This window comes from Gymnoscopelus braueri, assembly GCF_963280865.1.
Source record: "Gymnoscopelus braueri genome assembly, chromosome: 24".
In the NCBI taxonomy this organism is placed as follows: domain Eukaryota; kingdom Metazoa; phylum Chordata; class Actinopteri; order Myctophiformes; family Myctophidae; genus Gymnoscopelus; species Gymnoscopelus braueri.
In genome coordinates, this window is record NC_137626.1 from 9,171,818 (window position 1) to 9,240,577 (window position 68,760).

The following is a 68,760-nucleotide window of genomic DNA, read 5'->3' on the forward strand; positions in this document are numbered from 1 at the left end:
ACTGGGGCCGATTCTAAAAACGCCTTCTAAATCCTGACCTAAGTATTCTGAAAAAAATATATGTTTCCATAAATATAGCAACAGCTAATGTTACAAAAAGGGGTTCCCGGATTGAAAGGTATAACAACGAATAGGTGTTCCTGGTTTTAATGGGTTAAACAGAAGTGAAGAGGTTCTGACGCACAGTTCAACAAGGTGGTTTTATAGGAAATAAGACTCATTTTCTAGTCTGTGACTAGTAGGGGACGCAGATGCAGAGTTGAACATTGTGAGCACCATTAGTGATGGGGAGAGCATAGTAGCGTGTAGGCTTGTCGGGTTTCTGAAGTGTCCACAGCCCTCCTATGAGACAGACAATAAAGAAATTACAACATTTTATCAGGAGCATTAGTGAGGACCTATTATATGAAGATAGGTTGAAAATAGGTGACACAATATTTTACCCCGATAATGTGTGTTAAAATCATAGGTTTATCTTATTGCCAGTGAAACAATAGTGAAATTAAACTGTTCTTCCTTTTGGGGACCACCTGGAACCCCCTGAATGACCCCCGGACCCCACTATGAGAAGCACATTGGTCAGACGGTATGGAGATAACAGTGGAGAGATACATCTATGATATGATTCATTTTGATTAACATTCTCTTAACTTTGTTTAACTTCTAGGTAGTTAAATAACAGTGAAATTAAACTGGTCCTCATTTGGGGACCCCCACAAGGTCCAAGGACCCTAGCCGCAAGCAACTCTTTTAGATTTAGCATCTAGAGTTGCAATACCAACACTTGACAGCCCATTCATCCAAACAGAAAAGTCTGATCTGATTGTATTAAACGACGTTAAACTCACCAACATTTAAGTTAGGTTTTAACCCCTAGGTTCTCTTTGCCCCCTTGCTTGTTTTTTTTTTAAAGACCCTCCTGTTTTAGATTTGTTTTATGCAAATGTTTTTATTCTGTACTGCAGCACTTTGAGGTTTGTTCAAATGTAAAGTGCAATACGAATAAAATGTATTATTATTATTATTATTGCAGCTGTACCGAAAGCTTGAGTGATCCTCTTTGTATACTATCTACCAAGTTTTTATTTCATAAAAATCCACCGTAGACATGTTATGAGCTACTTTCTGTCAATAACTTCCGTACAGGTGATTATTTTTTTAAGTTTTGGGGTTTGGAAACGCTTGTTTTCAATATGTAGTTACGCAGGACCATTGAGTGATTTCCAACGAGCGCTTCCAAACTCAGACACTCAGAAAAAGAATCGCCTGCACAGAATTTGTTGACAGAAAGTAGGTCAGAACATGTCTACGGTGGATTTTTATGAAACAAAAACTTGACTGTCAACAAAAACTTGACGGATAATAATAATTCAAGCTTTCTGTACAGCTGCAATGGTGAGTTTAACATAGTTTAATAGTAATACAATCAGATAGGACTCTTCGGTTTCAATGAATGGGCTGTCAAGGTTTGATAGGTATTGCAACTCTAGATGCTAGATAGCATTATAACATCCAAGTTGCTTGTGGCTAGGTTTATCTTATAGCTGGTGAAACAATAGTGAAAGTGAACATTTTGGGGACCACCTGGAACCCCCTCAATGACCCCCGGACCCCCAGTGTGAGAAGCACATTGGTCAGACGGTGGGGAGATAACAGTGGAGAGCTAAATCTATGATATGATTCATTCTGATATATTCTCTTACTTTATTTAACTTCTAGCTAGTTAAATAATAGCTACATTAAACTGGTCCTCATTTGGGGACCCCCACAAGGTCAAAGAACCCCACTTTCAGAAGCACATTTTGCAGTGGTGTACTCAAGTACTGTACTTAAGAGCACTTTTGAGGAATGTATATTTTACTGGAGTGTTTCTAATGTTCTATACGCTAACTGTTTACTTCTACTCCACTGTTGCGAGATTGTAGATCTGCTATTTGGCGAAGAGATTTGGTGTGTCGCGACGCATTGTGAGCTTGTAGATCGGCTATTTTCAAATAGACGAAATGTATGTAGGGTTGAAGTGGTTAATGTATGTTTTGTAAAAATAATCAAAATCTACAAAGTAACTAGTAACTAAAGTTTTCAAATAAATGTAGTGGAGTAAAAGTACAAATACCTAAGTACAGTACTTAAGCAATATTCAACAATAAAACAAACTTGCTCCATTTGATACCCTCACATGACATCACAACATTGTACTTTTTACTCCACTACAGTAATGGGAAACTTTAGTTACTTTGTAGATTTTGATTATTATTACAAAACATGCATTAACCACTTCAGCTCTATTTATACTTGGGCTATTTGAAAATAGCCAATCTACAAGCTTGCAACGCGTTGTGAGATTGTAGATCTGCTATTTTCAAAGCATTTTTATACATTTGGAAATTTGTGAAATAGGACATTCTGCATAATGAGTGCTAAGTAGCCTAAATTTTTTATACCAGTATTTCTACATGGTGGTATTGCTACTTACTTGTACTTAAGTACAAAATGTGAGTACTTCTTCTTACACCACTGACATTTTTGATGGTCAATAATAACTAGCCTTAGATCAACACTATCGTAGATGTATTTTATCAAGTCTTTCGTATGTACGAGAGTCTTAGCGACCACCCCTCCAGTTTGCCCTGGAATGTCACCAGTAAAGCCCGTATTTAGGTACAAATGCAGAATATAATGTGCTTATCCATTTGCCCCAAATGTTAACTAGGTGTCCGGAGTATTTCTGCAATATATTAGTCCATATTTTTCGATATATATGTGTTTCAATCCCGTCTGTGGCCGATTATGTCGGAAGTTCCTAGATGCCATCTGTGAGCGGGGGAGGCAGGGTGTCTGCAGCAGATCAGGTAATAGAGGACAGAAGTCCTGACGTCACTCGTTCATCCCCTGGTTCGTAAAGTAATTTCTCTATGGAGAATAACATTGGGTCATCTTAGAATCGTCTCATATAAGAATTGTGGTCCAAAAATAAACAAACTGTCTCTACGATATTGTCAGGGAGGTGGCTCTGTATCGTTTATGATAGTCAGTCACTTATATTTGATACAGTCTGTTTCTAACTAATTCGGCGGAAGTAACATTAGCGTTTTCTCACCGTCAGTTGATGCTTCATATCCATAAGAGTAAAAACGCCAGGGTCATTTGTTTATTTTTGGAACACAGTTCTTATTTGACGCGATATTAAACACGTCTATGGGGATTCAGAATGTGGGTGGAAAACAGCGAACCAGGTAGGATGTGTAAATTACATCAGACTTCGGTGCTCTATGATGTCACAGGGGCAGGTTATACTGTATATACTATTGATTGTGTGTTCTAGCTGTGTCTGTCTGTTGTACTGAGGCTGAGGTTCTGGATCAGAGCGCAGTAGCAGAGAGCTTTGGCATCCTATTTAACCTGCACACTGAAAAAATTACCACCAAAGACGATGCAGGTCTTTAAGTCCACAGCAATGTGGTGTGGATGGACAGAAGAGCTGAAGGCCGTGTGCCTGTTACCTCTGCTATCTGAAGAGTTAGTAGAGCCTATACCAGCAGGCTTCAAAGCGCTCTCTCCTGGTCCAGAAGGGGTACTGCAGCATACAGTACTACATACTGGTACGTATGCAAGTAGGCCTACACACCAAGCTCTGATGGACATGGACTGTATGCAGACCATGATCCACCAGCGCTTGGTTTGTCCAGAGGCTTTATTGGAGGCTCATCAGGTAAAGCTAAGGTGCATGCATAGCACAGAGATATTCATGAGTATCCTTTGGTGACCTTAAAAATATATTTTGGTGGGAAAAAGCCTACGTACCCTCTCATTTCGGGCATGGATTGCCCAGGGTTCATTAGGTTACTGAGAGGGACTGTGACTGTGGGCGGGCGTCACACCTCATTTAAGGAGATGGCATCTGCTTCTCTGGTTACCATGGTGATGGAGAAAGTTGACGGACCCGGACCAACTCTCCAGAGTCCAAAGAAAAGACGTCTCTGTAAGTTTTTTGTACCAATTCACAACACTTCTGTTTGGATAGTTTGGGGTCATGTTTCAGTGCCTCATGACAACGTGCCAATTAAGGTTGGGCGATATGCCAAAAATCAGCCATCGTCTGCCCAAAGATCGCAGATTGCCGATATATTGGCGCTAGAAAAGCAATAATGTGAGAACAGCTCCCCAGTCCTTTAAGCTCGAGTTATACTTCGCCGTACAGCGGGTCACGTGTAAAAAATAGCAGATATACAAGCTCACAACGCATCACGGATTTGACATATAGTGAGCTTGTAGATCTGCTATTTTCGGTGCACGACCTCGTCGTACGACGGAGTATACATTCTGTGACACGTGCAGTGTCGGGTTACTATAGTAACGTGACTGCATGCTGTCAATGAACAAACCGAGATAAGATGGCATGACTGTATTTCTGCTGCCATGCACCAATCTCTCTCTCACTGACCAAAACTTGTTTAGACAAGAAATAATTCCATAGGATATTCTTATAGGACTAAGCTAAGATCACAGGCTAGGAGATAAAGTGAAGTTGAAGCAGAGAAGCTTACCTCAGTTTGCAGCAACGATGTGGCGAAACACACCCATCCAAGTTTACCTTTTTTATATTCAGACAAATAATAAAACGTGCTGCTGCGGGATATATCACCCGCCCGGGCCGCCCTCCCCTGTAACTAAAGGGACTTGCAACGCGTGTCGGTCGCGAGTGAATTCACATTTCAAATCGCATTGATTGACTGGTGATATAAACATAAGCCGACATAAACATAAGTTGAAATATCCAGACTTGGGAGACCGGGAGACATGTGTTTCTGCGTCATCAAGCTTGCAAATGCACAGCGAGGATTTGCAGCAACTAAAGCTGTAGTTTCAATTTTGTTTTTATATAAAAATATATATACATCTATCATCAAACGTACAGTAGCTGATAAACAGACAACTAGGAAAGTAAAAGCTATTCCCTCTTTCCTGCTCTCCTCCGCTTCATTCAGTAGCGTTTTGTAGCCTAGAATCATCAGAAATAAGCGCAACAAGAGCGTGCCTTCCTCATCATCATTCATTATTTGAATGGCCCAAATTGATTATTACGCTTTACATTTAATTTGGCTATATTTGAAGAGTTTAATTCTTGGGGAGGCAGACCACATTTATTCTGCAAAATAAAATGACAAATATCGTTCAAAATCGCCTAATAAAAACATTCATTGATTGGATTCATCCAATCGCCGACTGACGATATATCCAATCGCCCAATAGTGCCAATGCTAATTCCTTGTTGTTCTAGTCAGTGTGTGGCTAGCCCGTTCATTGGAGGTGTGTGTGTGTGTGTGTGTGTGTGTGTGTGTGTGTGTGTGTGTGTGTGTGTGTGTGTGTGTGTGTGTGTGTGTGTTGCTCACCTGTTGAGTGTGTGTGTTCATGACAGCGGTGGGTGGGTGTGTGTGTGTGTGTGTGTGTAGAGAGCTGCTGAGAAGCCTCCTCTCTCTGCAGATGTCCTAGCGTTGACGAACTTGCAGACTTATGCAATCCTGGCATCCTATAGTTTGTATAGTTTCAATGTACAAAATATGTATTTTTTATACTGGTTAGAGTAGACTGATGGTAGGTTCTTGGTTTACCTATGATCCTAGATTACTATTTTTTTATGCAATTGATGTATTACATCATGTTTACCTTGCTTACTGCTCTGGATTAAGAGCGTCTGCTAAATGCCTAAATTGTAAATTATATTGAAGCATTTATAAGTAGAACACTTGATAACTGACACACATCAGATGGATGGATAAGATCAATATGTAAGACAAAGATAGGGCTCGCAACTCACTTTTGTGCTCCAGGTTTTATTTAAACAAGACGGCTGATGATACGACGTTTCGACCCTTTCGGTCTTTTTCAAGTATAAAAGACCGAAAGGGTCGAAACGTCGTATCATCAGCTGTCTTGTTTAAATAAAACCTGGAGCACAAAAGTGAGTTGCGAGCCCTATCTTTGTCTCATTATCACTGTTCTTACAGTTAAAGCTCAGCACCAAAGAACGGAGGATGTGCGTTATTTGTTTTTCTAAGATCAATGTGTAAACACCTCTGACTGACTGTGGAAAACTGTTTATTTTTCTCCATTTAACAGTAACAACTTGTATCTGACCATTTTGTTGCCTGAATTCAAGCAACTTTATCAGTGGTACCGTTTGAAATGGCTGCCATCCAGTGCAATGAGTGCATCCCAGAATAACTGTAAACAGACATTTTTTGTTTGTTGGTCAAAGTCCAGAGGTACAAAATGTGCCTTATTATTCCAAGGCAGGACGTGTGCGTTGAGTTCCAGCAATAAAGAGCTTAAACAGGTTACTGATGTGCTGTTCAATCAGATACCTGCAGGGCCTGCAGGTTTGTGCAAGGTTTGAGACGGCTTAGGGATGAAAATTAAAAGATAATTTGGTTGGGGTTCGAATTGGGGTCAATCTTTCAGGGTGTATTTCTCAATAATGATCAGCTCACAATTCATTATCCCTTCTGGGTTGTATTTATATTATTTCAATAATTGTATGCACTGTCATACAATTTGAGAGGTACAGTATGCATACTGTATGTCTGCTGGTGACAGAATGTACATATGACTCTAGTGTACCCTCACAGCAAATATAATGAATACCAACAGCCTGTCTGGACAGTGTTCAGCTTTCACCTACGAGAGTCACGTGACCATAAAGGACATTTATGCAGGATCCATTTCCAAAGAAGAATGTATGTAACAGGACTTCAGGGAAATTAGCAAGCAATGTCATGTGTTTTCAGAGGTTTGATGCATGTGACAAGAGCCTTGTGTCTAAGCCCGTGGCTGTTTAAAAAAATGTTTTCTCTTTGTCAGGTTGGAACGGGTTTGGAAAATTACCTTGACTGATTTTTTATTTATTATTATAGGGCTGGTTGTTTAATGTGCATTAAAACAGGTCGGACGGGTTCTGATTCTTATGTCAACATTACAGAAATCTGTACCTGTGATCTCCAGACTGCACACATCCTGGTAGGTAGAACGCACCTGGGTCTTCACATTTACACTACGAGCCTACAGGACACAGACAGACAGACAGACAGACAGACAGACAGACAGACAGACAGACAGACAGACAGACAGACAGACAGACAGACAGAGAGAGACAGAGAGAGAGAGAGAGAGAGAGAGATTCAGACTCACTATAACAGGTACAATGTATTGTATATGGGTGCCTGTGAACTCTCCTGCCAGGCACAGCTGCTGGCTTTGAGATACTCGGAGCAGTGGAGCTCTCACTGCAAGCCACAACGCTGTTGGCTTGTAGATCAGTTCTCCATTCAACACAGAGGATTTTCCTGTGCAGCTGCCGTAGCTTGGTGTGCACACCCATAATATGTTCACGTGGGCATGCGGTTTTGAGTTCCGCTCGCAAAACAAGGCTATTGTGTTATGTTTGTTTTTTTGCATTAATGCGGTACACGCTTGTACCGAACTGAATACACTGTCCCAAAATAGTTCGGTACGAATATGTGAACCGTTACACCCCCTAGCTCAATCTGTTACAAGTAGTGTTGCCATAGTATATTCACCCTTCATATGTAGTTCATTCACCTCATGAGAGCTATAGCAAGTACAAACTGGTAGTGGCCTCGCCTCTTGGTTGCTCTTGCCAACTAGCACATGCTGAGTGTTCATGTGCACAGCTCTGAGCAGACTGCAGTATATGCAGTATCATCCATAGTTTAGGTCCATATTTCTGTGCAGCACTGATGTCCACTGCCATTATTTTTGCCTGACTTCACTTCACACTTTCTTATTTTGGTCATCAGTTCACTATGTAAACAATATGCTCCATGTGCATAAAAACAACAACAATAATAAATAGTAAATAGTTATGACCAAATATGGTATAGGCTGAAGCTAATTTGGCTTATTCTGCCTACCATTTCCTGACTATAAGAAAGATATTCCTATTTTGTGTAATGACAGTTATCAGTTTTGTCAGTAATGATTCTATACCTATTGTGGAAGAGAGCCACCTTGTGGTCAATTTGAGTTGATTGATAGTCACTCAACCCATACTTTCCATTTGAATGCTTTACAGCAGGGGTAGGCAACCTTTATTATCAAAAGAGCCATTTTTGGCCAAAAAAATTATAACATCTGTCTGGAGCGGCTTTTTTTTTTGTGCTTTTTCTGGTGTTTCAATATAACTTTTTTTTATTGTTTGCTAATTTCTCAAAGCAGATCAAGTATACCAGTAAGCTCGCAACGTTGGTGGTGAAAGCAAACAAACCAAGCATTAATAATAAAACAAATAGTTTATTATTTTTATCTGGTGTGTGGGCGACAATAGGAGAATGTAACTTTATGACCACTACAATAATAAATTATGATTAAAAAATAAAGAAAAAAAGCCACGGGAGAGGGCCTAAGAGCCACATGCGGCTCTAGAGCAGCAGGTTGCCTACCCCTGCTTTACACGATAACACACCTATTGTATCTGAAAAACACCTTGTTTATGAATGCTGTGGTAATGGTTGTGTTCAATTAAAAGGATTGAATGTGACCCTTGGTTCTGATAGTGGGGGTTGTGGGGGGCTTGATTTTGTGGACTTGGCACATTACTGTAGTTTTGGAGGCACATTACTGTAGTTTTGGAGAAACATTAGTGAGCCATTATTTCATTTTTAATCCAGCAGTTTGCAAGATTAGCTCCGGACAGACTTATAGACGCCAGACAGCCATCTGATTTCAGAGCCACGGCATTTAAAAAAAATTATTCTGACTCCTGTCCTATCAGGTTTAGTGTCAGAGGTGGGCTTGAGTTAAGGTTAGACATCTGCAACCTCTTTTGACTCAGAGAGCCTGGAAGATGGCAAAAAATGTGAAACAAATTGAATAATTCCTACAGTGTTTTAATCCCAATCTGATTGATTGGACACACAACCATGCAGGCCAGGGACTGGACTCAATATTGCATACTGTTTTAATATATTGCAATTATTATTATTATTATTCAAGGCCTGATCCAACCCTAAAACCCTTCCCGCCCTCTTAGATTAGCTAACACAGGAAAGCTGTATGAGCCTTCCCTAACACACCCTGGACAACGCTCCACACGTCCTAGACTCTTCTCCCTCCTGGCTCCTAAACTGTGGAATAAACTCCCCATTGCAGTCAGAACTGCAGATTAACTTCCAATGTTCCGCAGTGATCTGAAGGCTCACCTCTTCAGAGTCCACCTCAACCCAATAGATCTTCTCTCTACTGGTTCACATGTTTTGGTTTCTGGGATTCGTTTTTCTCAACCACAAAATGTTAAGTATGTGATTTAGATTCCATTTAAATCTGAAATATTTATAGGAAGTAGATTTTAGGTAGGGTGGTACATTTACAGAATCTGTCAAACACTTACCAGTGTCCAGACTAGTGAGGTAGCAGTACCTGTATGCTGTTGGGCAGGGTGGTGTACTGGGCTCTGCACTGCTGCGTCAGACCTGCAGCCTCCTCTTGGGCTCTGGGCTGCTCTGCCCAGGAGAACGGCAGCTGGGAGGTGAACAGGACCCACGTCTTCAGGCTCCAGTCGGCCGGGTACTCCTCACAGACAGGGGGTGCTATGGGGGCTGGGTCGCTGACCTGGGCACTCAATGGGGGGAGAGACAAAATTAAGGTAAACAACAGGGTACATTAGTTACTAGACAGACACTGATGAGAGATGGAGAGAGATTGGTCTTTATTGATGATAAAGGTATGCAGGCTTCAGCAGGGGTGAAAGTGGCTGAGAGTTCTTGCCGGAACTGGTAGGACGCGGTTTTTCGCGGTTCTGGGCGGATTGGGTTCGTTTTTTTTTCCAGTTTTTGGTTTCTTTATTTTGGTTTTAGGGTTAGGATTAGGAGTTAGGTTAGGGTTATGTTATTTAATTCATATTTTTGCCTGATTTTACCAATTTATTATCACAAAAATCAATTTCTGCCTAATAAAATATTCAAACAAAATGGGTTTATACTAATGTAAAAAATGTGGTTATATGGCGGATTTGGGAAATATTGTACTTTTACTCCACTACAATTATTTGAAAACTTTAGTTACTTTGCAGATATACATTATTACATTATAAATCATACATTAATCCCTTTAGCCCTATTTTATACCTAGGCTATTTGAAAATAGCCGATCTACAAGCTCCACAAGCTTGTAGATTTGCTATTTTCAAACATTTTAGTAGTTTTACTTTTGGTACTTTAAGTACATTTTGATACCAATACTTTTGTACTTTCACTCAAGTAAATTTTCAATTCCAAACTTTTAACAGAGTGCTTTACATACATACATTGCAGTATTGATACTTATACTTAAGTAATTGAGTACTTTTCCCACCACTGTACCTGGGCGTTGTTGTTCTACAAACTTTGTTTTTAACCACATTGTCAGCTTCTTCAACTCTGTCTTCTTTTCTCTTAAACATCTCAGTTAGTTTTCGTTGCATTGTGCTTCATTTATTTTTAAAATTGCATTCTTCATCAAAACAGTGTTTATTTCCCCTCGCGTTTCTTTTCTTTTCTTTTTTTCTCCAGAAAAGACGTGTTGAACCAATCAGAACTAACTATGCTAGTCTGTCAGCCAACCAGAAACATGTTTTGAACGTTGGTGGGATTTAATTTGTCGTAAAGCCCGCCTTCTTTATCCGGTAATTTGCACATACACACATAGGCACGGACAACGGCCGTTTCCGTATCCGTTTTATACCGAATCTCCAAGCTGCAAAGTGAATTGATCCCAGTCCCAGTTTCGTTTCGCTGGAGAAGAGGAGACGCTTCTCGGCTCCGTAAAATAAATAAACACGGTAAAAATAGCACGGATTAAGCTGACACAAACACACAGTGGAACAATTCAAAAGCACTTTATTAGAAAATTTAATAATTGTGTATGTTAATCTGACGTTAGTAGATTATGTTTTCTTCTTGAACATGGCCATGAGTCTGTGGCAGGTTATTTAATATGGGATTTTCACAACTACCTTCGAATTTTTCTTAACGGAACGGCGTTCCGGCACCTAATCTTTTACCGGAACGCCGTTCCGGACCGTGCCGGCCCACTTTCACCCCTGGGCTTCAGGTAGAAATGTGTTGATAATGTTGTGAACATGTAAATAATGTGACATTAAAGTTAGGATGCAGAGAAACCCACCTGCCGCAGTGGAGCCTTCATCTCTTCTCCATCTTCATCAAACAGGGAGTCATCCTCAGAGAAGGACAGAGGCTTCTAAAGCAGGAGGGAGAAATGCTAAAGTTGTTGATGGTTCATTAAAAGTCCTCCTCTTCTACACAACACTGACATTACACCTGACTCTGCCTCTCTCAAACAGGAGACAAAGGGTTAATAATAGATGACAGTAATGCTTATTAATAAGATGGTTTTATGGGAAATAGACACATTTTCTGGTCTCCAATTAATTGTAGTGGATGGAGATGTAGTCATGACCATTCTGAGTACTGTTACCAAGACAATTTAAACACTTTAAGTGTCAAATAAAGTCAACTCACTTCATGGATGGGGATTATTTATATATTTATGTCAGTTCTAAATTGTATAGGATACATTATAATAGTCTATGGTAATTCACTAGTGTTCTCAGAGGCCCACTATTCCTGTTACCATTCACTACACCAATGTCTTTTTCTGTTTGGGTTTTCTTCTTTACTTATGTTTTTACACTTCATCCTTATTTAAAATCAGCTATTGGTCCGACGTCCACAGCGGTATTGTGGTTTTTGTGTCCTGCTACATTTTAGCTATATTCTGCCAGACCACCTCTCCAATTTCCACCACATTTTGCCCTAAAATTCTATCATGCCCGGAGCCTTTGGATAGTGTACTTTCAATTGGTCACTATGTAGGAGTGCAGGCAGAGAAACGACAGAGATTTATTCCTCTTTGAAGAGCCAAGTAGCACTCAACAAACCTGTCGCGCAGGTAATTACGTCACCACCTCGGAGGTGTGTGTTTACTCTTAAAGGTAACAGCACCAATGCATTTAAAGGAAATACTGCCTCTGGTAAAGTGGAACAAACTACTGTAAACATTGTGAATTATAACTGTACTTAATGATTGTCCTGTGTGTGTATATCCACCAACACACGTCCCCCCAGAATTCACAAGAACTGGCCCAGCGAAACGACCAGGGACCCGAATGACCCGCCCAAAGCTATTCCGAAGCTCCTGGGCAGGCAGAGGGGGGTGAAGCGGGAGGGTGACAGAAGGTCGCTGGCGGTGAGCAGGCGGCGGGTGGCCGTGCAGGGGATTCAAAGGGGGCCAGATCTGTTCCATGGCAGCCCTACCCGGGGGCCGGCCGCGGCGTGGTGCCTGAGCCCCCTCAACTGAACGGCCCATATCCAGGTGGGCCGGCTTCAGACGCGATCCAGCCAGTCCCCGATATCGATGACAAATATCTTGTCGCCAGCCTCCACAACCCGATAAGGACCATCGTACGGTGGTTGCAGGGTTCCCCGATGGGCATCGTGGCGGATGAACACATACCCTGCTGCTCGCAGGTCGGGGGGAATGTACACCTGGGGCAGGCAGTGGTGCGAGGTCGGGATTGGTAGGAAGGCACGGGCAGTGTCCAGGAGACTACTCCGTTGGTCAGCAGCAGACCAGGGGACTGTAGTGCGGGGAATAAGATCACCCGGAACTCTGAGTGTTTGGCCATAAACTAACTCCGCCGAGGAAGAAAGGAGGTTCTCCTTAGGTGCTGTCCTAATCCCCAGCATCACCCATGGGAGTTTGTCGACCCAGCCGTCGTCAGTGAGAGAAGCCTTAAGGGCGGCCTTCATGTCTCTGTGAAATCTTTCACACATGCCGTTGGCCTGAGGGTGGTATGCTGTAGTGCGGTGGAGTGAGACACCTAACTGACGGGCAACATAATTCCAGAGTTCGGAAGTGAACTGGGGCCCACGATCAGAAGAAAGGTCAGAGGGGGCCCCGAACCGGGCGACCCAGGTACCGATGAAGGCCCGGGCCACATCAGCTGAAGTCGTAGCCGACAGCGGGACAACCTCCGGCCAACGGGTGGTCCGGTCCACCATAGTCAGGAGGTGAGTAAATCCCCTGGAGGGAGGAAGGGGTCCCACCAGGTCAACATTGACATGGTCAAAACGCCTTTCAGGAACTGTGAACTGCTCCAATGGGGCCTTAACATAGCGATGGATCTTTGAGCGTTGGCATGCCACGCAGGTTCTGACCCAGTCGCGAATGTCCTTCTTCAGGCCATGCCAGACAAACTTTGCCGCCACGAGACGTTGTGACGGCTTGCAGCCTGGGTGCGAGAGGCCATGTATGGTGTCGAAAACTTGCCGTCTCCAGACCTGCGGCACCACAGGACGGGGCAGGGCCAGAGATATGTCGCAGAGCAGCATGGTGCCTTTATCGCCGAACGGGACATCCGCCAACTGGAGGCCAGTGACTGCTGTTCTGTACGCCTGAATGTCGGGGTCCGAGGCCTGGTCCACAACCATCCGGGCATAATATATTCCGAGGTGGACAGCGCCAATGACCACACGGGAGAGGCAGTCAGCCATGGGATTGTCTTTTCCCGACACGAGTTGGATGTCCGTGGTGAATTCAGAGATGAAAGCCAGGTGGCCCTGCTGCCTGGCAGACCATGGTTCTGACACCTTGGCCATGGCGAAGGTCAAAGGCTTGTGGTCTACAAAGGCAGTGAAGGGACGAGCTTCCAGCAGGAAACGGAAGTGTCGGACGGCTAAGTACAGGGCGAGGAGTTCACGGTCAAAAGTGCTATATTTCTGCCAAACACTATTGACCAACTGCTGGAGAACAGCGCTAACAGCATAGTCTGAGGCGTCCGTGGTCAAGGCAACCGGGACCTCAGGCACCGGGTGAGCCAGCATAGTTGCGTCTGCAAGGGCATCTTTTGTGGCAGAGAAAGCCGCCAACATGTCCGTGGACCAAGAAATGGCTTTTTTTTACCCTTGAGAGCACTGTATAGGGGCATGAGGCACAAAACGGTGGTAAAAATGTACCATGCCGCAGAACTCTTGTAGAGCCTTGACAGTGAGAGGCTGCGGGAGCTTCAGCACTGCCTCCACCTTACATGGCAGTGGAACCGCCCCGGCTGTAGTGATGTGGTGGCCCAGGAAATCCATGGAAGACAGTCCAAACTGGCATTTCGCTGGGTTGATGATCAAGCCGTGCTGCTGGAGACGACTGAAGAGAATACGCAGGTGCGACAGCCAGGTGCTCGGTCTTAGACGTGCTGGCCACCAGGATGTCGTCCAGGTAGACAAGGCTCTGCACTCTCCCTGTTTGCATCCTACCTGACTCGCTCCTACCAGGTGATGCTGAGAGGATCTGTGTCAGAACCACACAGACTCACTACTGGGGTTCCCCAAGGCTCGGTTCTGGGTCCTCTTCTTTTCTCTCACTACACTACATCTCTTGGTGCTGTCATCCACTCCCATGGCTTTTCCTACCACTGCTATGCCGATGACACCCAGCTGATCCTCTCATTCCCCCCCTCTGACACCCAAGTGGAGGCAGGCATTGCTGCTTGTCTGGCTGACATCTCGGAGTGGATGTCGACGCACCACCTGAAGCTCAACCTGGACATGACCGAGCTGATGTTCCTCCCGGGGAAGGGCTGTCCGCACCGAGACATGGCGAGATGGTGCTAGCCTATAGGGCAGTGAAAGGAACAACCTCCGGGCTATGGTCGATGCCTACACCACTGCCCGACCACTTCGGTCTGCCACCTCGGGGCGACTGATTGCCTCGTCACTCAAGGGTCCTTCTGGCCAATCCACACGGTCACGACTTCTTTCTGTTCTGGCCCCACAGTGGTGGAATGAACTTCCCACTGATGTCAGGACAGCAGAGTCACTGCCCATCTTTCGCCGCAGGCTGAAAACCCACCTCTTCAGGAAACACTACCCATCCTCTCTGCCTGGCCTATTTGTTGTTAACTAGTTGTACGAACGCTTGTTTTATTGTTGTATTGTTTTATTGGATCTTGTTTAGTCGATACACCTATTTGTTTTAGCTCCTGCTCATTTGATTTTGCTATTTTTGTCTCATCTGTTTAAGGAAATAGGTAGCTGATATAATGCACTTTTACCTTAGCGCTAGGTATACTCTTGGTTGCTTGTTTTTGCAGAAAATGCACTTAAAACTTCTGGTGATTAGTAGTTTTCGTTCCCTACCTATGTTGAATGCACTTATTGTAAGTCGCTTTGGATAAAAGCGTCTGCTAAATGACTGTAATGTAATGTAATGTAATGTAGACAAAAATTAACGACAAGTCACGCAGCACAGTGTCCATCAAACGCTGAAAGGTCTGGGCAGCATTTTTCAGGCCGAATGGCATCCTGAGAAACTCAAAAAGCCCAAATGGGGTGATCACCGCCGTTTTGGGAATGTCCTGAGGCTGAACGGATACCTGGTGATAGCCCCGGACGAGGTCCACTTTCGCCAGGTGGGCTGAAAAGTCATGAATGTGCGGAATAGGGTAATGGTCCGGCGTAGTGACAGCATTAAGGCGCCGGTAGTCGCCGCACGGGCGCCAACCACCATTGGGCTTGGGCACCAGGTGAAGGGGGGAGGCCCACGGACTGTTCGACCGACGAACGATGCCAAGGCGTTCCATGGCGTCGAACTCAGCCCTTGCAATAGCGAGCTTGTGTGGGCCAAGACGGCGGGCCTTGGCGTGCACAGGTGGTCCATCGGTGGAGATGTAGTGCAACACGCCATGTTTGGCGGAGGCGGATGAGAAGGTAGGTGCGGTGATGTCTGAGAACTCCTCGAGGAGGCAAGAAAAGTCATCAGCGGGCAAGAGGGCACTGGACAGCTTTGTCGGGGCAGTGTCACTGTGTTCACAGGGAAATGAGCCGAATGTCTCGGCGTGGACAATAGGTGGTTCCTCACATCCACTAGAAGCTTGTTGGCAAAAAAAAAATCAGCACCCAAGAGGGGGGTGGACACTTTTGCTGACACAAAATCCCAGGTGAAACGCTAACAAGCAAAATACACTGTCACAGTGCGTGTGCCACTGGCAGCCACAAGGGGGGGGGGGGCCGCGTGGCCCTGCTCGAATGTCTGTGGCTGATGCTGGCAGCGCACTCATATGGGCGCCTGTGTCACAAAGAAAGCGACGACCGGAGAGGGAGTCAGTAATAAACAGCAAGCCGCCGGAACGGCCGACACCCACGGCTGCTAATAGGTGGCGGCCGGTGCGTTTCCCGACGCACTGAATGTACAGGGGGGTAGGCATTTCTTGGCTTTGTTGCCAAACTTGGCGTGGTAGAAACACAATCCTCCTGACTGCTTTGCACGTCGGGGCACAGTGGTGGTGGCAGAGATGGAGTATGGCTGGTACATATAGTCATCACTGGTGGCACTGGAGGTGGAAGGGGGCGTGGCTGCAAAACACTTTTTTCCAGCTGAGAAAAATGTGTCTGCCTCCCTGGCCAGTTGACGAAAATCAGTAATAGGTGAATTTGCAAGTGCCAAACGAACCTGGTCTGGAAGCTGCTGCAGGAATAACTCCTTAAAAAGAAAAGACGGCTGATGGTCTCCCAGCAGAGACAGCATGTGATCCATCAGCTCAGATGGCTTACTGTCGCCGAGACCGGGAAGGGAGAGGAGTTGGCGCGCAAGTCCAAACGTCTCCAGTAGATGCGTCTTCAGAGCGGTGTATTTGTTCCGTGTTGGAGGACGTTCTAGTAGGCTCACCACTCTCCCCACAGTCGAGCTGGTAAGGGACATCACCACATGATAAAACTTTGTTTCGTCCACCGTTATGTTCTTGATGGCGAATTGAGCCTCCGCCTGTGCGAACCACGCACTTGCGTTCCGTTCCCAAAAGTCGGGCAACTTTAGTGTAGCAGACATGTTCAGTAAACTCTGGAAACGTCCAAGAGTAAAAGGGGTCACCGATGTAGGAGTGCAGGCAGAGAAACGACAGAGATTTATTCCTCTTTGAAGAGCCAAGTAGCACTCTGTTTATTTCAAAGAAAAAACAATAACAACAAACCTGTCGCACAGGTAATTACGTCACCACCTTGGAGGTGTGTGTTTACTCTTAAAGGTAACAGCACCAATGCATTTACAGGAAATATCCTGCCTCTGGTAAAGTGGAACAAACTATTGTAAACATTGTGAATTATAACTGTACTTAATGATTGTCCTGTGTGTGTATATCCACCACAACTATACATTTGTATCCGTTATTTGGCCCATATTTTGCCTCCATTGCTCACAAACATGTACCAGCGAACTTTTACGTTGTTACTTCAGACCGAGTGAGACTGAATACACCACTTCCAGTTAACTCTTTCACAATAAAACGTTCCGTTTCATGTTGCCTGGCCGGAGTGAGACTAATGTGTGTGTTTGTTGGTTGCCAGGTTTGCGAATCAAGCAACCATTAAACCTTTAAACACATACAGTACATTGGCTATTTGAAAATAGCCGATCTACAAGCTCGCAAGTTTATGCGTCGCGATAAGCAACTGCACTTTAAGAAACACAACCACGTATTTACAAGCGACTTTAAAGAAGAACTAGCCCAAAGTCACTTATAATAAGCAGACATGGCAACACTGTGTGCAAGGTTGCCAGGTTTTGCGAGAGAGAAAAGCAACCAGGTCTATGAAAACAAGCCCAAAAGAAGCAAGCCCTTCACCCTTTAACCTGCACGCTACGCGACCTGACGCTGAAATGGACGGCTGTTGTTTCTGATGCCTCATCTGCAAATGCGTGTGCATTGTTCTTGATTTGTGGTTAGACAACTTTGTGTATTCATTCAATTTATTTATATATATACAATCTAATATTAATAATCATATTCATATAATTAATCATATGTTTTATTAATAATCATAATAAAATAACAATTCTAAAATACAAAATGAAAAATAAGTTGTGATACGATCGTGGATTGTGATTTTGCCTTTTTTTTTGTTGATATTATTGATATGTTTTTGCCATATTGCCCACTCCTATGATAGTTATATCAGCATGCCTATATATGGGCAATTGGGCATATACTGATGACATCAGGGATCTCCATACATGGGAATAAAAGGGACAAGTCAGTCTGTCAGTCCTTAAGGCCTGACAGACACACAGCTCTCCATATATGGGCATATCAGTCACATCTGGTTGGCACCTATAGGTTTCGAACTCTAGATGTTCGGGCTGCGCGCAGCACTTCTATTACTTACAGAACGTGGACATTACTTGTTACAGTCTGGCTGTCTCTGCAGTCTGCTGCACCAACATTTCACTAACTACACATTAATGAGTAAATAGTGACTGACAATTATAAACTTTGAATCTCTTTTCTCTGAACACGTCTGACTTCTGATGGAGACTAACTTGTGTTGCCACTGTACGAGTTACTGTAGCTCCATTAAGAACCTCTCACTCCGCTGCGGAGTGAGAGGTTCTTAATGGAGCTACAGTTACTGCGATCTTACAGTCCTTACAGTATTTAGTTACAGTCATCTAAATACCTGTAATGATGTGGAACCCAGTGGTTCTCATGGGGTCCTTGAGGAGGTTCCAGGGGGTCCAGGTTGTGGACGGACAGGAGGAGCGGCCACGGGGAGAAGAGCCGCACGCAGCCCGGGGACGAGTCTCTTTTCCTCCTCATCCGCATGATGTCCGCCAGTCCCTTGAAGCTGGGGGAGAGTATCTGTCCTGTTGGGATTCATTCTGTACAACTGGTGACACGATGAGCTCCAAACAGCAACGACAACACGGTGGCTTTTCTTAATAGTTGATGTGGAGCTGATGTGTTTTCGCTCTTCCGCACTTTACAAAAGTTGGAAACATCAATCTGTTACGTGTTACCTTTCCCCCTTAAAGGAACAGGCCTGGCATATATAACAAATCTATTTACGCCACTAGGTGGCAGTATAATGTAAGCTAAAGGAACACAGTTGTATCTGTCAAAATATGTGTTTCTCTGAATGCATGAACAAAAGTACTATTCCATTTTAATGTTTTCAGATTTGACAAATGGCTCTATAACTATACTAAACTACAATTTTTTTAATTCACCTTATGGATTAAATCATTACTTTTTAGGCTACATTCTCCTTTCTACCTGATAAGGTGATGGAAAAAAAGAGCAGACTAAGTGCAGAGTGAAAGGTCAAGTTTACTAAGAGTTGACGGTTGAAGTAGTTAAATGTCTGAAAATACACGTCAACATGAATCCAACATGATAGTGCTGTCAAACAAGTCTCTGAAGCCATCTATATATAATCTATGAAAAAGTTCAATCAGCAACACAATTTTATAGTAGTGGGGGTCCCTGCTTCATCTCTCTCAGCTAAAAACGTTGAAGACCCCTGTCCTAAAAGCTTTAAAGACAAGGTAACAGATCATTTGAAACGCTGGAAATTAAAATAATATGAATCCCACCCTGGTCACTCAAGCTCCCTATAAACAAATACAGGGATACTAATATAAATATACATTTAATTTGACACTTAACATTAGAGAGGCTTCCAGACCATTGCAAGTATAGCTAGTTTTGAATGTGAGAAATTTACAATGTACATTTATAGGCCAATAATAAGTACAGTCAGCCCTGGTCATGGAAGTGGGTTGACACACATGTTGAATTTTGCAATGATGTAAGTAACATCAGAAAATACATTTTTGTCTAGAAAATCTATAAATCAAACAAGCTTTATCACAACCAAATAAAACACAGCTACTGTTTAAACTAAGTGCATTTGCTTCCATGGCCAGTGGGGGGCACTGTGTGCATTCTATAATGGCCTTGTTATTAGATGATGATACAGTGAAGTATGGAGTCATAAATACACACTTACACAGACAGTATCATTACAATAGTTTGACAATCACATGTAAAATCCTGAGTGTTAATTTAACTATTTGGTTACATTTGTTCACTCTCAGAGTTGCACATGGATAAATTAAAGGATTTCACTGTAACATGATTGGACCCTGATTCATTATGTGTTGATGTTGAGGTCAGTGAATAAATAACATTTACAACCAGAGGTGGGTAGAGTAGCCAGAAACTACATCTAACATGGATACTAACAACAATGATAAGAATTATAATAGAATGTTTGTTTAGTTTTTTATGGGCCCTAGTATTAGTAATATTAGTGATGTGATTTTTGTAAATTAAGATCAGTAGGAGACATGCCAGAGTCCAGCAGGAGTTTCTCACTCTGACTGGCAGTCTGTCAACTGAAACTAACAAAAATAACTCCAACTTGAATTGAAAAACACATTTTAGTTAACTGAAAGAAAAATAAAGCTTTACAACTAACTGAAAGTGCATTGTGCGTTTACAAAACTAACTAAAACTAACTCAGTTTTGGTCTTATATTTATACATTAGCCTATTAGTTTCACAATATTTCAAAAATCTTAAAAAATATAGCAGATATACAAGCTCAAAACGCATCACAATGTACTGCGTTGTGAGCTTATTGATTGCTAATGTCACTATTTTTCAGAACTTTTTGAATCTCATCCCTGATAAATACCCCATGTGAGAATAAAAAAAACTAAAACTAACACTAAAATTAATAACTAAACAAAAAACTAAGCCTTTAAAAAAATAGACTAAACTCACTTCAAACTAAACTGAAAAAAAAGAAGAATTTGAAACTAATAGAACCTTGCTTTCTGTTTTTTTCAGAGAAAATAAAATAATTATTAGTGTCATATTTGTGTTTCAACAGCATGTTGAATTGAGTAAAGCTTAAATAAGGGTTAAGGGTTAGTTTTTGACAGAGCATGATGTGACCTTTTGGGTCAATATACCCACTAGTTAAGAAGCACCATATAGAAGGTGTCAAGTCCATTAGTACATGTTTAGGCTGCAGCTCTTCTGAAAAGAGCAGGACTGACTCTGGTCTGGGTCTTTGTTTTGCATCTCTGACCACTGACCGGGTCACCATTGGTACAACTAATGACTATATAGATCAGTGGTTCTCAAAGTGAGGTCCGGGGACACCCAGGGGTCCCCAGCTAAATTAGTGATAGTTAGGAACCTACTATCAAATAGAAATGTTGTTTCTATTTGTACACTCTCAGAGTTATGGGGGTCTGTGGTCTAATGCATAACAAACTGGGGGTCCTTGAAATTAAAAAGTTTGAGGACCCGTCATATAGATGAATCAATAGATCCTATCTGCTGCTTTAACCTTCTGATAGCATCTTCCTCCTCTGCAACTCAGTATAATAACCTGTATAATAACCTAATTAAATGTAGTTACTTTGTGGCTACTCACAAAAAATACATGCTTTAATTCTATATATATATATATATATTTTTTTTTTACATAAAGGTGTTACAGCCCCAGCCTAGGGGAACCAAGATGCAACGAAGAACCACCAGCCAGCAGGAAGTCAGCCATGAAATTATTTATTTTGTATGTTTTTCTTCAGAGTGGGTTTACTGTTAGAAAGCTAAACCACCAACCAGCCACCCTAACCTAACTAACCAAAATGAATATAACCAAAACACAACGATTAACCTACAGTAACTCCTAACCGTCAAGACAGGAGGAAAAAGGGAGCCAACTAAAATATGACTCACCCCTACAAAAAGCTGAGTCTTTCAGATAACTGCAACAGTGCAGAACACAAAAACAAAGCATGGCATGTTTGCTGGCAGAGAGAGAATCCTGCAGGAGCTCCTCCACCATCAGCCTGGAACCAATCACCTCCTGGTCACCTCCTACACTCTCAATCACTCTCTCACTCCCTCAGCTCACACACCTGCCACACATCACACTCAACCAGGAGCACCTTTACACAGGGACACAGAAGAGGTGACACATAGGCCAGGCCAGAGGCGGCGTTTCAGAACAACTAGAGGGTGGCAAAAAAAGTGACCACTTAAGCCTGAGTTAACCCATTTTCAGAAAAACATATATTTTGTATTTAAAATAAATAAATAAAAATCATGTTGCTATGTATCGTCTTGGGTGGAAACCTCATGTGTCCGTTACTTTTCAGGATTCAAATTCAAAAGTCTCAAAAGCAGCAGATCTACAAGCTTGAAACGCGACACATGTCATAATACGTGAAGAGATTTGATGTTGTGGGGAAAAAAGGAAAAGACCTAGTGCAGAGCCCTGGGGTACCCGGGCAACTAGGGTTTAAGTGGTTATGGGCCCACTCAGCCTATAACTACACAGTGCAGTGTTGCTCTGCAGACGCTAATGAAACAATCCGTCAGTACTGAGAAGTACTTTTAGACAAACCATCGCTGTGGGTGTGTCAGCAATATTCAGCTGATAACATGCAAGTTTGACTAATGACAGCCACATCTACCCACTAATAATATGAATTAATACTAATATTATGCTATAAAAGAACAACAACATTTGGCTTAACGTTTCTCTTGTCTTCGTCTCCAGGTGGTTGCCAGGAAGTACCGTGGAGGGAGGAGTTTACCAACACCTGCCCCGCAGAGAGAGAGATTGAGTTTGCGTACCTGGATGTTGCTAAACGAATAAAATAGAATAATATACGTGTATATTCATCCGGAGTCTTTGAAGATGTGACAGAGGGAGAACAGTTGGAAAGAGACATTTGTGTTGCACACCTGGATATATCACACAATGATTCAAATAGAGGCAGCAGTAAAAGAAGGTACAATGAATACAGGAGATGAACATTCTCCACTAAAAGTGTTGTCATTTTATTGCCCACACATTGCTATAATTATTTGTTTTGGACAAATGGGAAAATGATTAAGGGTGTACATAGAATGTTTGTAGCTACACCCAATACTAAGTTACAGTATGCATTTTTTGTGTTGAGGTATATTATGGTGGGTTGTTAACCCATTAAGACTGTCATTTTTAGATTTATTTGGCTATTCAAAAATAGCAGATATACAAGCTCATAGCGCGGCACAAAGTGCCGCGCTATGAGCTTAATTGTAGATCTGCAATTTTTTGTGAAAATCGTGAACATTTTCTTTCAATATATATGTTTTTTAAAGCGAACTCAAATCTTTGCTTCTGGGGGGTCCCTGGAACAACATATTTTGAGGTGGGGGACCGTGTCCAAATACATATCATTGTTGGGGTCCTTGACATGAAAAAGTTTGAGAACCACTGATTATAGCAACATAAGTTTAAAAAAAAAAAATGTTTGCTTAAAAATAATTGCACAAACTTTCATGATTTACATTTTTTTTTGCAGATCTACAAGCTCGTAGCAAGGCACTCGGTGAAGTGAGATTATAAAAACAACAAACATCACATCCTGGTGTCTTTGTGAGGAACATTTGTTGAAGACAATAATCACTTCCTGCCTTTATTTACATTTCACAATACAATGTCCATGTTGTATCATGAGTCAAGACTCTGCTAAATGATTCTACATTGAATGAGTGTGTGTGTGTGTGTGTGTGTGTGTGTGTGTGTGTGTGTGTGTGTGTGTGTGTGTGTGTGTGTGTGTGTGTGTGTGTGTGTGTGTGTGTGTGTGTGTGTGTGTGTGTATTACTATAAGCTTGTGAGGGCCAGATATACCCTCCAGTAGAATTTGATAAATAGACGTTTTCCTCACAAGTAAAATGGTTGATTTATAGTTTAACATATATATTTTTTAAAGGTGTATAATAAGTCAAAGTTTCAGGTTGGGGTCAGACTTAGGATTAGACATTTAGCGGTCAGGTGTAGGAGTCAGGGTTAGAGTTACCTGATTTATACTTACTTTAACGCCAGAGTCGTGCGTCGAAAAATAGCCGATCTACAAGTTAACGACGTCGTTAGCTTGTAGATCTGCAATGATTTGGCTGTTTGTTTTATTATGTGTGTACATAGTGTAGTGTCACATCAGCATCAGTGTGTGTTCCTACAGGACACAGGATGTTACTGAACCTCCTACATCTGACACAGAGACACTGAGGAACCAGAACTCCCTCCATACCTCCAGCACCCAAACCCAGCACAGAGTGGTTCATCAGTAAATGTGGTGTAGTAGGTGTGTAGGCGTGTCAGTGTGTCAGAGAACACTTTGTAGAAAATCAAAATGCCAGCAGAGCAGTCTACATACACTGCTACTCTGTGGGGGTCAGAGGGACGGACAGGGAGGACAGTCTGCTTCTTATTGTACTTGACAGTATACGTGTTGTTATCATTATTACATACCAGACTCCAGGACTTGTCATTGTCTCCTAACGTACAGTCATCACTCTGTCCTTCCCTGTTGATTCCTTTGTATGTCACTGATATATAAACCCTTCCACTCCACTCTACCTCCCAGTAACAGCGTCCAGTCAGACTCTCTCTACACAGAACCTGGTAATTGTTGTAAAATCTGTCTGGATGGTAACGATATGGTTGCTCCTCCCTCACATGTGTCGCCTTCTTGTTGTTCTCAGACAGAGAGAGGTTTTTTTGTGCTGTGTTTGGATCCAGTGTGAGTTCACACACATCTGATGAGGAAAACATGATACAATACAGCATCAGTTTACAATCAAATATAACTTCATCATAATATATAATTTATATATTATTTAATATAATAATTATGAATTGTTACTGTCTGGAAGAAACCCTGTATCTCCATATTTACACTCCTTATGTTTTTAAATGAATGTCCTACTTCATGGTGCATGGTGTGTGTCTGTCCGTACACGTACGTACGTACGTGCGTGCGTGCGTGCGTGCGTGCGTGCGTGCGTGCGTGCGTGCGTGCGTGCGTGCGTGCGTGCGTGTGTGTTTATTCTGTGTGTGTGTGTGTGTGCGTGCGTACAGTGTTTTCTTTACTGTGTTGTGTGTGTGTGTGTTTGTACATTATGTGTGTGTGTGTGTGTGTGTGTGTGTGTGTGTGTGTGTGTGTGTGTGTGTGTGTGTGTATAAAAGCTCTAAATAGCAGATCTACAAGCTCACAACGTTATGCGACGCGTTGTGAGCTTGTAGATCTGCTATTTTTGCCCGACAGCATTTATTTAGGTTGTGTTATTATATAATATAATAATATAATTTATATTGTCAAAGTGTGTGTGTTTGTGTGTGTGGGGGGGACCACTGACTTACACAGTGCCCCCCCAACACACAAATATACACACGCACACATACAGTAGTAACCACACACACACACACACACACACACACACACACACACTCCCTCTACTCTCCCTCTAAGCTAGCGTCTCTGATAACACACAGGTTCATTCATTTCCCCACCACACAACGTCATGCATCCTAAAAATCAGGTAAATTCATGCAAATAGCTGCATTCCATGGAGTGGTCCTTGTCATGGATCAGATAGCACATTTAGAGAATAGTCCCAAGCACAGATGAAGATAAATGTGCATTGAAAAGTGATACCACAAAGTGGTTGTGGATGCAATTAACTACATAATCCTTGATGTTGTTTTTATTTATACATTTTGGCAAAGAAACTTTTGCCTATAACCGAGGCTATTTCGTTTAGTATATTCCTTTTCTGTTTTATGTATTCATTGATGTGGAAGACCAAACCTAAACAACCACTGCAGGTGTCCATTAAAAAGAGTCTTTAATTGTCAAGATCACACAGATCACAGCCTGTGAGACATCACTGCTTTGTTGAAATATGCAACAGTGTAGCGGTGCAACAGTTAATCAAACTAATCTATTTAATCCATTATAAAAAAGTTGATAATTGAATAAAACAATAAATGAATGTCATTATAGGTGTACAGAATCAAAAACAATTGTAATAGTGAGAATAGCAGATCAACAAGCTCACAACACATCGCGATGCGACGTGTTGTGAGCTTGTAGATCTGCCATTTTCACTATTTTTGGATGACACCGTTGTGTGTTGAAGTATAAAGTTATGATTTGTTGATATATAACGTTTCTCCATTAATGGATTAATTGAAAAAGTAATCGATAATAGCTAAGAAAATAATCGATAGTTGCAACTTGCAGCTCTACAACACTGTGATTACTAACAACACCATGTATTCTCACTTTATACCAACTCTCAGATTGAAGAATTGATGATTGGAGGTTAATTATGAACACACACACATCATGTGTTATGGTTGTTATGCTCATCCCTATAGATACTATTATTATTTTCATAATGAAAATAATATTGTATAATTATTACTATGGGAGTCCTGCACACCGTCTTCACTTAAAACAGAAATAGTTTAATGAAGATACAATGTTTCAGTCACTCGGACCTTCATCAGGTATGATATGAAACGTTCATCTTCTTTTAACTATTTATGAAGCATAGTGTTAGTTCATACAGAGCATAGGAGTCATACACGTCTCATCTGTAATCAGCTGTCAGTCTGCTGATTGTTTACAATCAGCCTAGCTTCCTACTCTCCAATCACAGCTATGCCGGTCATTACCAAAGGAGCCACACTTCTTTACACTCCAATCAGAGCTCACGCTCTTAACAGGGCGGCTCCTTTAAATACAGCTTCTCCACTCACTCGCTTGTTATAAGCAACTTTGGACTTTTTTCTGTAAAGTTGCTTGTAAATATTGGTAGTCATTTTGCCCTTTTTTTCCTCAAGATTGTTTTAATTGTTTAAATAGTAGATTTACAAGCTCACAACGTGACGCGTTGTGAGCTTGTAGATCGGCTATTTTCAAATAGCTGACGTACTGTATATAGGTTTGAAGAGCTCATGTAGCCTAGCCTGCTGCAACCCTCCTGATTTCGTGTATAAAGGGGCGTGTGTATAGAGCCGGCGAGAGACGGCGCCTGATCCCATTGGTTCACCGATCTGTCCGTCAACCCCCGCCCCGTTAACACAACATTACGAGCGACGCCCACTGCACTCTGGTTGGTTGGGAAATGAAACACTTCCTCATACCCAGTACAGGCTATAGTTGGGCCAGGCTTTTATTTTTTAGCAAAACTAAGCAATAAAAGCCTGGAGATCGAGGCTACATGTAGCCTAGTCGTTTCTTTTGGGGTTGTTTTCATAGACCTGTTTGCTTATTATCTCGCAAAATCTGGCAACACTGGTCTGCTGCTGCTTTAGCTGCCTCCTCCACCCCAGCCTCCACCTTTTTGATCAGAGTCTGGCATAGGCTCAAATACTATTGTGATTGTATGTCTGCTGATTCAAGTCAATGTGTCAATGTATTGCTTAGGCCTGCTCTTATACCTATGGGGGGTTTTGCTTAGTGTTCCCTGATTTTGCTTAGCATGCTGCTAAAGCAAAATGTAGGAAACATCCTACGGAGAGCAGAGCCATTAACGCCAAGGTTAACTGTATTCCATTTGTTGTAATGGTTAAATCTACTTTGACGTGAGTGTTCCTGACTGAACTGCTGTAAGTGAAGACAGTTCATAACTACGCACCTGTCCAAAGGACTTTTTCTACTATTTGCACAAATACAATTCTCACACTCACCGTTGACACGATCGGGCTGAGACCCACGTGAAGAAAACATCCACCTTATACGACCTGAGATCATCCTTAACATCCTCCTTATACGACCTAAGATGAAATTCAAACAGTGAAAACATAAAAGTGATATTAGGTTTCATGTGCAATCATGTGCACACACACACACACACACACACACACGTAGCTTTGTAAGCATGTTATGCGTAACTTAAAATCAGTAGAGAAACTTACCACGGTATTTCACACCCAGCATCAAACCCACTGCAAGGATGAGAGCAACAATAATGCCTCCAACCACCGTCTGATTCACAGGTTCAGGTTCTTAGGAGAGAGACAAAATAAACAATGACATTACTGGGTTTAATTTGCTTTCAATTCCACAATAATAAACATGCTCTGCATTTAGTTGACAATGTTATGTGTTTAAATAATGGGGGAGATGTCATTATTTTAAACACTCAGGAACATACAATAACTATTAGAGTACTTTCAGACGTGCAGTTGGTTGTATTTCTGGCAGGTCTACTCTGCCAGCTGATCAGACTGAGTGAGCCTGACTAATAAGCTAATGTCTTTATTCTTTCTATTTAACCTGTTTTCTAGCTCTTTCCCTTTGCTCCCATTCTACCTATATTCTCTCTCTTCTCACAGATCATTTCACCCACTGCTTTACACTATAAACTATGATGTGACAAATACTGATTCTGATTTTTAGCCACAAGAAAATTAAACGCATGAAGTATGGCTCAGTTTGAGATCATTTCAGGAAAAAGGATGACGTCATCCTTCTCCCCTCCCTCTTTATTTTATCATCATCATTATCATCGTCATTATGATTATTATTATCATTATTGTTAATATTATTATTAAGGAACAGAACTGATATAATGAATTAATTTTAATGACTTACTTGGGATGTCAGATTCTGTTTCAACAATGTAAAGTTAGTTAAAGATGATTAATGAATGAATTCACTAGTTGTTACATACTTTACTGAGAGAGCACAGAAGCACATCAAAATGTCATCTGCATTAGGAGCCAAAATATCAGTCTTGTCCCTGTAACACAGTGGATACATTTCTACACATTGTGTAGTAAACTACATACCTTTGTAAAACACGTTGTCAGTGGCACCACTATGGTCCACACTGACTGGGTTCTTCATTGCACAAAATAATTGTTTTACTTTCTTCCCTTCCTCATTGTTGGTGATATTAGACTCTTTAGAGTTCTGTCCAGAGTCAGACACCATCCATTCCCCTTCATCTTTCTTCCAGCGATAAGTGACCGGACCTGAGTCTCTGATGTTCCCTTCACAGACGAGTATGCAGCTGGTAGAGTTAGTTGTACAAGGTTCCTTGATAGCCACCACTGGGTTTGGGACTTTCTCTGTTGGGGAAAAAGAATGAACACAGCTCAGAATTACTCCACACTGCAGTTAGAACATTTTGATGAGGAAAATAAGTTGGCTGTGTGATCTTCCTCAAGTAATTGTGGTGCATATACACACAGGGGGAACAAGGAGTTGTTGTTGTTGTTTTATGCTTCCCATACATTTTCTATGGCAGCAGTGTAAACACAAATCATAATTTGTGTCTGCAGTGCAAACATTTTTATAAAAAATATATTAGAAGAAAGGCAGCATTTCTTATGTAAAGGATGGGACTGACTGTGTCAATCAGATTGTTTAATGAGACAGGGCAGCAACCGTTTTGTCAGTGACACACAACACCACTTTAGAATGACAGAAATGAGACCTGAGCATCCAGAGCTGAATGGATAGGTAGGAGTTGACATTTTAAATGGCCCGCTGGCCCGGATGTACTTTTTAAACAGTCCGGTTCAGCAGAATGAACCTTCAGTGTTTCCCTATGCATTCAGAAAGCGCTGCAGCAACAAATTATTGTTATAATAATTTTTTGAACGATGGAAGATGTCCAATTATACACTTGTAAGGGGAGGAGAGGAGAGGAGTGGAGAGATGAGATGAGAGAGAGAGAGAGGGAGGGAGGGGGAGGGAGGAGAGGAAATTACTCTGTCCAGACTCCAGACCCATTGAAAGAGTTACGAGACACTTGATCTAGCTCATGTTACTTCAGCATTTTCTTGTTCTTGTTGTTATCTCTGAGCACACATAAACACATTCCAATCAACTGTAAGTGGTTTTGGCAATAAAGGTTTTAAAATATTATGTGAATATTCTCAAAGGAAGTCTATGGGTAAACTCTCTCAATAGATGGGGCGGGGCGACGATAGCCTAGTGGTTAAGGCGTGTACAACATATAGGCTCTAATGCAGGCTGGCAGCGAGTTGCAGGTTCGATTCCCAAGAGCCCGAAGCATATGATGTGTGTCTCTCCCCGTTTCCTGTCACTGTGCTATCCAAATAAGGCCCCAAAAATATATTTAAAAAAAATAGATTGGGCCCGGCTCTGTCTATTTACAAAATGGCATTGCTTCATATTGAGGTCAATTAACTTGACCATCTCAGCATATTCAATCAAGTTAAAACAGCCACTGGTTAGATGTCAACACTGAAGCAAAACAACGCTGATCAGGATTATCATTTGCCGAAGACAAAAAACAAGAGTCCTGCAACTTCATGCCATTACAGAGATAGACTGCATTGCCTCCCAAAAATAACAGATTTACAAGCTATCATCGCGTCGCAATCCAAGGTGTGGATATCTTGTAGATTTGTTTGTTTAGTCAAGAAAGCAACAGCATGCACGACGGAGTATAAATCAAGCTTAACATTCAACAAACAAAAAATCTGCGTTATTTCCCATACACAGCGTTTTGCCTGGAGGCGGTCCACCGGGACACCTGCCAATCTCAAAGACTCCTGACTTCTAACTTAGAGGGCAAAAGAATTAAACAAATTAGCCAATTACTACAAGTAACTGGTGGTTTAAAAAAATATTAATACAAAGAAAAGAAAATCAGCAAAAGATTTGAGGGAGAGCCACATTGGAGAGACCACTGGAGTTGACTTGAATATGACGCAGCTATGAGGTCTTTTGTAAATCAATGCCAACATATGCGGACAAGTAAGTTAAATAGAGAAAAGGTAACGTACCCAATAGCCAATCTTAAGCTCACATTACATCACGTGACAATGTGACATGTAATGTTGTGAGCTTGTAGATCTGCTTTTTTCGAGCGACACCATCATATAACTAAGTATTAAGTGATGTGCACATAAGTCACCAGTTCTGCTAAATCAGTCATATACAATAAACAACAAAAATAAATGAAATTGTGTAAAAAAATAAATTAAAAAAACCTGCCTAACAATGATGTCACTAGAAGGCAGGTTTCTGAAGTGTCTACAGTAGAAAACATTGTACCATGTTATCATGAGCATTAGTGAGGACCAATTATATGAAGATAGGTTGAAAATTGACCTTGGCCTTGACCTTAATGTCTACCCCTGGATAGGGGCTGGTCAGAAGGTCCCCAGTTTGTCCCCCCGGGTCTAGGTGTCAAGGTGTCCCTGAGCAAGACACATAATCCCTAACTGCTTCCAGGGCATTGTATTAATGGCACCCACTGCCCCTAATAGTTGTGCACATACAGTATGTGTGTACAGTGATAAAAATATACTGACCATATTATTAATATATTATTCACAGATCTAAATGGCAGCTTAAGGTAATAACAATGTGGGTGTGTTTCATTTAGGTGTTTCTGTGTCCCAGCATTAAGTTAACTGTACAGGAGTTTATACCATTTATAAACAGCTTGTCATACAAAACAGAAGAAATGAACTTTCTCACAGATGGGTAGCCGGTAGTCTTGCATGGCCAGACTGTTGCCTCCCACGATTTTCAAATGCTTCTTATAGCATTCAGAGATTGTGGAATAGTTGTCTGGCTAGGTAGCCGGTGGCAGCTGAATGTCATATTAATTATTTTTAAACAAGATCAGGAGCACTAACAATCTCTACAAATTGGTACAGATAAAAACGAAATAAATCATTGTGAAAGGTGTTGAAGTTGGTGCTTCTAGGGGGATTAAACATTTAAACACAGCTTGCATTTTATTGACATGCCCACCGGAATCAAGCAGTTAGTGGTGAATGTGATTCACTCTGCTAGCCTTATATGTATCATTCTGTACTGTTATCTGGATTCCGGCAACATCGGAACAGTCGGCACCGGGTATTTCTGGGGTCCAGGGACCCCCATAAGTAAAGATGTGTGTTCAATTGTTCAGAACATAAGTACTCGCCATTTTTCAAGATTGTTCAACATCTTTCAAAGACAATTCAGCTCTCTGAAAAATAGATGATCTACAAGCTCACAACCCGTTTTACTGGCAGGGCAACGCACAATACAGAAACATAACAGTTTAAGAAAATAATAAAACAAGATATTGTATTGCACATTCTAGGCCGAGTAGGTATTGGTGCCGAGCGTTCAAGTTACCTACAGAGTAAAATTCACACAAAAAAAAGGTTTTTACTATTCACGGTCAAATAGTTGAACTGACACAGCACTGATTATGTTCCACATCACAGTAAGTAAGAGGGACTAAACATGACCCTTCGGCCTTCTATTAACTCTAACCATTCAAATAAAAAATGGATGTGTATTTAAAAACATGAGCCATAACATTTATCTTTCACAGGACACAATTACGCCCCCATCTGGCAAAGTCAGGTTACACAATTCATACTTACTGATCACTTTAACTGTGTAAGTCTTGTTCTGCAGTCGACCGTTTACCTCCACAGAATATACTCCACTGTCTTTAATGTTCATATTGTTGATGATCAACCGTCGAGTTTCTTTATTCAATTCTGTGCGGTTTCTGTATGTCCCATAGTAATCCACATCAGGACCAAAGCCTGTATCCCATTCTGCTACCTTGTTGGGGCCATGTTTCCACAGGATGCCAGTGATGGGTTCAGTAACAGAGTTGGTATCTGGAAGCAATTCAAGGATTCCTCCCAATGGTCTGTATGTCACATCTTGTTGGTCTGTGTGGAGAAAATTATTTCAGTCAAGTTGAATAGTTAAAGCAGTCAGTATTAGATACAGTATAATGAGAGCTTTAGCAGCACAAATAAGTAGCTACTGTACTGTACATCAGACTGAAACAAAACTATAAAATAAACAAATCCTCAATAATCTCTACAGTAGCCTATAGTTATTAGGTTTTAATGTGTTTGAATGTTTGAATTAAATCAGTGTTTTCTAGTTAAGCTTTCATTAGGGTCAACAAGAAAATGTTTAAGTAATGAATCAGGTGTCTGTTTTTTTTTTTTTTTAGAAGTCTGCCTCTGCACCCAGAATCACAGTTACTGTATAAGAGGTGTAAGGTAAACCTGGAAACTCATAATGCAATATCGGTATCATTTGATTTGACCATGAAATTAAAAGGTTATCGAATATTGGCAAAGATGTCAATATAGCGCATTCTTAGAAAATGCAAAATGGGAGAAAATCGACTTGGGGGAAAGGGGCGTGGCCTATGGGGAGTTGCGTCATGAATGAATCCAGGAATACAGTTCAAGAGTTATAGAACAAAACGTGTAGCGGCAGGTAGAGCGCCACCATGGGGCCAATTTGAAAGATTTGGGGTGGGGTGTCTTCCACCGCAAATGAAAAGTCGGTCCAGCAGTTTGTAGAACAGCTACACACACACACACACACACACGCACGCACACACGCACGAGGGGAGCTTGTGTCAAATAGCCAAACTGTACTCAAAACAACCACGGCAATTTGGGAATGTCACCCAAGGGCTTTATACACACAGTGACAAAAAGTCCAGTGAAAATTATCTATAACCTATAGTTAATGCCTCAGAATTGACCTTACTGTTACAAATAAAAATGATGTTGCTTTTTTGTCTTGTAATATTCACATTCTGTGTGACATTCTGTCTCATGACGAAAAACAGTTCCAAATGATATACAGTATACACTACTCCAGGCTGCTTAATACAATAAGCTTTAATGCTTAAGACTTCATGTGCCCATTTCTCAGTGCCCTCTTCCTTTTAGTACCCACTGCCGAGTCTTCTCGAGGTCCCACTCTGCTTTAGTACCCAGTATTCCTGTGCCCACTCTTGGCAGGTGCCCAGTGTTCTCCTCACCCCACTTAGTATTGGTGCCCACTTCACCGTGAGGTGGACATTAGTTAAATGGTTAGAGAGGCTGTCTGGTAGGCAGACGGTGACCAGTTAGCCTCCCGACCTCGGTCTGTGTGTCGAAGTGTCCCTGAGCAAGACAGCGACCCCCCTCTCCCTCCCCTTAGCTCTCATCATGGCCATCTGAGCAGCCATCAGCTGGGTGAAGCTGAATCTGAATTCCATCCAGGATTAAAAAGATCTCCCTTTCCTTTCACATGTATTTCACTCCTGGACCCTACTTCTTCATGTAAATCACAACAAGGTTTATTTATGTCAGGAAAAAGCTATTATTTAAGATAGTTTTATAAATAATTTAGCACATTGGTCTTCAAATAGGGGGTCCGTGGCCTCTAGGGGGTCCTCAGAGTTACTATAGGGGGCTGAGAAAAATATGTGTGTGATGGGAACTTTTTTTTTCTTTTTTACATTAACCACTTGAACCATAGCATCCCTATTCATTCCAATGAAACTGGTTCTGAGCTACCCAAAGACACACAAGCTAGTGAAGCTAATAGGCTACTTGATTTATTGACAGAAATAAACATAACTATAAGCCAGGGCCAGGGGTGATTCTATCCATACATACATTATTTTGTTTTGATTGTATTGTTCCACTTTTGCTTTGGCAATGTAAACATGTTTTCTCTTGCCATTAAAACCCCATTGAATTGTATTGTTGAATTGATTCTTCTGGGATCAGATTCATCAGACCATTAGAAAGTGACATGCATGCATACGATGCCTTGCAAGTGTGTTCAACCCTTGTGATAAATCAGTGCATAACAATTAATACATTAATACTTTTGTAATATGTAATTTACAATAGGCTACAAGGTAACAGCTAAGGTGGGCACCAAAACATTCTGGGCACTAGGTAAAACTGAGCACCTTGGAAGAGTGGTTACTAAGGAAATCTGGGCACCAGGAAGACTGGGCACTGGAGAAACTGGACACTAGTAGGAGTGGGCACTAGGGAAATGTGGGCACCAGGAAGACTGGGCACTAGGGAAATGTAAGTACCAGGAAGAGTGAGCACCTGAAGTCTTTTGTGTCCACAGATAGTGTTTTGCATGTGATAATGACGGTATATATATATATATATATATATATATATATATATATATATATATATATATTATTATTTTTTTAATTAACTTTGGCAGTTGCTGGAATGCTTTTATTTACGACCTGGTGTTCACCGTTGTCTCAGCACACGCCAGCATAACAAACACTGCAGTGTTTCACATGCACTGGTGTGTGAGACTGCATTCTGGTGTGACTGTCTGTCACACACTCAGTTCAGTCAGACAACTCTTAGATTGGATTAGAATATATATTTATTAGCAATATATATTTGCAAGCTTGAGCATGGTATAGAAACAAGAGGAAGCATAGTTTGGCGTCAGGCCTCTGAATCCATTCATTCCCTGTAAGGATAACATTTTAATGAATGTTACATGCCAATTAGCATTTACAGGGAATGAATTAAACCCCCAAGGGATCTAGAAACAGAGCCTACAGGTGGATGCCGGGGAGGCGGGTGGGATGACTTCATGGACAGCAGCAGGTAAGCAGCGAGCAGCGAGCAGCGGTAGCAGCAGCAGCAGCAGCAGTAGTAGCGACACACGTCGGCTCAGCAAGACAGGGAAGCCAGAGTGAGCAGTAACAGCACAGTACCTATAACCACCCGATCAGGAGGAAAGAGCATGTGACCTAGTCACCTGATCGGTTGCCCCAATCCCTTGAGTTGCCTGGCCTGAACTAGCTCCATAAACTGCGCCTCATTAGTCCACTGTAGTATCATAACATAGCATGCTGCTTTGTTGTTGTTGGGAAGGTTGTTGTTCTAGGTTGGCCATTAGCACGTTTGATCACAGCATTTGTATATGCAAATACATTGAACGAATGAGCATGAATGGAACAACCACAAACTACTGAAACATTGTCTTTACATAATGTGTGAAGCCAATGCAAAGACGTCATGTCACACAACACTGTTTCCTCATGAGAGCTGCTCTTATTATTTCAGCTCCCAAACTGCAGGAACACCTCCGTGCACACGCACGACCATTCATGCGCATCCACACGCACACACACACACACACACACACACACACACACACACACACACACACACACACACACACACACACACACACACACACACACACACACACACCAATAGTCCTATTTACATATAGGCATATTGTTCACGACGGGCCATGGGCTAATAAACATATGCTTTTCATTAAAAAAAAAAAAAAACATACACTCTTCATGGTTTTCAAGACTACACAGTAGAATCCTCTGTTTACAAATGAAACTCTCAAAGTTAAATTATCACTTAAAGAAAAACAAACTCACTTTAAACACTAAAACTCATCATGTTTTCCTACAGACAGAGGGTCAGGGTGTGTCCCATAGAGTTATATATCCTACAGTAAATGTTTTAAAGTGTCTTCTCCTACCTGATGTCAGGATGAGTCCAGCTGCTGTCAACAGACAGATGAACCATGAAGCTCTGAGGAGACGATCCTTCATGATGATGATCTATAACTAATCATCAATACAGAAAACAACCCTCAAACATTCACATGCGAATAGACGCGATAATGGAGGAGAGGGATTCGGGATTATTTGCTGTCTCTTTGTCTGCTTAGACCTGCCTCTTCCTTTGGGCTGAAACTTGAAACTGAAAGTAAACTAAACACTAATTATGTTGTTTAGAAGAACAGTGAAATATGGTTCATTTCAGAGGATTTCGGTGACAGCTGTAGTGTAGTTTGTTAGAACTCACTAAAACTAAACATAATGGATGACATATTTTGACATGCAGTACAAAACTGACTCCAGAACAGTTCCACTTCCACACAAATCACACCAATGAGCTGGATATGCAGTAGTGTGTAGACACTGGGTTTAGGCACCAGGGGGCGCAGTTCTTCAACATTTAGAGCAGAATAGTCCTTTATGGTATCGTTTTTGCTCGATCATCATCATCGGTTATCAAGACTCAAGAGCTTATAGTACAACTTACTTCCAGTATTTCAACATCACTAACTATCCATTAATCACCATCTAATCATCTAAATACACCAAACTAATATATGATCTAAAACAACCAAGGTTTCTTGCTTTGGTGCACAAAAAGAGACACCTCTGGTCCACAAGAACACAGGGTATATAAGAGATATTTTTTATATTATTAGCCTATATATTTTTTGCTCTATATTCTGATTCTCTTTGTGTCATCATCAATTTAAATTTCACGTATTTATCCTGTATCCTATGTGTATGAGTCTTCTCTGCAAATGTTTTAAAATGTGTATCTAGACCTGAACATGTATTTTCTGTTTACTATCTGAATAGAGCTTTTACCTTTTAACAAAGAAACTTTATAATAATAATAAAACAGAATGAAAAAAATGTAATGGTGGGCATGGCCCAAACAGTGACATCACAAAGTTCACTGTCAAATCCTCAGGTTTTTCTCCTAGGAGTTATTCAAAGGGTCCATTTGGTTACATTTGTACATTCTTGGGAGTTTAATATGGAAGTCCATTGGTCAAAAAACAAACAAAAAAATACCACAAAGAAATAATGATAAACAATGATACAATTAAATAAATAAATACTTTTTATTTCATTGTGTTTATTTCATTGTCAAATTGTATTCATTTCATTGTGGTATTTATTATTACATTTTTGGACCAATGGAATTCTAAAGTTTAACTACCTAAGCACTTTAATGTGTTGTTAGTTGACAGATGTAAATTACTCTGGATAAAGACCATAGATGCCTTATGTAATTGTCTACTGTCTATTTATTGAGTCAGAAGAACTCCATGAAACATTGCATTTAAAATACAAAGCACTTTATTTAGGAAGAAGGAATAATAAACATTACAACCATAACGGTTTCACTCACATTTCCCAAAGTACTGCGTTTGCTCAGAAAGAAGAGAGTAGCCTCTACCACCCATATCAAACAGTTAACAGGCAGGTCTGACTGCCTGTTAACAAGGCTGCTGCTAAGTATAGACGAATCCACAGAACGGCAATCTATTATTCAATCTATTATTGCCGTTGTAGTTTGTATTGGCCAGTGCGCTCAGTGCTGTATTTCTGCGTTCGGAAATACAGCACTGAGCGCACTGGCCAATACAAACTAATAGGCGAGTGCGCTCCGGTGCACAATTTCCGAACGCACCACACTGTGCTGCGGTATCAAGCGGCTGCAGCTCCACACCGCGACAACGCAGCTACAGGCAGCGTTTCTGTGGATTCGTCTATACAGGTGACTTACGTATTGATGCAGAGTGCAACTTCATCAGAGTCATCGCTTGTTTGCCTGTCAAAATGTTAATGTATTACATGTAATCTTAATCACTGTGATTGATACATTATTTGGTCGTCATACGAAATGCAACAAGCGTGCACCATGCACATACACAATGTGCAAAGTGTGACTGTTAACGGTTAGCACCAGTAAATCAAGTGTTGTGTTTTTGCTGCCAAAACAAACCACACTGTCTATTCAGTTCCAGTAAACGCTATCCATCCTGTAAAGCCATAATAAAAGTAAAATAGGGAGGGGGAAAAAAAGCAAATGGACATATCGTTGCAGAAACCTCATATCTCTGTATTTTGACTGTGTTCTTTCGTACTTAATAATATCTGGAATACTTGATCATACTACAGCATCACACAAAAGTATCAAAAGTAGCAGATCTGTTGAGCTTGTAGATCTGCTATTTTTTATTTTAATCCTGAAAAGTAACAGTTTTGGACATAATGAGGTTTCCAACCGACAGAGACATGATGTTAAATAGAATAAAATAAAGTAATAAAATTGCATGTACACAGCTGTAGATTGTGACCCAGAGTCTAAAGGATTCAGTTGCACACAGGAGGGTTGAATCTCTGAGCTTGGTGAGGAGCTTGGAGGACTCTGTAGTCAGTGAACAGCATTCTTCATGTTCCTCAGCTCCAAATTGATGGCGTATTAAAACACTAACTGTGTCCTTAACCCATTCAATCTGGGAACGAATAATGTGTCAATTTAGATTTCTTTTGGCTATTCAAAAATAGCAGATCTACAAGCTCATAGCGCGGCACTGAGTGCTGCGCTAAGAGCTATTTTTTTTTAATCGTGAAAATGTTTGAATGTTTTTTACGCAAACATTTGTAAAATGTTTTGTTCCAGGGACCCCCAGAAGCAAAGATCTGAGTTACAAATGTTCGCTTAAAAAATATATATTCAAAGATTTGCACAAATGTTCCTGATAAAAAAAATATATAGCAGATCTACAAGCTCATAGCGCGGAGCTATGAGCTATGAGCTATGAGCTATGAGCTTGTAGCTATGAGCTATGAGCTTGTATATCTGCTATTTGAATAGCCAAAGAAATATAAAATGACAGATGTGTTCCCGGATTGAATGGGTTAAAGCAAAATTATTAACCACGCTAAGCAATAATAGTTGGTGGTTTGTATTAATGTGATGATTGGTACGATAGTTAGCACTTCTGCACAATGAAATGTTTGTCTCATATTTACTGCTAATTAGCACTGTTTAACTTCACAAAGCAGAACACTAAGCTGCAGTTCCATCAGTGCAGGAACATCACTTCTCACAGATCCAGTTCTCATCTTGTGAACATAACTTATTAGCCCATTTTCCATCACTGTGCTGGTATACTGCACAGTTCCAGTTAAGATAGTTACCAGGCCGTCCACTGGCCCAGTGCCTGCAGAGTAAACAACATCATGTATTTTAAGTCAACTCGGTCACTCACATACAGTGACTTTGATAGAATTACAATAGACAAAATGTCTAAAATGTCTCACTCTGTCGCCAGCAGTGCTCCATCCTCCCATGACCATTGTCCCTCAGCCTTGTTGAGACCAATCCATGACTCTTTATCCCCGTGGTTCAGTCCTCTGAGGAATTCCTGATGATTTGACAATGAAAGAACCATCATTTAAAAAGGTGCATTTTCACTTTCATTTAAAATAAATAAAACATAAGGGTTAAATACCTCTATATTCCAATAGCAATCATTGCTCTAAGTGTTTCTTCAATAACATGGGTCTCCCTGTCTCTCCATCTCTTTAGTAAACAGAAAACACCGTACATTTCCAGGTCGGGATATCAGTTTCATCCAATCAGGAGAGAGAACACATACAGGATAAACAAGTGAATTTGGAAGTTAAGAAACAAAAATAACAGACAGAATTGGAACTGGACCACTATAAAACATAAGCTGATTGGAAATTGGTTTACTAAAGAGCTGGAGAGACCCCTGTTACTGAGCAAACACTCTAGTCTATAATAGCAATGATTACTATCTGAATATATAGAGCTTAAATGCTTAGCTTTGTGGATCAGGATGATGGATACCTGGGCACACACGTGTGAGATTTAAAGGGCAAGACCACTTTGTTAGAGGTTTGGGTTGTGTGTTACATAATGGCATGATGTTGTTTACTCTGCAGGTACTGGGCACCTGCAGAGTAAACAACATCATGCCATTATGTAACTCCAAAGGTGGACAAGAAATCAGCACATAAACGGACGCAAACAAAGTTGATTCAGACAATAGAACATCACCAAACCCAGTACTGTTTGTTTTTTAAATAACTTAACTTCCTGTTGATTTTGCTATTTTTATTTAGAAGAAAACCCGGACTGGATCCGTGGATCCGGATCTTCAAAAAGTAAAATGAATAGAAAGTTGACATTTTTATTAAAACCAAATTGGAGTTACACCATGGCAAGGTAAATACACAACCCAAACCTCTACCAATGTGGTCTTGCCCTTTAACTGCTGAAAGGTCAGACAGACAGACAGACAGACAGACAGACAGACAGACAGACAGACAGACTAACCTGTTCTTCTGTATTATTAATAACCACCAGATCTGCTCGTTTATTCCGACACTGTTGTCTGCTGTCCTCCCAAGTTTTCTTCTCAGTAGATCTGTAATAACAGCTGCACCCAAACGTCTGCCATCCACTGGGACATGACTTGACTGAACATCAAACAGGAGTTTAATGATGGACTTTCACTGCACATGTAATCAATTCTACCAGCTACAGTAATATTAGTCAGGGGTGTAGTGAATGGTAAAACCATTTCTTTATTGTATCAACTGTGTTTTCACACCTCTTTTAGAAGATGTATGTTCAACTATAGTCTTCCATAGAGTCTAAATGCCTGCACATGACGTGATCTGAATGACAGATTTCTCTCTGTCGTTTCACACATTCACGGCAGAGAGCTTAACACTGACCCTTGTGTCTCAACATGACAGTGCAGGAGTAAAAAACAAGCTGTCCTTTACCTTGCACTGCCTGCTCTGACACTGTTAACAAAGACAGAGACACTCTGGACAGTGTTGAGTGGACATTTAGGACCCATAAAGACCAACTGTCAAGAGTCACCATAAAACGCACAGTAATTCAGTTAACTGCCACAGACATTATTTTATTTATGTTTTACTATTTACTCAGTATAATGTTTTTCTATTGCCAAGGTCTCAGAGACTTTGACATATTAGTAGTCAGTGAGTGATGATAGTAGGGCATTTCCTGTATGTCTACATTTGTATTAACAAAACTAAAAGAAAACATTTGCTTTTACATCATGGTTCTATGACAGTGGTAATAAATCAGCAATGATGAAGCTTAACAGATTTTAAAAAAAATAATACATCCCTGAAAATAATCAAAATTTCAATAATAATAATACATTGATTAATATTCCTTAAAACAAGCTACCGTATGTAACCTCTCACCTGATGGCTCGCTCTTAGACCGGTTTAATTCACTTTCTAACAGTTTTATCTTCAGGTTCAGGTCATCATATCTCGTCTGCCACTGGTGTGTCTGCAGGGTGAGGTTGTCATTGGGCTGTAACTGATCATTGGCTGAATTACCTGCAAAGGACCAAAAGGTGACGATAAGAACACAGATGTTGCTACTCTTCATGGTGAGGTCAAGCATCTGTGTGGAAAAGCAGCCTTGAGAAGAAGAAACCTTAATGTACAGTACCTGATCAGGTGTGTTTTTATGTGAATACTGTACTGTGGTCTCAACATGTATAATAAAGTACTAGTGAACACACACTATCAAAAGTGAAGCTAGGGTTCTTGTGTGAGATACAAGTGTCATTTTATTGACACATTATGTGCATGAATTTGAGCTTTGACCATTTGATACTCACAGTCCATGACCTTGTCTACGGTTCTTGTTACAAATATAGCAAACAGCAGCGTAAGAATCACTCCACACGCTCTGACGATGTTCATCTGGATGGTGAGTTCTCTCTGGAGGTTGAGGTCTCTCTGGAGGATGAGTTCTCTCTGGAGGATGAGTTCTCTCTGGACAGCTGGAGGATAATAGTACAATAGAGCTCAACTTTAATATGATCACCTTCAATGTTGCATTTGAAAGAACAGAGTGAATAGTAATTCAGCCTGGGTGAATACATTATTCACACAAGTGATTTGGTGCAATGGACCTCTTCATCTTCAATTTCTGCAGAAAAATTCACATGTTCAACAATAACAACAATAAACTTTACAAATTGCAATTGTGACTTTCACAAAAATGTCCGTCACATGGTTTGATAATCTACCCTGGCAAATCAGCCTAGGCCTATCAGAGTAAAATATCATTTAGTTAAACAACAATTCGATCGCTAAACACCACCAGCTGCTCTGAAGTGAAAATGTACCAACCTCAAATATGAAAATGCTTTTTTGTTGCTTATACTGTTGAAATGTTTAAAACCTCTCTTATCTAGATTATATTTGTAAATGTGTAGTCATGGATAAGATTTTGTATCATGTACTGATAAAAGCACCACAATTAGACAGACATCTATTCTAACCACAATCATAACATTATGAAATCATGTTGGTCACGGCAAGATTGCATGATGTCTACACACATTATGACGTGCTTTTGGTCTTTAAAGCTACAGCCAAACGGACATCACACAGAGAAAATGAGGAAATGAGGTGCTTGCATCCCGTGTTGAACCAGGTCAGTGAATATGCCACAGGAAGTAGTAAGGTCAGTGAATACGGTATGTCACCTGCCTTGATAGCTACTGTCACTGGTTGCCCCTAGTTACGGACACTATAGCGCTGCACGCCTAGGCCTGTCACAGGCTTAGGTACAGTGACAGCTCTGTGCACGCCCAGGCATTTTAAAATGTCTCTCTGATACTCCACTATACTCGACCACACCCATAACTGAAGCTGAAATGCATGCACAAATACAGACATGAGTGGGAAGAAAACAACTTTTTTGTCATTTGTCACTACTACACTGCCTAACTGACAACTTACTGTACACTTACATGACAAAGGGCCGCAATGGAAAAAATAAGCCATTGGCTTTTTTTGCGTTCTACCCTTTTGATAATGATGTGACAATATATATAATATATATGTTTTATCAATAAAGAGGTTCAAAGTCAAAGTAAATCTTTGCCCCTGATGATGTGATGTGATCTGACTATAATGTTAAATCAAATAAATAAGCATTTATTTAGTTAGTTGAGTCATTCTTCAATACTAACAGATTAACAGTTAAAAAAAGGAAAAGGAAAAAGTGCTTTGAGAAAAAAAGAAGCACAGTTTTATTTCATAGCATATTTGTCTAAGATTCAAAGATGTTTTTAGATGGCTGTGTCCGGTCAAGTGGGTCAACTAAAGAACAGTGGAATAGCACAATTCTTTATACTGTACCTCAGACTTCCCCAAACTATTATATGTTTAATTAATTTTATACATTTGTCTATATTATACAGTAACCAATCTAGGTAGCTGTTGTAGGTGATAATAATTTGATCATGCTAATATTCCATCCATTCCTTCAGTTTTTTGGCTGAAGGTTAAGATAGTTACTACAATGTACAATTTAAAAACGGCAATAAATAGCCCCATCAATTTATCCAGTATAATCCTGATTTTGAGCCCTTGCGTAGAGCTGTTAAAGGGATAGTTCACCCCAAAATGACTGATTGATGTTTTTTTTTTTTTTATCCCTATAAGTCTGTTCAGCTCAAAAACTATTTCTGCTAAATGAATGACTAAATAAATGGTGCATTTACTATATAGTAATAGTGGTGAATTACATTCACCCATTCACACACACACCCATACACAAAAACACACACATTCACACACCGACAGCAGAGGAGACCATGCAAGGCAGCAAGCTGCTCATCGGGAGCAGCTGTAGATATAACTGTAGAGAGTCAGACATTGTCTCTGACTATAGTTCTGTGCCGTGCAGTTTCACAAACTCTTAACCCATTCAATCTGGGAACGCATCTGTGTCATTTTAGATTTATTTGGCTATTCAAAAAATAGCAGATATACAAGCTCATAGTGTGGCACTTGGAGCTTGTAGATCCGCTTGTAGATTTCTTTTTTTGCAAATCTTTTGAATATATGCATTTATTAAAGCGAACATTTGAAACTGTCAAATGTCTCAACAAATGTCTTCAATTTTCTGAAAAAAATATTGTCGCTATTAGGCCTGTCACAATTATTACATAATCGTCTAATCGCAATTATTTCAGATAATCACTGTAATGTTTACATAATCGTCAAAATAGTTTCCATGATGAAAAATACATTTTGAAATATAAAAAAGCAGAAATAGCAGATCTACAAGCTCTTCACATTGTAAGCTTGTAGATCAACTATTTCCGCTATTTTAAAATATTTTAAGTATAAAATTATTAAATATGTTACTAATTTCTTTGTATATATTCAAGTTATGTGTCACATCTGTCCTGTCCAATGTTTAATTACGAAGCCTAAAAGCCAAACAGAAATGTCATTTTTATTCATATGCTCCAGTTTTCAACGACAAACACAATTAAATTGTTAATCGCAATTATTTGTATGACAGTTAATCGTCAACTTAAATGTTGTAATCGTGACAGCCCTAGTTGCTATATCAGTGCTGCTCAAACTTTTTCATGTCAAAAAATATTTTTTGGCCCGCCGATCCCCATCAAAATATGTTGTTCCAGGGACCTCCCAGAAGATTTTTACAAAATAGCAGACCTACAAGCACTCTGTGCCACGCTATGAGCTTGTAGATCTGCCAAAGAAAAATAATTATGGTTATAGCTCAAATCTAAAATGACACGGATGCGTTCCCAGATTGAATGGGTTAAATAGAACTCCAACACACATGACAACAAGGTTCTGAGTGAAAGCCATCAAACCTCAGAATAGTCAAGTACAGCAGTTCTTCTCACAGCAGAGGAGAAGAGATGCATGTGTAAAGCACTCTCTCTTCAACAAACTGACAGCTTTCAACAATTCAGCACTAATTTAACGAGTGACTGTGTGAAGCTTGCAGTTCATCCATCACTTGTGGAGTCAGGCATGTGTACTAATAAGAGTCAACCAGTGCCGGAGCAGTGAATGAATCCTATGTGAATTGCATTGTTTATGCCAACATAATTTCTCTCATTTACATAAATATCTGTCCACCCTGCTCTTGTTCAATACAAAGCTAGGTTAGGTTTCTTTGTTTTATCCTCCTCCTGAAAGTCTGGTTTTAGCAAGAAAGAAAGAAAATGTTCAACTCAAAAGTCGTCAGAGTATGATGGGTGCTGACCCAAAAGGAACCAAACTACCACATGAAGTGGAAACATATCTGAGACATATGTTGGTGTGAACTAGTGTGAACCAGCTACAGTAGGTTAAACGGTCAAAATTCTTAGGGTTTATCTATCAATATTGTCATATTCTTTAACTAACATATAAAGTTATTTACACTTGTGCTTGACTGTGTCCACAGGGACTGGGGTCCCTTATTTCCCTCATTGGAGGTGAAAACCCAACAATCAAAAACATGTGTCAGCTGCTGCTATAAATAAAAAATAAATGAACAGAGAAGATAAGATAGCTTATTTCTTGTTTGAAAATTGGGAAACTTATCATTTACATGCCAGAGTGGCTAGTTAGTCTCTAGAGAGAGTCTCCCAAAGTGGATATCTACATGATGACATTGGCGGGTGGTTGGTGCTAATTTTGTTCCCCGACTGCTGCAGGCTACCTATTAAATAAAGGCTCACAAAAGCCCCCAAAACAACTAATAAATTAAAATAAATGTCACATCATGAAATGAAAGGGTATTGTCATTCATTCAACATGGTGGCATGTCTCCTGTAGCCAGAACTACTACTTTTACCCATCTAGACCTGAGGCCGATTTTAAAAACGCCTTCTAAATCCTAACCTTAAAGTTTTCAGAAACCTTTTAAATTTTGTATTAAAACATTTTTAATTCCTGTTGCTATAAACATATAGCAACATGCTTTCCCGGTTTTAAATATTGTGTGACAAGCTGCTGTAGTATTGATGTGAGAAGAGAGAGAAACAATGTAAGTGTGTTACTGTGTACCTTGATCCTGTGAGCCAGAGCCGTGGTCTCTCAGACTGTCTGCTCCTTCATTCTCCACGTTCTCCTCCTCTCCTCTCTCCTCCTGCCTCTCCCTCCTGACTCCTCCACCAGACCTCACACGTGTTGATGTGCCTGGCTTGTCAGAAGTATCTGTAGACATCTTAATGAAGAAGTATAGGATTTAAGTGGTTAGTAAAAGTATATGTTAATAATGTGCATATTAATATTATGCATTAAGTGAATAATATAATATATTGCACTGTATTTCTAAACAATATCTAAACATATGTTTAAATGTAATCTTACTCACTTTGTCCGATATCTCTGTTGTCCTACATTGGGCTTCACTGTTGCAGAAAGGTCTCTGACACTGTCAAACCAAAGCAAGTAGTTTTAGACATACTTGCAAGCAGGTGCATGCATACAGACCAGACCCCCCCCCCCACCCACCCCCACACACCCCCCCACACACACACACACACACACACACACACACACACACACACACACACACACACACACACACACACACACACACACACACACACACACACACACACACACACACACAGACCCTTAAACCACAGAATGTATGGGCAAACGTGGTGATGACGTGACAAACAGAGTTGTGGCTTTCAGATGTGAAAAACTCAACTGCTGTAGATGAACCCCCAAACGACCAATAAAGTTATTCTCAAAGAGATAAAAGAAAAAATAAATAAATGTAGTTGTGTTCATGATAGTCGTGACACTGTGGTATAATGATAACTAGCCATTTACATGTAAATTGATGTTACAAATAATAACAGTGAACATCATGGGTAGTTTGTGGTCAATAAAACCTTTTGTCTCAATGCAGGCAACAGAGTGAGTTAAAACACAGCTCCCCTCCTCCTGTCTGCTATTACATTTCCTGCAGCAGAAACATTGTATTGTAGTGAGCATATGTCACTTCGTCATTGTAGATCAAATTCCATACAGGGTGGTTAATTCATTGTGTAGCACTGATCTGCACAGAGAGTGGATCATAATGTCCTAATGGAGTACATGTTAAAGACTGTCACCAAGCTAGCTAACATAAGAATACATTCAACATAAAATTAGTTAAAAGTGTGTGTTTATGTTAAGAGACAAAAATAATGCTGATATTTTTTAAAAGCCTCTCAACAGAATGTACTGTATGTAGCAAGCTCACACTGTTGACATGCATGAGATAGAGGTTTTATCCATGACCTCAAAGCTCTTACACAGGCAGCCTCTGTGGATAGCTTTAAAGCACAGCTCAAGACCTATTTCTTCACTCTTGCTTTTGGTTGATTTTTTAATCTCTGTGTTGTTATTCATGTCCTCACTGTTTTGCTATTATTTTAATGTTGTTTTATGCTTTTGCTTTTCTTTTTTTGCTTTATTGTTAAATTAGTTGTACTTTTCTGTAATTGTATTCTTGCTCTGTAAAGCACTTTGAGCTGCATTTCATGTTGTGAAAGGTGCTATACAACAAAAGTTTATTATTATTATTATTATTATTATTACACCCACACAAGACTGAAATACTGAGAATCTGCTGCTGTGCTTTGTTAAATGTGTTGCATCATACTCTGAAGACTTTTGAGTTAAACCGCCCACACACAGCATTACGATACTGGGGGATAGAGACAGAGACAACAGGAAACAAGAGAAAACCACAACGACACTATACTGTAGCTGTAACAATGTCCAACATGGCCGACTTAACACATCAAGCACATACTGCTCAAAAATCTTTTTTTTCCAATCACTTTTTTTTGGGGGAATAAAAAGAATAATGCTTTTATGAAGTAATACTTTCACCGACAAGTTCATTATAGGGCTGGCCTGAATGGCATGTTTTAGGCTTCAAATATTTGTTAGTATTACAACCGGTTGTAGCCGTTATCAGCAAACTTATCACAGTCTATGATATCAGTACTACAACGGCATATTGATGACATCAAGGATAAAAAGGACACAATGACAGACACACACAGACAGACAGAAACAGAGATTTGTGGATTTCTGGACAACCACTAATCTGACACACATCCCACTCAGCACTGCACTCACTTGGGTCCTTGGCGATAAATAAGCAAAGTTTGAAGTGAATCGGTTGGACAGTTCTCAATATATGTGGGGGACAATTACAGACAGATTTCATGCATTTATAGATGGATATAGATAGATTTATGTTGCGTCACAGAGGTAAGCAAACTAGAGTGTAGCAAAAAAATAAAAACAGTATGCAAATACAATTTATGGCTTCATTCAAAACCCTCATATTTCCAACTCTTTCTGTATTCCCAATATGACATTGTATTTGGGTGATTACATAAATAGTAACTCTAAACCTGCTAGGAGGCAATAGCACCAAGATATCCTGAGTCGAATATAGATGCCAGGGCCCTGCATAGACTCTGCATAGACTTTTGGGAGGGCAGGAGCCCGTCCTAATGTACAGGGTTAATCATTAACCCATTAAAAAGCCTATCAACTGAATGTACGGTTAGTAGCGAGTTCACACTGTTGAGCGTGACATGCATGAGACAGTGGTTAGCCATGTCCTCAGAGCAGACTTCACACCACTCACATCCACCCACACAACAATGAAATACTGAGAATCTGCTGCTGTGTTTTCTTAGAAGTGATTCATACTATGTGCATCACACTATGAAGACCTTTGAGTTAAACCGGCCAGTTCCCTTGTTTCTTGGTAAAACCAAAAACCACACAGACAGACAGACACACACACACACACACACACACACACACACACACACACACACACACACACACACACACACACACACACACACACACACACACACACACACACACACACACACACACACACACACACACACACACGGAAGCACGTGAGCACACACACAAGGCAGCGCAGTATCTGGGGGAAAGAGACAGGAGACAACAGCACTTTATTATTTGACAGCTTTAGTTACTAACTTTCCACATTTAACTCTTAATACAAAGCATACAATAAGTGATAAATGATTATGTATTATTATAAAGGCCTAAGGAAAAAAAAATAGTGTTGTTTAGAACAGCAAAAATGTGTAAAAAAACACATTACATTGTGGAGGATATTGATTTCTCTCGAACTCTCGAAAAACAATGATCATTTAAATACATTTTATTACAATGTGTATAACGTGAGCTTTCCTCTGATGTGTGTAATGAGTTGAACACAAGTTACACAACACAACACAACACAACACAAGTGGTGAGGTGTATCAACACTGGTCTGTACACTGTGTGCTTGAGAAACAGCTTCACATTTCATCAACACTCACACAAACACTCATCCTTCACATTATAGTGTGCAGCCTACCTACAACACCATTGTAATTTAAATATAAAAGTGTACTTTATTTATCCCCTTGGGTAAATGTGTCCTCTGCATTTAACCCATAACTACTCAGGAGCAGTGAGCAGCCACAGTGCAGCGCTCAGGGACCAACTCCACATGTAATGTCAGTCCCTTGGTCAAGGCCACTGGCAGGAGTACCTATCATGTACCACCACAGCTGGGGATCTAAAATGAAACCCTCTTGCTGTGAGGCAACATAACCACTACGCCACCATGCTGCCAAGATTTAGTATCCAATACAGAATTTGTATCTAATGAAAGTATAAAACGAATTAATTTAACAAAATGTCCTTTTTAATATCTGTTCAAGTAACCAGGGCAGTGTTGTGTGTTTGTGTTAACACAGGATTGATGTGTTCATGTCTTTCAGTTGACTGGGTAACACAATGCGTTCTCAGTCTTCACATTTTGTCCAAGGGGAGGATTCGTCAACAGGGAATGAAATGTGACATTTTGCCCTGCAGCGTTCATTAAACTGCTTGTATGAAACCGGTTGGATCAGATACAGGCTGTGTGCTGTGTGTACATGTCAGTGCATACTGCACATGTACTGATAGCTTATAGAGAAAGACACTCCTTCAGAGGCCTCTCTGCTTTGGCTTCCAGTAAAATACAGAATATAAATTCTCCTCCTCACTTACAAAGCTCTTAATGGTTCAAGGCACCATGATTAAATATCTCATTGTGCCAATTATAAGCCTGCTATAACACCAGTACAGTATAGGTTTGCTCGTGGTTCCGAGAATATCTAAGAGTAGAACGGCAGGCAGAGCATTTAAATATCAGCAGGGTTTGACACTAAGGTCTCAAAAGGACTTTTGCCCATCATGCAAGTACAGGTCATTATTCTAATTGATCAAAGTTCATATTCCTAAAAAATAAATAAAAATCACACCCTGTGTGAAGTGGGCGGTGTCTTGCTAGCTAATCACAATACTGAATGGAGTCAACCAATCATGTACAAATAATAAATACATTTATTGAAACACTCTTTATGATGGACGAAACCATAACTTAAAAAAAACAAATGTATGTTTTTTTTAAAGTTATGGTTTCTTATATAGGACTATGCACATGTGTCATGTGACACTGGCCAATCACAGTCCTGAATAGATTGTGATTGGCCAATCACGGTGCAGGGTTAGGCGGGGTACGTTTTTGGCCAATCACAGCGCAGGATAATTGTACAAATTTCCAAACCTCACTTATAGGGGCGGTTTCACCGCCCAAAAAGGGGAAGAGATAAAGTACTTTATTTCTTATTTCCATCATCCAGCTCCAGATGACTCACCAAGTCACAACGGCCCTTCATGCCATGGTCACATGACTAGTGGGGGATGTTGTCTATGAGGTTACTATGTTGTGACAGGGTCACACAGGTTTACCACCTCAACCTCCTTAAAGCATGGAGAGAGACTACATCTGCTTCTCTGGTTACCACAGGGATGAGAGAGCTGGGGCCAGAGGTCACAAAAACTATGGTTTGTTGTGACGAACATTTGACCGACTCTCTCTTCTTCTTCAGGCCATGCTGGAGATGGAGGTAACAGAAGAGCCCAACAGTGACTGGTGTTGCCCCATCATGATGGTGTGTTAGTTATTTACACTTTTGCTTGACTTGGTATACTAGAGGGCCTGTGGTCCCTTATTTCTTCCTATTGAAGGTAGCAACGCAAAACACAAGAACATGTATGTCGGCTGCATCGCTTAAAAAAAAGAAGGAAACATTTCTTGTATGCAAAGTTGAAAAAATCTGTAAATGATTCCCTATTATTATTATTTTTTACAACAAAGAGGACATACGTGTTTATGATGACATTGGCAGTTGGTGGGTGTTGTTCCCTGACTGCAGGCTCAAAAAAGCCCCACAAATAACTTAATTCCACAAGCTGCTGTAGTAATGATGTGAGAAGAGATAGAAACACTGTGAGTGTGTTAATATGTACCTTGATCTCCTGTCACCCCCTGTGAGCCAGACCCGTGGTCTCTCAGACTGTTCTCCTCCTCTCCTCTCTCCTCCTGTCTCTCCCTCCTGACTCCTCCACCAGACCTCACACGTGTTGATGTGCCTGGCTTGACAGAAGTATCTGTAGACATCTTAATGAACGACACAAACAAAGTGACTCAAGTTAATTAACCAGGTGAACCCTAGTGTCCCTGTTCTGGGCCTGACGTAATAGGTGAACATTTGGCAAAATGAGCAGATCTACAAGCTCACAACGTACTGTATTGCATTGTGAAACATTATGAAATTGTAGATTGGCTATTTACTCTATTTGACATACTGTACAAAAAAGTATAGGATTTAACTGGTTAGTAAAAGAAGGCCTATATGTTAATAATATTTAAAAAAACATTATTATAACATATTGCACTATATTTCTAGAGTAGTTTAAATGTTATCTTACTCACTTTGTCCGATACCTGTGTTGTCCTACATTGGGCTTCACTGTTGCAGAAAGGTCTCTGACACTGTCAAACCAAAGCAAGTAGTTTTAGACATACTTGCATGCAGGTGCATGCACACAGACCACACACCCACACACTCAACTGCTGTAGATGAACCCTCAAACATTTGACCAATAAAGTCATTCTCAAAGAGATTATATATAGAGTAAAAATAAGAATAAGTAAAATGTGGTTGTGTTCATGATAGTGTGGTGATATGGTATTGTTTATAATAATAATAAATAAATATAGCAATCAATGTATGATGTTAATTGATGTTACAAATAATAATGGTGAACATCATGGGTAGTTTGTGGTCAATTAAACCTTTTGTCTCAATGTAGGCAGTGAGCTCCCCTCTTCCTGTCTGCTATTATATTTCCAGTGGTAAAAACATTGTATTGTAGTGAGCATACATCACTTCAGTTATCATTGTAGATCAAAGTTTTACTGGATCATATAATGTAAGGGCCTCCAACTTTAAGAGTACACGTTAAAGACTGAACCCAAGCTCATAAGAATATATTCAACATCAGTTAACTTGAAAGTATGTATTGTGTACTCTTTCCATTCAAACTTGTTAATAGACAAGAATAATGCTTATATGCATAAAAAAACAATAGGTTCTCACAGAACCCACTGTATTTACTATCAAGCAGTAAGCTACCATAACTGCAAGCACTGCTTTTTCTTTCTTTCTTTCTTTCCTCATTTATAAAACACAATTCAATATACTATAATGATCTGGATATGAGTTATAGTTCATTGCAGGGCGGACCTGAATGGCATTTTTTAGGGGGGGGGCCTAGAGATAAACAAACTCCCTCCCACTGTATTGTGGCAGATGCGCCATTTCAGAGGGAAAAACAAATAAGCTAGAAGGTATTAAAAAGTGATCAAATTATGTTGGGAGCATCAAGACGGTGTGCGGACCTTCTCCTTTTGTTCGAAAAGTGAGGTAGCCCCCCCCCCCCCCACAGACACACACACAAAGAAAGAAGAAGAAAATAGCTTATTCATTATTGGAGGACAGTAGTAAATAAACAAATCCAGATATGCTAAACATATAAACTAATAGCCCCAGTTAAGTCTACATATTTTTCTATTAAACTTAGAAATATGGATGTTAATGACTAATAGATAAACCCGGAACGTATAGGAAGTTCACACTTAGATAGTGGTTTTAGCCTTGTCCTCAGAGCAGACTTCACACCTCTCACACCCACCCACACAAGTTTGAAATACTGAGAATCTGCTGCTGTGCTTTCTTAGAAGTGTTTACACATTTTAGTCAGGGGATATTAGCAGAATATTTTCCAATCTTGGAATAAATTCCTTACCAAAAAAAATCTTCACCAATGTGTTTGTAAAGGTGTCTAGTAACACATCTCACAAAGACTGAAATGCAGTCCCCCTAGGAGAATTTTTGACAGCTCCTTAAAGTTGGGGTACCCACCATAACCTTGGTTAAAAAAAAATCAAAACAAAAAATCAAAATTTAATTCTGTTTTAAGTAGCATGTGAGGGGTCAAACTAGGGTGTTTTTATGATTCTGAATCCATTGCAAGCATTTTTTTTGCACCAAAACCACTCCTTGGGCTAAAAACGGCCATAGCCATCCTTTTCCAGGTATACTTTTTGTGTAAAAAGCCCATTGAGATAGGGACGTTTTTAGCCCAAGGAGTGGTTTTGGTGCAAAACAAATGCTTGCAATGGATTCAGAATCATAAAAACACCCTAGTTTGACACCTCACATGCTACTTAAAACAGAATTAAATTTAGATTTTTTTGGGGATTTTTTTTTAACCAAGGTTATGGTGGATACCCCAACTTTAAGGAGCTGTCAAAAATTCTCCTAGGGGGACTGCATTTCAGTCTTTGTGAGATGTGTTACTAGACACCTTTACAAACACATTGGTGAAGATTTTTTTTGGTAAGGAATTTATTCCAAGATGTTTTTAATATCCCCTGACTATTTGCATCATACTATGAAGACTTTTGAGGTAAATGGCCAGTTCCCTTGTTTCTTTGTACCCCCCCCCCCCCCCCCCCCCACACACACACACACACACACACACACACACACACACACACACACACACACACACACACACACACACACACACACACACACAAAATATAAATAAATAAATGGAAAAGTTATTTCCATGGCCTATTGGCAAAATGCACAGGAAATTTGGCACTGAGTGGTCCAGGGGTTTGTGAGATTAGACCGAGAGACAGACACACACAGACAGATCCTCTTCAAGTTGTCTCACCTCAGAGGAGCCATGCTGTGAAAACAATAAGACAATATACAAGGGATGAGGAGTGCTAGTAGGTGACATATAGATATAGTCTGTGATATAGCTCTGTGATAATGCTGTATTCCCTTGAATTGTACATACTGTTAACATATGTTTTCTCATGTGAGTCACACACACACACACACACACACACACACACACACACACACACACACACACACACACACACACACACACACACACACACACACACACACACACACACACACACGGTATCAAGAAGACTCACTCCAAAACCAACTCACCCCATTGCTAGGAAAACTCACTCCGGAAAACTCACCCCACAGGGTAGGAAAACTCACCCCCAAGATTTTCGGGGGTAGGAAAACTCACCCCAGGACCTGAGAAAACTCACTCCGGAAAACTCACCCCAATGGTTTTTAACTTTGTGAGCTTTCCATTTTCACAGAATGCTTGGGGTAAAACTTTTTCAGTTATCCGCGGACTTCTTTTTTTCGCCGATAAAGTATAGTTTTGGACCATGACGGAGGCGCGCCGACTCAGCAGACCTTGAGGCTGAGGAGTTGCGCCCGAGCGCCTCCAGGCGCGAGTGCCCGCAACGACCAGCCGATGGTCTGCTAGTCGAATCAGCGCCGTCCGAGTTATGTACCGATAGGGACAGAATAGTAAATATTTTTGGTGGGGACTGCGTTTGCCCCACTGACTGCGTTTGCCCCACTCACTGCGTTTGCCCCACTCACTGCGTTTGCCCCAACTGCCACTCAAAGTGACTACTGGCCAATCACAGTGCGTCTCCCCCGGGGTGAGTTTTCCTACCCCCGGGGTGAGTTTTCCTACCCCCGGGGTGAGTGTTCCTACCCCCGGGGTGAGTGTTCCGGAGTGAGTTTTCTCAGGTCCTGGGGTGAGTTTACCCACCCCCCGGGGTGAGTGTTCCTAGCTCCGGGGTGAGTTTTCCTTTTTGAGTTGGGGTGAGTTGGTTTTGGAGTGAGTCTTCTTGTATTCCACACACACACACACACACACACACACACACACACACACACACACACACACACACACACACACACACACACACACACACACACACACACAACAGAGAGAGAAAACAGGATGTTCGTAGAGTGTTTTGGAAGCAGCGGAACGTTTGAGAATGTTGTTGTATTGCACAATAGATGTGTCATCACACATTGACCACAGGGCACAGAGACTGCAGATAGCGGAATGGAAAGTTTCATACCATTATGTCTTTGTGAAAACATGACATTTGAGTTCTTAATTCATTTCAAAAGTCTTGAAAGCCACTTTATGTGCATGGTTTTATTTAGTTCGTTTATTTTTGTCTATAGACTTTAATTCAGTTCTAACGCAGTATATTGTGCTCAATGGAAAACAGAGCATATTTAAACATCTGTTTCGTGCACATGGATCATATATGTTGTGTACAAACACGGTGCAACGGCAGAAGATGTACCAGAATCTACCTCAACTTTCTGTAACTGCAGCATTAAGAGAAGTGGATGAGAGGACTCCCGCTCATTTCAATGAATCACTCAGTGCAGCTGTAAGGAGGGGGAGGGGCAGGGTGGTATGAGAGACACAAGAGAGAACAGGAAACACACACAAACACACACACACACACACACACACACACACACACACACACACACACACACACACACACACACACACACACACACACGCAGTATAGCTTGCGTATTTCACTTTTTCAATACTTCTGCTCCACTATATCTCAGAGGGCCGGGGGAGGCCTGGTGGTCAAAGGGCCCTATATGAGGGGCCTTTTATAGGTGAACATAGTGGTGTTCTACCGTGTTACTCTGTATACGCCGTAAAAAGCGTATACCGTCTAATTACATCAATTGAAAATGCACTAGCGTATCGTGCATGTCGTGCAGGGAATAATTATCGTATACCCTCCGAAAAAACCTAGAACACACCACTGGGTTGAGGGCCTACATATTTGAGTGTTATCCTTTATTCCTTTTATCCCCCCCTCCCTTTTTTCTTTTTACCCCTTTTCTCCCCAATTTAGTTATTGATTCCAATTGATTCCTCCCCAGTGTTATCCTATGAACATTTTGTAACCACATACATTGATGAGTCTTACAACCCAGGGTTGGACTCCCTGGTAGTGAAGGACTGGACACTGTCCCCATTGGCCAGGCCCATAATCTGACCCTGACTGGAATAAGGCAAAACATAACACTGTTGTTTAGAATAGAACAGCACAGAATGTGTGAAAACACACAATACATTGTAGAGGCTATCAATGTTTCTCAAACTCTCTAAAAACGAAGATTTTTAAATACATTATTTTATTACATATCATGTCCTGATGTGACCTTTGCTTCTATATGTACACTGAGCTGCGAGCAGCACCTCCCTCTGTTTCTAGATAAAAGAGGGAAGTGGAATGGATAAATCTGTAAACAGAATGTGTCCGTGTTCAGACTTGTCCATGTCAGTGGCAAAGGTTCATAACATAATGTTCTTATTTTCTTCATGTAATGTGCGATGAAAGAACTGACTGCACTGATAAAGCCCAATTATTGACATTTTCCAGGTTTTCTTCGGAATAGGTAAGGCAGTGATTTAAATAACGCAATAATACTATAATTTAAAAATGTGTATCACATTGGCATTGACACTATGGCACATTAAGAGTAAACTAGGCCTATATACATTTAGGGCCAGGTCTACATGCTGCTGGTAAATGACCGCTCATGTATGTCTGTGGCAAATATAGAATTTTTACCAAAATGCCCATCACAAGCCTGCATGATGATGAGCCCTGGGATGAACTGACATTCAGGCTCCCCAACAGCAGTGTTTTGAGAGAGGATGACACACAACGCACCACACCACAACACAACACAACACAACACAACACAACACAACACAACACAACACAACACAACACAACACAACACAACACAACACAACACAACACAACACAACACTGTGTGCTTGAAACACAATTTTCACATTTTCATCAAAACTTACACAATCAAGTCAAATACTATTATAAGTGTTTAGCCTACAGTATTAAAGTCTGCAGTAACGTTCTGCAAAATACTTACTCTGCCACCTGCTGGCAAGTGCAGTATATAACACTTTGCCAAACGTAATAGTGTTAGATAAGGCAGTGCTTCTTAAACTTTTTCATGCCAAGGACCCGCAAATTGATATGTATATGGCCGCGGACCCCCATCTGAAAACAGTTTGTGCCAAGGACCCCCCAGAGGAGAAGATTTGGGACGTGTGACGTGCTGTGAGCTTGTAGATCTGCTATTTTGGATCAGCCAATATTTAAATGGATAAAATGATTGTGATGCTATAGTAACCATTTTCCTGGCGACCCCCCTGAAACCCCCAAAGGTCCCCTGGGGGTCCCTGCACCCCACTTTTGTGAAGCACTGAGATAAGGATTCAGGCAGGCTAAAGTAACTTTCATTGATCCAATTGTGCGGAACCGTCTTCTACCCCTTATACTAGAACCCCAGGTAAAGAAATAAAGATGTGAATATGTGATCGAGCGGGCCTTTCTTGTTTTGTCATCTTAACTCAGGACTGTGATGCGTTTGTGGGAGGTGACATCACTCACAGAGAATGAGAGCTCCACTCTTGGCATTCTTAAGAAAGCAGAACCCCCCCCCCCTCTCTGTCTGTCTGTCTGTCTGTCTGTATGTCTGTCTCAGACGCACACACGCACGAACGCACGCACCCACACATTAAAGAAACGTAAAGTCGATTTTAATCAATATACTGTACAAAAAATTGTTTTGTGTAAAAACATGGTGGTGCACCAGAAGATGATGTACCAGAATCTGCCTCAACTTTCTGTAACTGCAGCCATGGATGTATTAAGAGAAGTGGATGAGAGATAAGAAAACATGGCCGTTCATTTCAATGAATCACTCAGTGCAACTGTAAGAGGGGGAAGGGTGGTATGAGAGACAACAGGAAACAAGAAACACACACACACACACACACACACACACACACACACACACACACCAGCCGTTAAAGAGTTCAATGTGGCCGACATGACGCATCAAACACATACTGCTCATAAATCATCATTGCCATCTATACTCAAACACTGCATTTGAGTTTTTATTCGTTTTTTTGTTCAAATCTAACATGATTTAAAGAGAAAAAAGAAAAAAAATACAAACCAACTTAAGTATCTGAGAGAGAAGTGTGTTAGTCATAGACATAGAACATCACATGTAACATAAGATGTCCTCCATCTTACCTGTCTGTAGACAGCTTTAAAGCACAGCTCAAGACCTATTTCTTCACTCTTGATTTTTTTAAATCTCTGTCTTGTTATTCATGTCTTCACTGTTTTGCTTGATTCACTGCCTTTTTATGGCCATTATTTTAATGCAATTATTTTTGCAATTATTTTAAATTACTGCTTTTGCTTTTTCTCTTCTTTTTGCTTTATGGTTAAATTATTATTGCTTTTTCTGTAAAGCACTTCCACTTTATTTATTTATTTGCTCTGTAAAGCCCTTTGAGCTGCATTCATGTCATGAAAGGTGCTATATAAATCAAGAGGGTCCCTCATATAAATAAGGTTTTATTATTATTATTACCTGGGTATTATAACGGTTGCACCAGTTTTGTGTAAGTGTGTACTAAGTCTATTTGTCACGTATGTATGTATTACATACATATTTACAAATCACTAAATTAAAACTGGTTACACTTACACCACACAAACTAGTTCTAGAGCTTAGTTGTTAACTAATACTCTTAATTCAGTATTTCAATACTTCTACTCAACTATATCTCAGAGGGCCGGGGAAGGCCTAGGTGGTCAAAGGGCTCTATAGGAGAGCTGGGGACACTGGTGGACAGAGGGCCCAATATGAGGGGCCTTTTATAGGTTGGGGGCCCACATATTGAGTGTTGCTTTTTACCCCCTTTTGTCCCCAATTTAGTATTTATTCCAATTCATTCCTCCCCAGTGATATCCTATTGAATACATTTTGTATTCACAGTAACATGTTGATGAGCCTTATAGCTCAGGGTCCGACTCCCTGGTAGTTAAAGACTTCTGGACACTGGCCCTATTGGCCAGGCCCCTTAATCTGATCCTGACTGTACATACAGGAATAAAGCAAAACAAAACACTCTTGTTTAGATGAGCAATGAATGTGTGAAAACACTGTCAACATTGCATAGGCTATCAATGTTTCTCAAACTCCCTAAAAACAATGATAAATACATTATTTTATTACATAATCATGTCCTGATGTGACCTTTGCTTCTATACGTGCACTGAGCTGAGAGCAGCACCTCCCTCTGTGTTTCCAGTTTGAGATAAAAGAGGTAAATGGATAAATCTGTAAACAGACAAATGTGTCCGTGTTCAGACTTGTCCATGTCAGTGGCAAATGTTTGATGAAAAAACGTATTCCAGGTTTTCTTTAGAATAGTGAGAACAGTGAGTGATTTAAATAATTATAATTTTACAATGTGTATCACATTGGCATAGACACTATGGCACATTAGTAGTCTACTATAATGGGCCTATAGGCTACATTTATGGCAAGGTGTACGTGCTGCTGGTAATTGACCGCTCATGTATGTCTGTGGCAAATATAGAATTTTGAAAAAAATGTCCATCACAAGCCTGCATGGTGATGAGCCCTGGGATAAACTGACTTACATGCTCCACACTGAGAGGATGGCAGATGACACACAACAAAAGTCATGAGCTGGATGTGTGTGTGTGTGTGTGTGTGTGTGTGTGTGCGTGTGTGTGTGTGTGTGTGTGTGTGTGTGTGTGTGTGTGTGTGTGTGTGTGTGTGTGTGTGTGTGTGTGTGTGTGTGTGTGTGTGTGTGTGTGTGTGTGTGTGTGTGTGTGTGTGTGTGTGTGTGTGGCTGGCTAAGGCAGAGTTGCACAAGTTGTGGTTTATGGGACTGACGGCCTACAACCCTGTCTAACCAAGTACATGCGCTGGCATGTTCTGTACACAGATCTTTGTGGCAGCAGCCAGCCATGTCCAGAGAGCTTCATCAGGTTGTGTTATGATAATCTTGACCGGTAACATAACCTGATGAAGGTTCCCAAACCTTCATGCATTTCCCATTAAAACATATTACACTGTGTATGAGGCACAGCTTCACATGACAACTGCGCTCTAGAGTGTTTTTGCAGTCATGTTCCACAAAAAGCTTACTCTGCCACCTGCTGGCGAATGCAGTATATAAAACTTCACTTCTTAAAAGGATTCAGGCAGGCTTTTTTTGTCCGTTTGTTTGTTTGTTTGTTTGTTTGTTTGTTAGGTATTATACCAAAACCAACCAAGTGCCTCATTCACACAGACAAAACATTATGCCAATCAAGAAGACATTAGAAACACATTAAGTGAATAGCACTGAATAAGCATGAGCTGTAGGCTACATACTGTTTGCTGAACCACATTAGGCAAAACAGCACAGGTCCATGATTGTATATTGCTGATTGCTTTTTCATATATGGACTTGTTTCATTGTGAAGCGTGTTTTGCCCCGATGAAGGTCATCTGGCCAAAAGTTTGGCTCTTATTAAAGTGACTCGTATTTATCTAACTGTACTGAACTGTTTCCCCTCGTATTAGAACCCCAGTAAAGAAATAAAGATGTGAATATTATGTGATCGAGTGGGCCTTTCTTGTTTTGTCATCTTAACTCAGGGCCGTGATCCGTTTGTGGGAGGTGACATCACTGGAGGAGACGAGCTCCACTGATGGCATTCATTAAGAAAGCAGAACCCCACCCCCTCTCTGTCTGTCTGTCTGTCTGTCTGTCTGTCTGTCTGTCTGTCTGTCTGTCTGTCTGTCTGTCTGTCTGTCTGTCTGTCTGTCTGTCTGTCTGTCTGTCTGTCTGTCTGTCTGTCTGAGCGTGCGTGCATGTGTGTGTGTGGCTAAGGCAGGGTTGCACAAGTTGTGGGTTACGGGAATCACGGCCTACATCCCTGTCTAACCAAGTACATGCACTGGCATGTTCTGTACTCAGACCTTTGTGCCAGCAGCCATCCATATTCAACCAAGATGGAATGCTATGAGAACATAAGACCTGCACTGTCTGTTACTGTCTTTTGACTTGACTTTTGACTCTCCTGAACTGTATGTAGGCTATACTCTAGTGAACTTGCACAGGGGGTTACTATTGATTATTCTAAAGCACTTTGAGCTGCATTCATGTCATGAAAGGTGCTATATAAATCAGGAGGGTCCCTCACATAAATAAGGTTTTATTATTATTATTACCTGGGTATTATAACGGTTGCACCAGTTGTGTGTAAGTGTGTACTAAGTCTATTTGTCATGTATGTATGTATTACATACAGATTTACACATCACTAAATTAAAACTGGTTGCACCACACAAACTAGTTCTTATGTAGAGCTTAGTTGTTAACTAATACTCTTAATTCAGTATTTCAATACTTCTACTCAACTATATCTCAGAGGGCCGGGGAAGGCCTAGGTGGTCAAAGGGCTGGGGACACTGGTGGACAGAGGGCCCAATATGAGGGGCCTTTTATAGGCCCAATCTCAATGGGCTTTTCACACAAAAAGTATACCTGGACAAGGATGGCTATGGCCGTTTTTTAGCCCAAGGAGTGGTTTTGGTGCAAAACAAATGCTTGCAATGGATTCAGAATCATAAAAACACCCCCCTCACATGCTACTTAAAACAGAATTAAAATAGGATTTCTTTTGCCCTGCATGGAAATGCAGGGAAATGGTGGGTACCCCAACTTTCAGCAGCTGTCAAAAATTCTGAATAAGCATGAGCTGTAGGCTACATACTGTTTGCTGAACCACATTAGGCAAAACAGCACAGGTCCATGATTGTATATTGCTGATTGCTTTTTCATATATGGACTTGTTTCATTGTGAAGCGTGTTTTGCCCCGATGAAGGTCATCTGGACAAAAGTTTGGCTCTTATTAAAGTGACTCGTATTGATCTAACTGTACTGAACCGTCTCCCCAGACTATTGCTTAATTTTCTGATTAATGGAGTAACCAAGAAGCATGTTTTAATACATATATTATATATATCAATGAATCAATGCTGGGGGAAAATATAAATGATTTTTCTTATAATCAACTTAATCAATTAGTCTGAACAACAAGTTAAGCCCTACTTTATACTTCATTCTATGAGGGTGTCACACAAAAATAGTGAACATGATCTACAAACTCCCAATGTTTGGTCCAGAGAGCTTCATCAGGTTGTGTTCTGATAATCTTGACCGGTAACATACCTGATGAAGGTCCCCAAACCTTCATGCATTTCCCATTAAAACTTTCTTTAGTTTTTTTGTTATATTTGTAGGTGTAGGCCTACAAAGTCTCACTCATAAATTAATGGTAGAGACATGATTGGAAGTTGTGTCACACAACTTCCAATCATATACATGCACGAGAAGTGCAGGGTCTGTAATGAAAGGTCATCATTTTGAACTTTTTGGTGTTGCAGAGCAACGCATCGTGAGCTTGTAGATCGGTTATTTACAGCAGATTTACCAGAGTAAGGACTTGCTTTACTCTCAATCTCTCTGTCTGTCTGTCTGTCTGTCTGTCTGTCTGTCTGTCTGTCTGTCTGTCTGTCTGTCTGTCTGTCTGTCTGTCTGTCTGTCTGTCTGTCTGTCTGTCTGTCTGTCTGTCCGTCTGTCTGTCCATCCATCTACAGTATCTGTAAATGTACAAGTTTGATCCGAGATTCTGAAAACTTCTATTAGTAAAATGCAGTAACATGCAATACAGACATGCAGGCATACACATTTCCATCTCTCTCTCTCTCTCTCTCTCTCTCTCTCTCACACACACACACACACACACACACACACACACACACACACACACACACACACACACACACACACACACACACACACACACACACACACACACACACACACACACACACACACACACACACACACACACACACACACACACACGCCCCACTGCAGCATCAAGCGGCAGTGACCCAGGCAGAACCCCCTCTAAACTTAACGACCCGGCATTTTACAGGCCAGGAGAGCAAACACAGTTTGGTTGTCATGGTTACAACCTCGAGAGGAATTCCTCAGGGCCGCCACTGGCGCTGAGAAGCGCTGTTCTGAAATACAACTTGGAGCCACTTTTTAAATGAGGGGAAACAAGTGGTCAATTTGATGTAGTAAGAAAAAAGTAAATAGTAAAAACCTCTGTGTTCATTTTAACCACTTATGGTTGAATATACTAGTGTATTTTCTGTTTTCTGTTGTGGGGAAAGCTTTCACTTAATGTTGCCATTTGTAACTCCTAGAATGTACAGAGTTACCATTTGTAAAAATAAATAAATAAAAATAAGTAAATAACCAAAATGTAATCCAGTACTATGTAACCATGTACTGTACCATGTGTATTATTTTTAAATGGTACCACGTACCAGAGAAAACAACACTACCTGGTGCTCACAGGGAAAACAACTAGTTAAAAGTTAGTTTAAAGTATTGGAGGTGCTCCTAGATCAAATCATTAAACATTTCTTGCAGGCTACTTTTTATTCTCTTTATGTGTTAATGCCCCTTGATGTGGGGCATTACTAAAAGAATGGCACTTCAAGTGTTGATTCAACTGTTTTACGGGTACATTTTACACCATGCTGCTGTACAGGAATGGGGTGATATGTGAGATCACGTGGCTCCAGGATTGGTAACATTTTGTTTAAGTAGTGGTGTTAAGTAAAAAGAAAAGTATACTTGCTTAAGTACCGTACTTAAGAACAATTATGAGGTAGCCTACTTTTAATTCACTTGTTTCTATTTCTTATTATCTTAAACTCCATTACATCTAAGAGGCAAATATTTTTTACTCCACAACAAACCTTTTGTTACTAATTAATTTGTTCATGTAGATTATTAATGCAAAACATACATTAACGGTCTGATAAAGATGCATTATTATATGTTAAGCTACCACCTTTATCAGCTGCAACAGTATGAACACATGCATAATGCATGTGTTGCATTACTAATGCATTACATATTATTATATTATATTATATAATATTCTTCGCATCTGTGTAACCACTTAAAGCATTATTTTATACTTTGGCTATTCAAAAATAGCAGATAAACAATCTCATAGCGCTATGAACTATGAGCGCTATGAGTAGATCTGCTATTTTTGAAAAATCGTGAAAATGTGTGCATATCTTTGATATGTATTTTGTAAAGTGAATTTTTTTTACTCAAATCTTTGCTTCTGGGGGGTCCCTGGAACAACATATTTTGAGATGGGGGTCCGCGGCTAAATTCCTATAATTTAGATTTTTTTTCCTACATTTGTAGAATCTCCAGAAGCAAAGACTTGAGTTACAAATGTTCGCTTTAAAAAATAAATATTCAAAGATTTGCTAAAATGTTGTAGATCTGTTATTTTTGAATAGCCAAAGTATAAGATAACGGTTAAAGTGGTTAAAATCTAAAATGACACAGATGCTTTCCCGGTCTTAATGGGTTAAGATAAGATAAGGCAAGACAATTCTTGGCATGTTCTTTTGGGGCGAAACAGTCCGTCTACACATAATGAATCACTAAGGAGAGTGTAACTGTAGAAAAATAGAATCAAATCTTTATTGTCACAGTTGCCATGCTTGAAGAGCTTTGTCTTTATTATCAGGTCGGCACAAAACACAGAGGGTCGTGCCCAACCGTCGTCGTGGGTGAAAAGGGAACACAAAGGGTTAACACACACAGGCTTTGTTTGTTCTTGCACACGCACACACACACACTACACTACTGTAGGGCGCGAGAAAGAACGCGTCGTCTCCCCTCCATTGGTCAGTCTTGTTATTAACGAGCGAATGAAAAGGTCCGGGTCTGGGGCTGCCATGGCTGGCGCCGTGGCGGAGGGATGCCGAGGGCGGAGGAGGGGTCCTTCCTCTTTTTTCTCCCACCCGACGACGCCCCGCCGACGCCACGACCGATGGTTGGCCCGGAGGTCAGGGAACAGGCATGATGAGAAGGGGAGAAGGGGCAAAGGAAGGAAGGAACAGGAGGAACTCTAGGTTCTCAAAGTGGGGTCCAGTGACCCTCAGGGTTTCTTGAGGGGGTTCCAAATGGACCCTTACAGGTCTGTAACTCCGAGAGCGTACAAATGGAACCAAATGGACCCTTACGGGTCCATTTGGTTCCATTTGTACGCTCTCAGAGTTATAGGGGGGTCCTTGAAATGATAAAGTGTGAGAACCACTACTGCTCTAGGGTATTTTGTGGGTGGGTTTGTTGATGTTGGGAATGGAGGTGGAATGGTACGAAGAGAGAGGAGGAAGAGATAGAGGAAGGGCAGTTACAGGAAGGTGGGGGAGGGGGGGGGGGGGCAAGGTTGCCAGCGGTGGGCTGAGGGTTCAGTTCTGGGAGCAGTACTTCCAGAAACACACTGTAGAGGAGAGAAGAACAACATGGAAGCCGGTTACAATTCACTCAAATTCTAACACCTCGCGGCCGACAAATTTCATAAAACAACATTAGTATACTGTGACTCATTTATGTAGCCAATACCAGGTTTGTTGAAGGGACAGTTCACCGGCACCCCCAAAATGACTTTTTTGCTATCGATTATTCGCCCCGTGGAGACTTGAATTCATGGATATCTTTTTGTTTTTGTCGCATTCCTAATTTGATGACAGACACAAAGAGTCTCCTTTGTATCTCCTACCGGAACCACTGCCTACCAGTCCGCTGGTCATCAAAATATCCATGAATTCAAGTCTCCATGGGGTGACTAATCGATAGAAAGAAAGTAATTTTTTGGGTGAACTATCCCTTTAAGTGTCAGTTTTAGACAAAAGCGATAGCCTCAAGAGGCTGCAGTTTACAGTGATGTTAGAACAGCTAAGGCATGGATGCAGAGCATCCTGTTAAAGCTAAAACCCAGTTCTAAAATCACTGTAAACCACGTTCTCACATGGCTTATTCATTGCTTTTGTAAAATGTAACCAAATATGGCAGCATGAAAATCATACATATCCCATGAAAAAAAAGTTTTAAATAACAATTTCACTCCACAAATAAATAATATATTCAAGAAAGAAATCCCTGACTGCCTGCACAAACAAGGAAGTTGTTATAGTGAATATTGCAAACATGTCATTCACGAAGTAACACTTATGCATGCGGTCATAGGTGTGTTTTTTAGAGCATTTTACAACGGCTTCAATAGTCTCAGCCAATCATAATTACTGACCAAAAACAAAGTATATAGTAAGTATATAAACAAAGTATACAATTTATTTAGTTTTTTATGTAGGTGGTGTGTTGAACTCCGATACTCAGTCACCGCTCCTGAATTCTAAGAGGATGCGATTTCAAAGAACCATATGGCGCTTTAGCTTCAGAGACTGATATGTTTTTTGCCATTGAGGTCTGACATTGACAAATGGACAGTGATTGTCCCATGTGGCACGCTATCAGAGTTAATTGAGAGGCTTGACGTAAGCAGCATCCTTCCTCCTATATTGTGCCGATGTGAACAGTGCATTGCAATATTGACTTAGCTAACCAGGCCACTGGTTGTCAACGACTCGGTCGGGTTTGGGAGACATTCACGCAGCATATAGGGGTGGTTGTGAAGACATGAGAATGTAGCACTCGGGACCGATTGCAGTGCTAGTAAGCAGCTGGACTAGACTGCCTTTGGGTTTGTTGGATTGGACTGTGCCATCTCTATGCACGTGGTCTATAGCAGTGGCTCCCAAACTCGGGTTCAGGACTCCCCTGACGCCTCTTGGCAATAGATGATGCCTTATTCTGTTTGTTATATGTGATGAAAACCACGTAATCCTTATATTCTTCGTTGTACGTCAAATAGTGAAAAATAGCAGATCTACAAGCTCACAATGCATCACAGTGTGACTGATTTTCGCTGAATGTGCCAAATTCTTCAAAATGTTTGTCTATTTTCAGGCAACAACTTCTCTTTGACAACATAGTTTGGCAAAGGCTTACTTTAGCGGTGCCAAACAAATGAGAATATCATTTAGTAAATATGCTGGACAACACCTGCAGCTGATTATCTTAATAACAGGTGTGTTCGATTTAGGTGTGCTACTGGGCAAGCTCTGGCAATACTAGGGACTTCACACTGACACATCTAAATCTAACACATCCACTATTTAGACTGTATTAGATGCAGCTGTTACCTTTAGATAAGCTTTAACCTGCAGATGGCAGCAAACTCTCAACATTTGCAGAGGGTTTAGTTCCCCTTAATGAGATTAATGAGAATTGGACACACCACTGTAGATTCTATGGAATTTTAAGTCCTGTACACCCACAGTGTACTGATTAGAGCTATTCTCAGGACTGTCTGACAAACTGTTTCTTAGTTTTGTTGCACTTGTGGAACAACTTCTACCTTTTATGAGTATAGAGTTTTTGACCCTAACAAATATGAAGCATATACAAATGGGTTCAGTTAGCCAGCAGGCCTGTCGATGATTAGCTTGTCAGTACAGTATATGCTGACCACATTCGTTTCAATTGGCACCATTTCTCAGTAGTTGTACTGCAAATGCCATTTAACTCCCCAAGATATTAAAATAAAAATTCCAGTTAAAGAAAAAATATCCTACCTCTTTTATTTGTCTTCTTGGGCTGGGGTGGGATGGACTTCTTGAAGTTTCGACCACTCAGGCTGCTGAGAATGATGACGTCTGTGCTGGCTCTGGATGCAGTGCCGCCTACATCCACGGGGGGCACTGTGGAGGGCTTCACACTTCCCTCAGTATTCTGCATCTAGGACCACAGACGAAACGAAAGATGTATTTATACTACTGTAGAATAGATGATAGTGACACTTTTAATGAATACACAAGAAAATGCCTTCTGTTAAGCTGTTCTATGATGACTTACCATCTTGCTCTTCCGTCCTGAATGTTTGCCATTTGCTGTAATGAAAAACACAATATTGTGGTGATTGTGTAATGTTTAGGATAATACTAATTAGGATAATAATAATTAATGTGCATAATTCTGCGTAACATAGGTGAAAGGAAGGGGAAAAAACTTTGAGTCTTCACAAAAGAAAGGCTTGATGTTACAGTAACAGGTTTGTACTCCACCGATGTTAAGCGCTATATTATGATATTCTGTATACTACTCCATTGTAGGACAGTGTCACATGCCAACAATAGCCCATCTACAAGCTCACATAGATTTGCTTTATTCATCACATGAACACTATTAAGTGTATACTCCTATAGGCTAGTTTTGAGAATGTTTGCCTAATGACACGACCCAAATAGGGATGACAGTCCTATTTTAAACTTAAAGCTGCACTATGTAACTTTCCTCCTCTACCCCTAGATTTGAACCTGGTTTCCTAAGCAAAGCGCTGATTTTTTTTCTTTATTGAATCTCCATTAGGTCAAATTGTTTGTCAGATCCTGTGTCTAGGTGAGACATGACCTTTGACATGATCTAAATGTTTCAGCAGGGAGACAAAATACAACCACCCCAATTGTATAAGTTATATTGTATTAACATACTCTACGATACAGATTGGACAACGTTACATTTTATTCATTAAAAAAAGGTTACATAGTGTCGCTTTAAATATAGCAGAAATA

General features: G+C 40.7%; 3 protein-coding genes across 7 annotated transcripts in view; all 3 read right to left on the bottom strand.

Annotated features, from left to right (window-relative positions):
* The window catches only part of LOC308080268 (protein downstream neighbor of son homolog), a 14,195-nt gene extending 12,468 nt beyond the window's left edge, over nt 1-1,727 (bottom strand). The window contains 1 exon segment of the mRNA XM_080422057.1: nt 1-1,727. This exon segment is cut by the window's left edge and continues 184 nt beyond it. The gene's annotated coding sequence lies outside the window, so the exon portion shown is untranslated.
* Nucleotides 1,728-23,405: 21,678 nt separating this feature from the next.
* Nucleotides 23,406-36,176, bottom strand: LOC308080267 (uncharacterized protein). The gene is made up of 6 exons (XM_080422056.1): nt 36,000-36,176; nt 32,075-32,374; nt 28,499-28,780; nt 27,623-27,712; nt 27,395-27,481; nt 23,406-24,453 (listed from the first exon to the last, which is right to left on the bottom strand). Exons 1-6 carry the CDS (start codon nt 36,070-36,072, stop codon nt 23,900-23,902), a joined length of 1,386 nt encoding a protein of 461 aa, XP_080278182.1. The 5' UTR covers nt 36,073-36,176; the 3' UTR covers nt 23,406-23,899.
* Nucleotides 36,177-37,299: 1,123 nt separating this feature from the next.
* On the bottom strand, nt 37,300-60,648 carry LOC308080627 (C-type lectin domain family 4 member E-like). Of its 5 annotated transcripts, none has more exons than XR_013932713.1 (8): nt 46,286-46,397; nt 45,976-46,135; nt 41,760-41,924; nt 41,332-41,472; nt 40,424-40,566; nt 39,382-39,485; nt 37,747-39,281; nt 37,300-37,593 (listed from the first exon to the last, which is right to left on the bottom strand). XR_013932713.1 is itself a non-coding variant. In XM_080422524.1 (8 exons), the coding sequence occupies exons 3-8, from the start codon at nt 46,133-46,135 to the stop codon at nt 39,158-39,160; spliced, it is 837 nt and encodes a 278-aa protein (XP_080278650.1). In that variant the 5' UTR covers nt 46,282-46,345; nt 60,558-60,648; the 3' UTR covers nt 37,717-39,157. The 5 variants fall into 5 exon arrangements, 3 of the variants coding, with proteins under 3 accessions (XP_080278650.1, XP_080278649.1, XP_080278648.1); XM_080422524.1 differs by lacking the exon at nt 37,300-37,593 and adding an exon at nt 60,558-60,648 and having other exon boundaries at nt 37,717-39,281; nt 46,282-46,345; XM_080422523.1 differs by lacking the exon at nt 37,300-37,593 and adding an exon at nt 60,558-60,647 and having other exon boundaries at nt 37,717-39,281; nt 46,286-46,345.
* Nucleotides 60,649-68,760: the final 8,112 nt, after the last annotated feature.

Coding starts and splice junctions, on each gene's coding strand:
- LOC308080627 (XM_080422524.1), bottom strand. CDS start 46,135: ATGTCTACAGATACTTCTGACAAGCCAGGCACATCAACACGTGTGAGG. Junction 41,925..45,975: donor CTCTGGCTCACAGGATCAAG/GTACACAGTAAC, acceptor ATTATCCTCCAG/CTGTCCAGAGAGAACTCATC. Junction 41,473..41,759: donor CGTAGACAAGGTCATGGACT/GTGAGTATCAAA, acceptor GGTCCTTTGCAG/GTAATTCAGCCAATGATCAG.
- LOC308080267 (XM_080422056.1), bottom strand. CDS start 36,072: ATGAAGGATCGTCTCCTCAGAGCTTCATGGTTCATCTGTCTGTTGACA. Junction 27,482..27,622: donor GCTGGGTGTGAAATACCGTG/GTAAGTTTCTCT, acceptor ATTTCATCTTAG/GTCGTATAAGGAGGATGTTA. Junction 24,454..27,394: donor TCAGCCCGATCGTGTCAACG/GTGAGTGTGAGA, acceptor TTTCCTCATCAG/ATGTGTGTGAACTCACACTG.